Here is a 72,089-nt window from a genome sequence, read left to right as displayed (position 1 = left end):
AGTGCTATAAATTTCCCTCTTGCAACTGCCTTTGTGGTATCCCAGAGGTTCTGATAATTCGTGTCTTCATTGTCGTTTTGTTCCAAAAATTTGGCAATTTCCTTCTTAATCTCATCTCTGACCCAGCTATCACTCAGCGTAATGTTACTTAACTTCCATGTTTTTGTATGAGTGTGCAAATTCCTGTTGTTACTGAGCTCAACTTTTATTCCTTGGTGGTCCGAGAAGATGCAAGGAATCATTTCTATTCCTTTCAATTTATTGAGGTTAGACTTGTGACCTAAGATGTGATCGATTTTGGAGTATGTTCCGAGGGCTGATGAGAAGTATGTGCATTCAGTTTTGTTGGGATGAAATGATCTGTAGACATCTGCTAAATCCAAATGTTGGATGGTTAGGTTTAAATCTAAAATTTCTTTGCTCAGCTTTTTATTGGAGGATCGATCCAACACTGCCAAAGGAGTGTTGAAATCTCCAACTATTATGAAGCTGGATGAAATCAAGTTGCTCAAGTCTGTTAGAGTTTCTCTTATTCATTGAGGTGCATTCTGGTTGGGTGCATAGATATTAATAATTGAAATGTCATCATTTTGAGTATTATCCTTAACTAATATGAAGGGACCATTCTTATCCTTCCTTACTTTTGTTGGTTTAAAGCCTATTGTATCTGCAAATAAAATTGCAACACCTGCTTTTTTCTGGTTACCATTTGCCTGAAATATGGATGACCATCCTTTCACCCTGAGTCTATATTTGTTTTTTAAGGTAAGATGTGATTCTTGTATGCAACAAATGTCTGGTCTGAGTTTTTGTATCCAGTCAGCTAACCTGTGCCTCTTTAGAGGACAAGTTTAAGCCATTCACATTAATGGAGAATATTGATAAGTTTGGTAAAATTTTGGTTATAGAGTTTTTCAAAACTCCAGTGGAAATTTTTAATCCTTTTGCCAGTGTGGAAGTTGGAGTTTGATCAAAAGTTTCTGAGTGAGTTTACTTTTGTGGTAGAGGATTGTGCTGGTCCTTATGGAGGATAGGTATGAGAATATCCTGAAGAGCTGGTTTGGTTATGGCAAATTTCTTCAACATATGAATGTCATTGAAGTATTTAATTTCTCCATCGTAAATGAAACTCGGTTTAGCTGGATATAGGATCCAGGGTTGAAAGTTATTTTGCTTTAGGAGGTTAAAAGTCAATGACCACCCTCTTCTGGCTTGAAAAGTTTCAGCAGTCACTCTAATATTCTTCCCTTTGTAGGTAATGGATTTCTTACATCTGGCTGCTTTCAGAATTTTCTCCTTCATATTAACTTTAGTGAAGTTAATTATGGTATGCCTGGGGGATGTCTTATTAGGATAGAGTCATGCTGGGGTTCTGAAACTGTCTGCAATCTGAATATCAGAATCTCTTGGGTTCAGGCTGTGCGGCGAGCTGTCGGGCGCCGATCCAAAAGGGAAACTCTGAACCATAAAACCCAGAATAAGTCCCCCGAATGCTCCAACCACGGGAACTGGCTTGAAGCCGTGGACCCGGCTTTGGCTGCTAAAGCCCCGAAGCTACTGAAGCCGCGGACCCGGCTTTAGCTCCTGAAGCCGCGAACTTGGCTTCGGCCCCAGGAGCCAGCTACAGCAGATAAAACTGCAACCCTGCCAACAACCGTGCGAACTCAGCACCACTCCCCCTACAGGCGATTGCAGTTGCCAGTTTTCAGGAGAACCTGAGAACAGAGTGGAAAGACTTAAGAAGCGTGGACACCTGCACTGAGTGGGAAGGTCAGTCGCAAGGGCTGTCTGGAAAACAACAGCCAAGGTTACACAATTCTTAGGTGACAAACTTTTACAGAAATTCCAAAATGGCCATTGGCCTTGGAAGGTGGTTACCATGGTAACAGTATAAACTGTAAATCAGGTACAAGTCTCAGAACCACTCACAGCGCCACCTGCTGTCCAGAAAGTATATTGCAGTATGAATATATTCCTACAAAAGTTGATCCCTACAGCAGACATATAGATATATACAGGTATATTTCTACACGCAAGAATATTTTTGTAGTTGGTTTTTTTTTGTTTTGTTTTGTTTTTGGTTTTCGTGGGGGTTTTTTGTTTGTTTTGTTTTTGTCTGTTTTTTCCTCACCATTTTCTTAGAGGAGATTTCGATAATTTTTTATTTTTACTTTTTATATAGATATATTTTTTATTTCTATGCCCTCTAATTTTAATTTCTTCTTTCTCCTCATTTAACATTCCTACTAACACCACTTTTATCTCTCTCTTTTTTTCCCTTTCTTTCAATTATTTTACGATCATCACTATTTTTATTGCAGTTGTTCTTATATTGCTGTTGTCGTGGCTGTTACCTGTATGTCTATGTGTTTCCATCTATCTCTGTATCTATGGGCCTGTGTGCCTGGTAACCTTTGTATCTTTTTGTTCATTTTGTCTCAATGAGCTTGGTGTTACAACCTGCAACTCTGAGCTCCTAACTCACTCCCCTCCACTCTCACTCCGTGATCTGGAGACCTGCCCCCCAGAAGTCCAGATTCTTGGGTGAACCCTTGAGAGGTGCAGACAGGACCTGGATTGCAGCTGGCCAGTGCTGACTCTGTAGCAAAGGAACGAGAAGACGACGGTCAGCTAAGAGGGAATTACACTGCAGTGGTGGTGCCCCAAGGTGCAGAGCAACAGCCGTCTTCAGCAATAACAAGGCCCACCCCCAGATATCCCATAGCCTCTCCTCCTGTCTCCCTGGGCAACCAGATGACGCCGAGAATCTTCTCAGAGGGCAACCACACGGAACAGACCTGGGACTGAAACACAGGCCCCATGAGTAAAGGGTTTTACTGAGGCAGCACTGACCTGGGTGGAACACGAGGACTAGAAAACACACCCGCAGAGCCGGGAAACTTCCAGGGTGGGGCTGATCAAGAGGACTACTTTACTGAGCCTAAGACGCACCTGGCCCTCAGGGGATCACCAGCCTATAGACAAAGGAGGCCAACAGGCTACAGCCGACAACTGATCGTGCTGCAAATACAAACCCGCAGGACTAAAGACAGGGCCTCAGGCACACGTTCTGGGAACTCAAATCAGCCTCTCCTCTCCAGAAGAATCTAGCAGGCTCAGAAACAAACTCCAACAGGGTTGTTCCGTTCACCCAGTAACATAAACTAAGGGTGGGGTTGGAACTGAGTGAACACCTCCAGCCTCCATCAAGTGCCCGAGGTTGAAAGGCCACACCACCCCCTGCTGGATAAAGACAGAGAGTAGCAGCCTAGACGAGCAGAAACAGACGACCCTGTGATTTAGGCAGGTGCAAACCCCTAGAGTATCTGCTTACTGCAGACAACTGACTGGGTCACAGCCCTGTGGCAATAGCAGCGACTGGGTGTGACATAGCTGCAAGGTGAGGAAGGAGGCATCAATCTTCCCAGACTGATCTATTTAATGGGTGGCTCTTCCTGACTCCACGCAGCACTGGAGCAAGCCATATTAGAGCAGTCACCAGACCCCTGTGATCCAGTTCTCAGGGACCTCTTGAACTCTCCCACCCGAGGCAGCTGCTGACTGAGACAATGGATTTGGACCTTTTGAACTGAGCCACTCACCTGGGGACTATCCATGTGGTGCCCTGGGTGTGTGGTGTAGGAAGGTTTGATTTTCCTTTTCCATTTGTTGCCTGGGTGGGTGGGGTGACTTAATTCCTGGTATTTCTCCACAGCTGAGACTTCAACCCAGAGGAACTGTTTCACTAGGGTCAAATAGAAACCAGCTGAAAACAAGACAGAACCACTTAGCCCCTCTACACCAAACAGGGCCTCAGTTTCTCAGGCCACAGCACTGTACGGGTCCTCGACAAAACACCAGGGGAGAAATCGAAGGGAGTAAAACAATCATGGGGTGGAAACTGTGGAAAAACTCTGGTAACATGAATAACCAGAATAGATCAACCCCCCCAAGGAAAGATATGGCAGATGTAATTGAAGATCCCATTCACAAACAACTGGCTGAGATGTCAGAAAACGAATTCAGAATTTGGATGACAAAAAAGATTAACAAAATGGAACTAGGAATTTGTGGAGAAATTCAAAAGCTGTCTCCAGAATTTAATGAATTTAAAGACAAAACCACCAAAGACTTAGACACACTGAAGCAAGAATTTGCAGCCCTCAAAGATATGAAAAATACAGTAGAATCCCTTAGAAACAGAATGGACCAAGCGGACGAAAGGATCTCTGACATTGAAGATAAAGCCTTTGAACGCTCCTAAACTCTCAAAGAGGAAGAGAAATGGAGAGCAAAAATGGATCACTCTCTCAGAGAGCTCTGGGATAACTCGAAGAAGACAAATATCCGACTCATAGGAATTCCTAAAACAGATGAAGTGGCCTCAATGGGCACAGAGGCCCTTCTGCATGAAATTATGAAAGAGAATTCTCCATACATGCCTAGAGATTCTGAAATTCAGATAGCAGACAGCTTCAGAACCCCAGCACGACTCAGCCCCAGTAAGATATCCCCCAGGCATATCATAATAAACTTCACTAAAGTTAATATGAAGGAGAAAATTCTAAAAGTGGCCAGGCGAAAGACAATTATTACCTTCAAAGGGAAGAACATTAGAATGACTGCAGATCTCTCTGCTGAAACTTTTCAAGCCAGAAGAGGGTGGTCACCAACGTTTAATCTCCTCAAGCAAAATAACTTTCAACCCCGGATCTTGTACCCAGCTAAACTGAGTTTCATTTATCAGGATGGAGAAATTAAATACTTTAATGACATTCATATGCTGAAGAAATTTGCCATAACCAAACCAGCTCTTCAGGATATTCTCAGACCTATCCTCCGTAATAACCAACCCAATCTTCTACTACAAAAGTAAACTCACTCAGAAACTTCTGATCAAACTCCAACTTCCACAATGGCAAAAGGAATGCCATTGGACTTTCAAAAAACTCAATACCCAAAATTTCACCAAACTTATCAATACTCTCCATTAATGTTAATGGATTAAACTGTCCACTAAAGAGACATAGGTTAGCTGACTGGATACAAAAACTCAGACCAGACATTTGTTGCATACAAGAGTCACATCTTGACCTAAAAGACAAATACAGACTCAGGGTGAAAGGATGGTCATCCATATTTCACGCAAATGGTAACCAGAAATAAGCAGGTGTTGCAATTTTATTTGCAGATACAATAGGCTTTAAACCAACAAAAGTAAGGAAGGACAAAAATGGTCACTTCATATTAGTTAAGGATAATACTCAAAATGATGACATTTCAATTATTAATATCTATGCACTCAACCAGAATGCACTTCAATTTATAAGAGAAACTCTAACAGACATGAGCAACTTGATTTCATCCAACTCTATAATAGTCGGAGGTTTTAACACTCCTTTGGCAGTGATGGATTGATCCTCCAACAAAAAGCTGAGTAAATGAATTCTAGATTTAAATCTAACCATCCAGCAATTAGATTTAGCAGACATCTACAGAACATTTCATCCCAACAAAACTGAGTACACATACTTCTCATCAGCCCATGGAACTTACTCCAAAATCAATCACATCTTAGGTCACAAGTCTAACCTCAGTAAATTAAAAGGAATAGAAATTATTCCATGCATCTTTTCGGACCACCATGGAATAAAACTTGAGATGAGTAACAACAGGAATCTGCATACTCAAACAAAAACATGGAAGTTAAATAACCTTATGCTGTATGATAGCTGGGTCAAAGATGATCAAGAAGGAAATTGCGCCTGTGGCTCAGTGATTAGGGCCCCGGCCCCATATGCCAAGGGCGGAGGGTTCAAACCCAGCCCCGCCCAAACTGCAACAAAAAAAATAGCCAGGTGCTGTGGCGGGTGCCTGTAGTCCCAGCTGCTCGGGACGCTGAGGCAAGAGAATCGCTCAATCCCAGGAGCTGGAGGTTGCTGTGAGCTGTGTGAGGTCACAGCACTCTACCAAGGGCCATAAAGTGAGACTCTGTCTCTACAAAATAAATAAATAAATAAATAAAAATAAATAAATAAAAAATAAATAAGAAGGAAATTGCCAAATTTTTGGAACAAAATGACAATGAAGACACGAACTACCAGAACCTCTGGGACACCGCAAAGGCAGTTCTAAGAGGGAAATTTATAGCACTGCAAGCTTTCCTCAGGAGAATGGAAAGAGAGGAAGTAAGCAACTCTTGGAACATCTCAAGAGACTGGAAATGGAAGAACACTCCAACCCCTAATCCAGTAGAAGAAAAGAAATAACCAAAATCAGAGCAGAACTAAATGAAATTGAAAACAAAAGAACAATACAACAGATCAATAAATCAAAAAGCTGGTTTTTTGAAAAGGTCAACAAAATAGATAAACTTTTGGCCAACCTAATCAGGAGAAAAAGAATAAAATCTCTAATCTCATCGATCAGAAATAACAAAGATGAAATAACAACAGACTCCTCAGAAATAAAAAAAATCCTTAATGAATATTACAAGAAACTTTACTCTCAGAAATAGGAAAATCTGAAGGAAATTGACCGTTACTTGGAAGCATGTCACCTTCCAAGACTTAACCAAAATCAAGTGGAAATGTTGAACAGGCCCATATCAAGTTCGGAAATAACATCAACCATACAAAATCTCCCCAAAAAGAAAAGCCCGGGACCAGATGGTTTTACATCAGAATTCTACCAAACCTTGAAAGAGGAATTAGTACCTATTTTACTCAACCTATTCCAAAAGGTAGAAAAAGAAGGAAGACTACCCAACACATCTATGAAGCAAACATCACCCTGATCCCCAAACCAGGAAAAGACTCAACAAGAAAATAAAATTATAGACCAATATCACTAATGAATATAGATGCAAAAATATTCAACAAGATTCTAACAAACAGAATCCAGCAACACATCAAACAAATCATACATCATGACCAAGTCGGTTTTATCCCAGGGTCTCAAGGCTGGTTCAATATACGCAAATCTATAAATGTAATACAGCACATAAACAAATTAAAAAACAAAGACCATATGATTCTCTCAATCAATGCAGAAAAAGCTTTTGATAACATCCAACATCCCTTCATGATCAGAACACTTAAGAAAATTGGTATAGAAGGGACATTTCTTAAAGTGGTAGAGGCCATCTACAGCAAACCCACAGCCAATATCATACTGAATGGAATTAAATTGGAATCATTTCCACTCAGATCTGGAACCAGACAAGGCTGCCCATTGTCTTCATTGCTCTTTAACATTGTAATGGAATTCTAGTCACAATTAGGGAAGAAAAGGCGATCAAGGGTATCCACATAGGGTCAGAAGAGATCAAGCTTTCGCTCTTCGCAGATGATATGATTGTATATCTGGAAAATACTAGGGACTCTACTACAAAACTCTTAGAAGTGATCAAGGAATACAGCAGCGTCTCAGGTTACAAAATCAACATTCATAAATAGGTAGCCTTTATATATACCAACAATAGTCAAGTTGAAAAAACAATTAAGGACTCTATCCCATTCACAGTAGTGCCAAAGAAGATGAAATACTTGGGAGTTTATCTAACAAAGGATGTGAAAGATCTATATAAAGAGAACTATGAAACTCTAAGAAAAGAGATAGCTGAGAATGTCAACAAATGGAAAAATATACCATGCTCATGGTTGGGAAGAATCAACATTGTTAAAATGTCCATACTACCCAAAGCAATATATAATTTCAACGCAATCCCCATTAAAGTTCCACGGTCATACTTTAAAGATCTTGAAAAAACAATACTTCGTTTTATATAGAATCAGGAAAAAACTCGAATAGCCAAGACATTACTCAAAAATAAAAACAAAGCAGGAGGAATCATGCTACCAGACCTCAGACTATACTACAAATTGATAGTGATCAAAACAGCATGGTACTGGCACAAAAACAGAGAAGTAGATGTCTGGAACAGAATAGAGAACCAAGAGATGAATCCAGCTAATTACTGTTATTTAATCTTTGACAAGACAATTAAAAACATTCAATGGGGAAAAGATTCCCTATTTAAGAAATGGTGCTGTGTGAACTGGCTGGCAACCTGTAGAACACTGAAACTGGACTCACACCTTTCACCATTAACCAAGATAGACTCTCACTGGATTAAAGATTTAAACCTAAGACATGGCACTATAAAAATACTAGAAGAGAGTGTAGGGAAAACCCTTGAAGAAATTGGTTTGGGCGAGTTTTTTATGAGAAGGACCCCCAGACAATTGAAGTTGCTTCAAAAATACACTATTGGGACTTGATCAAACCAAAAAACTTCTGTACTGCCAAGAACACAGTAAGTAAAGCAAGGAAACAGCCCTCAGAATGGGAAAATACATTTGCAGGTTATGTCTCTGACAAAGGTTTAATAACCAGAATCCACAGAGAACTCAAACGCATTAGTAAGAAAAGAACAAGGGATCCCATTGCAGGCTGGGCAAGGGACTTGAAGAGAAACTTCTCCGAAGAAGACAGGCACACGGCCTTCAGACATATGAAAAAATGCTCATCATCTTTAATCATCAGAGAAATGCAAATCAAAACTACTTTGAGATATCATCTAACTCCAGTGAGACTAGCCTACATCACAAAATCCCAAGACCAGAGATGTGGGCATGGATGTGGAGAAAAGGGAACACTTTTGTACTGCTGGTGGGAATGCAAATTAGTACATTCCTTTTGGAAAGACATATGGAGAACACTTAGAGATCTAAAAATAGATCTGCGATTCAATCCTGTAATCCCTCTACTGGGCATATACCCAGAAGACCAAAAATCACATCATAACAAAGATATTTGTTTCAGAATATTTATTGCAGCCCTATTCATAATTGCTAAGTCATGGAAAAAGCCCAAGTGCCCATCGATCCACGAATGGATTAATAAATTGTGGTTTGTGTACACCATGGAATATTATGCAGCCTTAAAAAAAGATGGAGACTTTACCTCTTTCATGTTTACATGGATGGAGCTGGAACATATTCTTCTTAGTAAAGTGTCTCAAGAATGGAAGAAAAAGTACCCAATGTACTCACCCTTATTATGAAACTAATGTAGGACCTCCACATGAGAGCTATAACCCGGTTACAACCTAAGAATAGGGAGAAGGAGGAAAGGGAGGTGAGGGAGGGAGGAGGTAGGTGGAAGGAGGGGGATTTATGGGATTACACCTGCGGTGCATCTTACAAAGGTATATGTGAATCCTAGTAAATGTGGAATGTAAAGGTCTTAGCAAAATAACTAAGAAAATGCCACGAAAGCTATGTTAACTAGTGTGATGAAAATGTGTCAAACTGTCTATGAACCAAGTGTATGGTGCCCCATGATCATACTAATGTACACAGCTATGATTTAATAAAAAAAATAAATAAATAAAAGAATCTCTTGTCATGTCTGGAAAATTCTTTCATAATTTCATGGAGAAGGACCTCTGTGCCTAGCAAGGCCACTTCATCAGTTTCAGGGATACTAATGGGGTGGATATTAGCCTTCTTCGAATAATCCCAGAGTTCTCTGAGGGAATGATCCATTTTTGCTTTCCATTTCTCTTCCTCTTTGAGAGTTTGGGAGCGTTCAGAGGCTTTGTCTTCAATGTCAGAAATCCTTTCTTCTGCCTGTTCCACTCTGTTACTAAGGAATTCTACTGTATTTTTCAGATCTTTGAGGGCTGCAAATTCTTGCTTTAGTGCATCAAAATCTTTGGTGGTTTTGTCTTTAAATTCGTTAAATTCTTGAGACAACTTTTGAATTTCTCCTTGAATTTCTAATTCCAACTTTTGAATTGCTGCTCAAATTTCTAATTCCAAATTTTCCACCATTTTATTAATCTTGTTTGCAATCCAAATTCTGAATTTGATTTCTGACATCTTGGCCAGCTGTTTATGAATGGAATCTTCAGTTACATCTGCTATATCTTTCCTTGGGGGTGGTTGATCTATTCTGGTTATTCATGTTACCAGAGTTTTTCCACTGATTCCATCCCATGATTGTTTTACACCATTTGATTTTTCCCCTGGAGCTTTGTCAAAGACCCGTACAGTGCTTTGGCCTGAGAAACTAGGGACCTGTTTGGTGTGGTGGGGCTAAGTTGTTCTGTCTTGTTTTCAGGTGGTTTCTGTTCGACCCTAGTGAAACAGTTACTCTGGGTTGAAGTCTCAGCTGTGGAGAAATACCAGAAATTAAGTCACCCTGCCCCCCACAGGCAACAATTGTTAAAGGAAAATCAAACCTTCCTACAACCACACACCCAGGGCACCACCTGAGTAGTCCTCAAGTGACTGGCTCAGTTCAAAACGTCCAAATCAATTGTCTAAGTCAGCAACTGCCTCAGGTGGGAGAGTTTAAAAGGTCTCTGGCAACTGGATCACAGGGGTCTGGTGACTACTCTGATATGGCTTGCTCCAGTGCTGCGTGGAGTCAGGAGGAGCCACCCAGAAAATAGATCAGTCTGGGAAGGTTGATGCCTTCTTCCCCACATTGTACCTCTGTCACACCCAGTCACTGATAGTCCCGCAGATGGCTGACCCAGTTGCCTGTAGTGAACAGATACTCCAGGGGTTTGAACCTGCCTGAATCACAAGGAAATCTATTTCTGCTCAGCCAGGCTGCTGTGCTCTGCCTCTATCTAGCAGGAGGAGTTAAGGCCTGACAACCTCGCGTGCTTGATGGAGGCTGGGGGATGTTCACTCAGTTCCAGCCCCGCCCCTGATTGATATTACTGACAGAACAGAACAGAACAACTTTGCGGGAATTTGTTTCTGTCCCTGATAAATTCCCCTGCAGAAGAGAAGCTGTTTTGAGTTCCCAGAGACTGTGCCTCAGGCCCTGTCTTCGCTCCTGCAGTTTTGTATTCAGTTACCTGTCAGTTCTAGCCTGCTGCTTTTCTTTGTCTACAGGCTGATAATCCCTTGAGGGTCGGGTGCATCTTAGGCTCAGTAAAGTGGTCCTCTGTGTCAGCCCCACCCTGGGAACTTCCTGGGTCTGTGAATGCATTTCTAGTCCCTGTGCTCCACCCAGGTCAGTACTGCCTCAGGCAAACCCTTTACTCACGGGGCCTGCGTTTCTGTCCCAGATCTGTTCCGTGGTGTTTGCCACCTGAGTAGATGCCCAGCCTCCTCTGATTGCCCAGGGAGACAGGGGGGTGTGGCTTCGGAATATCCAGGAGTGAGCCCTATTATTGCTAAAAGATGGCTGCTGCTCTGCGCCTCAGGGCACTGCTGCTCCGGTGTGGTTCCCTGGCAGCCGACCATCCTCTCCTCGCTCCCGTGCCCCAGAGTCAGCACTGAACAGCTGCAGTTTAGGCACTGTCCACACCCCTCAAGAAATCACCCAAGAATCTGGACTCCTGGGGGACAGGCCTCCAGACCTCAGAGTGAGAGTGGAGGGGAGTGCTGGGAAAGAATTGCAGGTAGAGAATATATACAGTTTTATGCCTGGCAGGAGAGGCAGCTGGGAGAGGATTGCAGGTAGAGAATATATACAGTTTTATGCCTGGCAGGAGAGGCAGCTGGGAGAGGATTGCAGGTAGAGAATATATACAGTTTTATGCCGGGCAGGAGAATGCTGTGGCACCCTAGTTGGGGAGGTAGGTCATTTTTAGAGGGTCTGTCCCGTGGAGTGTAGTGGGAGGACCTTTGAACTCTGCTCGTTTGTTTGTGGGGCACTCTGAGCCATTCTCATGGGGGAGGGGACTCCCTTCCGCTTGGTGATGGATTTTGTACCTTTTGTTTGTATCCTTGGGGTCGCAGCTCGCCTCAGCGGGGTTGATGTGCATTCTTCAACCTTCTCTCTTTGTGCAGCTCAAATTCACCAGGTTACTTGCTAAATTTCTGTCTTTTAACTCTCCTTCTGGATGGGAGCCTCTGTGGAAAACTGGCTTCAGTCAGTCATCTTGTCTCTGTCTCCAATACATTTTTTAACATTGTATTCCACTTAACTTTAGAATATTCCATTTCATAAAGATATTACTCAGAAAACAGGCTTCAGGTACACATGAAGAGAGAAATGCAGGCATTTCTACCTATGCTAAGGTTTATTGATTCACTACTTAAAAGTACCTTAGATGTGCCATTATAATTGCTCTTAGGTAGCTATTTTTAACAAATGGTAATTATTATATTTTGCAGATAAGATAGATGGTACTTTATCTACATAGAACTATATAAATAGCAAAACATTTAAATTATTTTACTATGAACCTTGTAACATAAGTTTATTTTCATTTCTATTACTGTTAGGGTCAAGAAATATTGGACTGCTATATATTTAGTTGTGACTAATTTTTCCAACTTGATTTGTTATACAGGAAATGATATGCCCCCAAATGTATATATCAGTTTCTTTGAAACAAATATTACATTGTACACATGTGATAAGAAACAGCCTTATTCGATGTGTACTTTTTGAATGAACAATACTGATAGCAGGTGCATGACTCCTTACTACCCAAATTCTTGACTACCAGGAAATGAAGGCAGACTTTAGAAAAATACAATGCAAGCAAAGATTCAAGTTAAAAATATATTCTTTTGGTTAAAAATCACCCCCTTTATAATAATCATTTGTGACCTGAACTCACACAATGTCCCACCAGCCCAAAGTAATCTTCTCAATGTCATACTTGCAGTATTACAATGTTTTTTTTCAGTCTGGTATTTATGGAGGTTACTGGGTCACAGCAACATAGTATTTTACCTCTATAAAGAGGATAGCTTTGTACCATTAGTGCCTTTGATAGTTCTCTTTTTTGAAATATTTTTACTTTAGAAATCTCTACCACATGTAGTTTTCTTGTGGTGCATATTACAGGGGTATCTGCGAAACTTGGTAAATATAGAATGTAAATGTTTTGGCACAGTAACTGAGATAACGCCGGAAAGGCTATGTTAACCACTGTGATAAAAATGTGTCAAATGGTTTATGAAGTGAGTGTATGATGCCCCATAATCATATCATTGTATACAGTTATGATTTAATAAAAAAATTAAAAAAAAAAAAAAACTTTTTATAGAAACCAACATTTTGTGGTAGGCATTCAAGAGTAACCTTATAACAGTTAAGTTTCTTAGCAAAGTAAGGGTTGATAATAACAGTCTGCCAAGCTGCTTTCCTCTGCATTCATCACTAACTGACAGCATCTATTCTTCCTCTCTTAGCACAGGAATGCATAAATTTGTGTTCTATTATCAGAGTTGCCATAGCAACAATCTGTCCTAGATCACATCTTCCACAACTGTCACATAATAATCTCCTGATTTCTTCATGTGCTCAAAAGATTTCATGAATTGTTCAGGGTTGACAACTCCAGTGTCTGTCAGCTGCCCTAGTACCTTAAAAAAACCTCTATTTAAGTCAGCAGTACAGAGACGCCTCAGAACCAAGCCTTCTCCCAGGTGGGTTGGGGAAATGGCTGGAGAAAACGTAGCTGTACTCTGACTCCACTCCACTTCTTTGAGTAGACTTGGGTCAAACATAGGAGTTTCATCAGGTTTCATCTTTCCAGGAGGGGCCTTGCCATTCTGTCCACCGCTCAGAGCTCCTCGCCTGGGTCTGAACGTGGGTTCACCTTAAATGACAAGTTGGGGCCACTCACTCAGAAAGTTGGGACCACTGCTTTATTTCTCCATCCCTTCTCTCAAATCCTTAGGAAAACAGGTATTGAAGGGACTTTTCTTAAACTGATAGACGCCATCTACCACAAACCCACAGCGAACATCATATTGAATGGAGTAAAATTGAAAACATTTCTACTCAGATCAGGACAGAGTGTCACTATGTCATCCTCAGTATAGTGCCATGGCGTCACAGCTCACAGCAACCTCAAACTCTTTGGGTTTAATCTATTCTCTTGCCTCAGCCTCCCAAGTAGCTGGGACTACAAGTGCCAGTCACAATGCCCGGCTATTTTGTTGTTGTTGTTGCAGTGGTGGTGGTGGTCATTGTTGTTTGGTAGGCACTGTCCGGGTTCAAACCCACCAGCTCTGGTGCATGTGGCAGGCACCCTAACCACTGAGCTACGGGTGCCAAGCCAGAAACACATTCTTCTTAGGAAAGTATGTCAAGAGTGGAAAAAATAAATCCAATGTACTCAGTGCTAACATGAAACCAATATATAAACAACTATAAACCCACATGAAAGAAAAACACAAGTCTAGCAAGGGGGAAGGTAGAGGATGGAGAAAGAAGGAGGGAGCAGAGAAGGTGTTTGGCAGGTTTGAGACCAGCCTGAGCAAGAGCAAGACACTGTCTCTAAAAATTAGCTGGGCATTGTGGCAGGTGCCTATAGTCCCAGCTACTCAAGAGGCTGAGGCAAGAGAATTGCTTGAACCCTGGAGTTTGAGGTTGCTGTGAGCTATGATGGAACAGTACTCTACTGAGGGCAACAAAGTGAGGCTCTGTCTCAAAAAGAGGGGAAAAAAAGAGAAATGTACGTTTCTGAGAAGTTGATCACGGGACAAATTGGGGAAGGCAAGCAGTTTTCAAAATCTTCTCATATAGATATAATCTTAGTTTAAAATGAAAAATTTTGTCCTGGCACTGTGGCTCATACCTGTAATCCAATTACTCTGGGAGGCCAAGGAAAAGGACTGCCTGACTTTGGGATTTTGAGGCTAGCCTGATCAAGAGGGAGATCCCCATCTCTAATAAAAATAGAAAAATTATCCAGTCAACATGGTTCACCATGGAGACCCAACTACTCACGAGGCGGAGGCAAGAGCATTGCCTGAGCCCAAGAGTTTGAGGTTGCGGTGGGCTATGATAACACCATTGTACTCTGCTCATGGTGACAGAATAAGACTCTGGTCTCAGGAAAAAAAAAAAAGAAAGAAAGAAAGGAAAAAGGAAGTATTTTTAAGTCATGTAGACCAGTATCACAAACCCTCCACCGTGGAGCTTGCTGGTCTCTGCACCATGAGAAACAGATATCTATGCTTATTGCCAGGTAAGTAGAGTTATGATATTAATGACAAAAAAACTAAAGCTATCTGAGACCTATTTGTCTAGTTTGAGAATCTTCTCAGTTCTTTGCTTAATTTCTAACTTTTTTCCAATATCTCTATTATGGAGAGTAGGGAAGGAATGTTAGGAAAGATACTAGTTCATTTATATTAAATTCATAAAAAAGAAACTCCATGAAATGTATTCCTGCAGCAAAATTGGAAACTTAACAAGACTTTCTCCTTTTATCATATGTGTTAGCCAGAGTTTTCCAGGGAAATGAACCAGTAGGATGAGGAAGAGTAAGGACTGGAGAGAGAAACAGACAGACAGAGACAGGGAGAGAGACAGAAAGAGGGAGATGTTGAGGAATTGACTCATGTAATTTCAGACACTGGAAAGTCCAAGATCTGCAGGTCAGGCAGCTGGCTGGAGATCCGCTGGACACACGATATTGCACCTCTAGTAAAAAGGCAGCTGGACATAGAACTCCCTTCTCCTCCAGAGAAGTCAGTCTTTTATTCTCTTAAGGCCTTCAACTAATTGGATGAAGCCCTCCCACATATTGGAGGCCATGTCATCTGAAAATGCCTTCACAGACATTTCTTAACTAGTGCCTGACCCACTTTCTGGGTGCATTGCCTATGCACATGGGTACCCATAATTCACCACCACACCTCCTATACTATTTTTTCAGAGGCAGAAACAACCGAACTCTCTGAAAATTCTAATGTACTTTTGAAAACAAATAATTTAGTCTAGATCTAAGCTTTGTGTAGATCATAAAGTGATATGAATAATAGTCACAGTGAACTGCTGAAAATTGATATTGGCAGGGTCAGCTTAATTTTAATGAGTCCCTATTTCCTTCCTTGGGTAGGATAAAACCTGTCATGTAGTAGATGCTCCTTATATGTTGACCTAATTGGTCATGGTTTTTTCCCCATTTGTATGGAAATGGATTGATTTCTTACCATCTTATTTGTGAAACACCTTTTTATAAAGCTGTGCATATTTCGGAGGGATCACTGTACCCAGTGCTGTGGGCATTTAAAAGAAATAGCAAAGTTAATTTCCTAACTTTAGTATTTCCTAATAAATATTTAGGTGTGGATATATAATATACTCAGAAGACTATATATAATATACTCAGAAGACTAGGGGGCTTCATTCATATAAATGAGATGTGAGAAGTCATGTTAGAGAATAGAAGCATAGCTGACAGGCATCTGAGGCACAGAGCTCCTAAACAACTCAGCCAAGGGACAGCTGCCAGATGTCAAATCTAGGATTTAGATTCAGACGGTTTTCCACCCAGAGCCAAGTTCTCTCCCACTGGACAGGGCAATAAGAGAAAGAGAGCATTTGATGGACCAGAAAGGAAGAGTAGAAACGTAGGACTCTGATACCACAGAGAGCCAAAACTAGCGTGTAACTTTGCCTGTCCCTGGAGTCTGACAGACACAGGTAACTCTCAGGTAACAGGAAGGTATTAGAATAGCAGGAGAGAAACTCTGCTGCTTTTGTTTTCTTCTTTTTCTCTTCCTGTCCCGTAAGCTGACCTGACTTATCTGTTCACTCGGTCCAGGCAGCACACTAGCTCTTTATTAGCCCTCACCAATCTACGATCCTAATAAAGCTCATGCTTCCAATCATCACCATTGTACCCTTTTGCATTGAGAAAAGCAAAGTTCAAAGAAGGTTGGTGGCAGCCCTGAAGCTGCATGGCCACCAAGTGTCAGACTGGTAGACTGACTTGCCCATGTCTGACTCACAGATCCATTCTCCACACTCGTCCCCTGTCCCCCTTACACAGTAATGATGTGGTGGTACAGTGTGAGTAAGGAAACCCATCTTTGCCCTTCCCAGAAATGAAAGATCCTAAAGATTTTCATAAGGTTCATTGGCTCACATGGATGCGATTGCAGAAACTAATGGGGGACTAGTCATAGCTTATATGGTAGATTCGATCCCTTGGCACTCAATGATTTTCACAGCATAAAGCATATTGCTGTCAGTAACTCGGGTCTCAGGGCCAGACAGAAAGATAAAGGGGAAAACCTGTGTCCCACATGCCTTAGAGCAGCGATTCTCAACATATGGGTTGCAACCTCTTTGGACTGTATTAAAGATTCACAGCATGAGGAAGGTTGCGAACCATTGCCTTAGAGGGAAGTGTGGGAGTCCATTTGGAAGGAAGCATAGAAGCCACTGAATAAGCAGATAGTGGCCTTAGTTCTCACTCCTTGCCCAGCATCACCTCCCTCTCCTGTTCCAGGGCTCCATGCTCTGCTAATACCATTCTAAACCACAGCACAACATTAGGGCTGCCGGCCTCCAAACCCATGCTTCTCTCATATATGCTAGGATATGTACCTTAGACAGGAGAAATGTGTTCTCAGAAGTGAAACCCTCAAGGCAGATTTCTGCCATGGCAATAGAACAAAGAACTCAGCTATGGGCAAAGGCACACTGATCTGAAGACTTTCTCCTTTAATATTTACCCCCTCCCTGCGTGACACAGGAGTTTCTAGGACATGTTCCTGTCATCCTCTGTCTTTATATACTCTGTTCCCATCCCTGCGGCACCTGAGATACGATGGGGGCTCGTGGCCGTCAGTCCTGATTTCTCAGGGAGCATGGGGAGGGGCAGGGGAAGGGCTGAGCCCATGATTCTCCGCCTCATGGGAGGAATTGCAGAGGTGCAACTGGGAGGTTCAGAACCAGAGCTGCCGGCCGTGGCTATGCACACAGTGGTGAACACTGGAGCTCAACTGTCCTCCTGCTTTTATCTCTCTGTGTTTCTGGCCCAGGACTCTCTGTGCTGCTACTGTTGTCATTGGGAGCTGCATCTCAGAACTCTGCAGGTGAGTCTTCCCAGCCAGCCTCTGTTTCTTCTCTTCTCTTCTCCAAATGCCCAGTTTCCTGAGCTCTTCCTCTTCCAATGGTAACCATCCCTCCTCTCCCCACCCCTTTCCTCCTCCACTGTCTGATCCCCAAGAGGCAGTTCATGTCCTCCATTCCCAAAACCTTCTGACCATTGGCTCCATCCCCACAGCCTGTGCCCAGTGGTGCCCTCCAAACGCCATGTGTGTCAACACCACTGCCTGTCGCTGCAAGCCAGGATTCATTTCCTCAACGGAGGAGATCTTCAGTGACCCCACACGGACTTGTGATGGTACAGGCGTGGGGGCAGTACAGGGGCATGCCTGAGATTGAGGGAGTTTGTGGGGCATCAACGCTCCCATCCCTGGGGTCTGGAGACAAGCACTCTGCCAAGGAGGAGAGTGAGGAAACAGTGAAGTGTGAAAGGGGTGAACCACCAATGTCTCCGTGATCAGTAGGTGTAGTGTTGAAAGCTTACACAGGGGAGCTGGGCTACTTGGGCTCAGTCTAGCTCTCCCACTGACTACTTCTCTGACTATTAAGAAAATCTCTACTCTGTCTGCCTCAACTTGCTTGTCTGTACATTGGGCACCTACCCCGCATAGACAGTGTGCAATTTAAAAGGCATCTGTGGAGAGTACATGTAAGGACTGGTACAGAGAAAATTGGCAAAAAATGCAAGCTATTAGCAATCTTATTGCTGTTATTACAATTTTCAGAGGGCAAAGAAAGGAGAAGAATAGGGAAGCAACAGGAAGAGAGGGGTGCCCAGCACCTGGAAGCCCACTGTACCCCACCTGCTCTCAGCTCATGGCCGCAATTTCCTACCCCAAACCTCACAGCAGCCTGTAGGGAAGCAGATCTAGCATCATTTTAAATAAACAGACGGTCTCAGAGAGGCTGAGTGAATCATACAAACTTGCACAACTAATAAGGTGGTAAAACCTAGATCCAGTTGTAAGACTGAGTTGTGTACAGTATCGTAAAATTACACTGTTTTTACACCAAGAAGTACTCTTTGTCACTCAAGATAGTCTTAAATTCACATTTATTCATAAAGGACAAAAAATTTCTACATATTTTCCCATTTGTATGTGGTATGATTTGAATTCTGTTACATATATATGTTGTATAATGGGCGAGTCTTGGCTGTAAGTGTACCCATCACCTGAACAGCATACATTGTACCCCATAGGTAATATTTCTAATATATTTGAAAAAATATATTAATATATAAAATATAAATTTCCCAGTAGTCTATGTGGTGGAATGATGGATAATTTTCTTTGTTTTTATTTTTTACATTTGTTTTGTTTTCTAAGTGTCCGTGTGTTGTTTAGTATTCAGAGGAAAGTAAATTTTATCACAACAAAAGAAAAAAATGATGTTGTTGTGGCCACTGCTCAGCCATCCATGGCCCTAGGGATACTCCTGCATGTTCCTTTTGTGTTTGCACGTGTGTGGTGAAGAGGAGGCGCTCCTGCTAATGTCACTGGATTCCAACTCTCTTCTGGAAGGACATTTACACTTGATCCCACCCTTCCCCAGCAATCTTAAGGACAGGTCTCCAGTATTGCCACCATCTGAGAACATGGGAGGGAAATCTCATTGCCCAGGTGGGGCTGGACATGCATCCCTCAAGTGTGTACCCCTTCCCCATTCCTATCCTGACCTGGTCCCATCTTGCACGGCCCAGGTGAGAGTCTCAGCCGGAAAATCCTCAGTTGCAGAGAATAGAATTCCTCTGGGGTGGGATGTGGATGCTCACACCTGTGATCCTGGCACTCTGCAAGGCTGAGGCAGGGGGATCTCATGAGGTCAGGAGTTTGAGACCAGCCTGAACAAAGCATAAAAAATTAGCCAGGCATAGTGGCATGCCCTTGTAGTCCCAGCTACTTGGGAAGCTTCGGCTGGAGGATAACTTGAGCCTAGAAGTTTGAGGTGGCATTGAACTCTGATGATGCCATTGCACTCTAGCCCAGGTGACAGGGCGAGACTCTGTCTCAAACAAACAAACCCCCAGGAAGAGGGGTGGGTGTGTTCCCACTTGATGGGCACAATGTTAGGATGTATCACGCACCTCTTGGGGGCGGGACACAATTGTAAGATGGACTTTACCTAACAAATGAACCATTGTAACCTAATTCTTTACACCCTCAATTAACCTCAAACAATAAAAATAAAATAAAAATAAGCCCCCCCCAACAAAAATAAGAACTTAATCTGGGAAAGACCGGGTGCCTATGCTGACTCAAAATAACTATGAGTCCAAGAATCTTTGGTCCTCTGATGGGAAGGGTCAAACATTCTGCCTCCTGTTTGAATTCATTCTTGCTCTGCTGGTTCTTGGTAAGCTGTTGTGTTTTTTTGTTTGTTTGTTTGTTTTTATTAAATCATAGCTGTGTACATTAGAATGATCATGGGGCACCATACACTTGGTTCATAGACCGTTTGACACATTTTCATCACACTAGTTAACATAGCTTTCCTGGCATTTTCTTAGTTATTTTGCTAAGACCTTTACATTCCACATTTACATAAGCTGTTGTTTTTTAGCCAACAGGGCCCAGCCTTAACTCTAGTTTCTGGCTAATTTTTTATGCTTTGTTTTATGCCTAGCTAATTTTTTATGCTTTGTTCAGGTTGGTCTCAAACTCCCGACCTTTAGATACTCAAGGAGAACAAATTCATGTAATCTTTCCTCTCATATTCAGAGAACAGAAGGAGATGAAATGCCAAAGCCCAGGCCCCATGACTCAGCTGGGAGCTCCTTCCTGCCGTTTCTTCATTTTATGATGAGACTGGCTCTGATAAGAAGGAACTTCCCCAGGGGTGGAGACATGCTGGGCACCTCAGAAAGACCTCCCATCTCTGTGTATCACACCTCCAGGAGCTGGGAGGTGCCAGGCGATGAGTGTGGTGTGTGCTTGGGAAAACTGTGAGTCAAGCAGGGCAAAGCTGGCAGTGGGCAGAGCCCTGAGACTTGACTTTTGTTGTTATTAGTGTTTTTGCTCAGAGTTAGAACTTTTTTACTATGGTAAAAATACATATACTGTAAAGTATGCCGTTTTCACCATGTTGAAGTATACCAGTTTTGTGGCACTAAAGATGTTCCAATTATGATCCAATCATCACTACCATTTATCTCTGGAGCTTTTTTCTGTGTTTTTTTTTTCTTTTTAAATTTTTTTTAATTGACATATACAAATTCTGCATGATTATTTTGTACCGCACAATAACTAATGTATGAATTGTAGCATGGCTAATTGAGCTCATTAACTTATGCATACCTCATATAGTTATTTTTGTGGTGAGAATACTTAAAAACTACTCTCTTAGTGATTTTCAAGAATATAACATGTTGTTATTAACTATACTCAGCATGTTGTATGATAGATCTCTTTAACTGACTCCTCCAATCTAAAATAAATTTGGTATCCTTTATATTTAGTACCTTCCTAACTCCTCCACACCCCCACACCCTTTGCAGAAGTCCCTGCAAACCACCATCCTACCTCTGCTTCTATGAGTTCAGTGTTTTTAGATTCCACATGTGAGATCATGTTGTATTCATGCCTGGCTTGTTCCACTTAACCTAACATCCTCCAGGTTCATCCATGTTGTCCCAAATGGTAGTATTGCCTTCTTTTGTGAGGCTGAATCATGTTCCATTGTGTAAACACAGCTGACTCTCTCTAGCTATGGGTTCCACATCTGTGGATTCGACTTATTGTGGATCAAAACTATTTGCAAAAAATTAAGTGAGCAGTTGTGTGTATACCGAACATGTGCAGAGTTTTTTCTTGTCATTATTTTCTGAACAATGCAATATGACAACTATTTTCATAGCATTTACATTTTAGCAGATATTCTAAGTAGAAAGTTCATAGGTTCCATGCAAGTACTACATCATTCTGTATAAGGGACTTGAGCATCTGTGGATTTTGATATCCTCATGGTGGGCAGGAGGAGAGGGTCCTGGACCAAATAAATCCCCCTTGCATACAGAGGGATGGCAGTATACAACATTTTCTTTATCTGTTCATTCATTCATGAACACTTAAGTTGATTCCATATCTTGGCTATTGTAAATAATGCTGCTTGGAACTTAACATGGAAGAGCAGATATCTCTTCAACATATTGATGCCCCTACACTCTAGCCTGGGAGACAGAGACCCTGTCTCAAAAAAACAACAGCCAAGTTTCTTCCCCAAGGAAACACATACCTTTGGCAGGTGACTCTTTGCTCTGTTGGTTCCAGACATCAACGAGTGTACATCACCCAGCGGGGTGGACTGCGGAAAATTTGCAAACTGCCAGAACATGGAAGGGAGCTACTACTGCACATGCATCCCAGGATATGGGCTCACTTCCGAGGCTAAAACTTTCCAGAATAAGAGTGAGAACACATGTCAAGGTAAGCTCCACCCACATCCTCCATCTCCCCATTCATGAGGCCTGGTTCACCAGAACTATTCCTACAGCACCCAGTAGAGCAAGACCCTGATTACACCTGGGGGAGGGAGGCAGTTTGAAGTAAGACAAGTGTCATGTGCCTGTTCCACTGGCATAGAAAAGGAAGGGTAGCATAGAGGCCGAGGACAGACTCTAGGATCAGCCACCCAGGTCCAAATCCTGGCCTTGCTATCTGTTAACTACATGATAGTAGCAAAATCACTATCTCTCTTGGACCCTTGGTTTACCCATTTATAAAATGAGGGTGACAATACCAGTGCCTATCTCTGGGAGCATCGACGAAATTGTAAGTTCTTTTAACACAGCCTGGCACATAGTAGGTGTTATATGCATCTTAATGCTTCAAAATTTATTATGTGATGCATCCTTTTCAGTATTCTCCCAAACAGATTGGGCCCCTGTGTGGGCTATTTCTGGGGCTGACACTTAAAAGAAAGCTCTTTGCACCCAGCCTGCTATGTCCTTGCCATGGTTTTGCCCCACACTGTGGTGCCAGTCCAGGAGAAGCCAATCCCCCATGCATCACAAGGCTTTGCCCCCTTTCCAAGGGAAACTGGTTGGGCAGGAAAGGGAGCTTCAGGCATCTGCAAGGCCAGATGGGAGCCAGAAGGAGGTGGGCAAAAGCCACAACTTACCCAGAGAAAGAAAATTAGCCCAAAGAATAGTAAGGAAAGGCAGGCGATAAGAAGGCCGAGCCACAGCTGCAGGTCCAAAGAGAGTCTGAGGGGAGTCAGCAGACCTTCACCGCTATAAAGAAAAGAACCTGTGGTCCTGGTTCCACCTGTCCCTCCTGGCCTCTCTGCAGGTAGACGGCAATAGAGCTCTTGGACCTCGTCCCAGGGGTCCTGGCTCAGGGTCAGGTTCAGGCCATCCCCATGGAGCTGGGCTCTCAGTGTAGAGGGGAGAGTGCTGTCTTGCTAAGGTCACTGAATTCCTTCTAAGGACTCCCAGGAGAAGTTATCCAGCAAACAGCCACCTGGAGGAGTTTGCCCAAAGAATGCCACTAAGAACCAAGATGGGGTCCTGCTCTGGAATGTAACCTTTGCCCTGCAGCTGGTTCCCAGGATTTTCCTTCAAATCCTAGGACACAGGAGGCTGGGATGCCTTCGCCCCAATCAGGAGAGCAGATGGGGAGGACCTGGCCTGCTCCCAGCTGCATGAGGACAATGAAGGGCCAGGCCACCAATCTTTCCATAGGATGCTTCTGAGTGCATTTGGAAAAGGGAGGTGACAATTGTGCTTTCTGGATGCTTTTGTTCCAGAAAAGCCTCCAGTCGTGAAGGCTACCCTTCCTCTTGCAGATGTAGACGAATGTCAGCAGAACCCCAGAATCTGTAAAAGCCACAGCATCTGCATCAACACCCTGGGCAGCTACACCTGCCAGTGCCCACCTGGCTTTGTGATCAAAGCAGAGGACCTGAAGCTGTGCACAGGTCTCCAGCCCCAGGGAGCACTGTGAGCCTAGAGCCGAGGAGGAGGAAGAAGACCCAGTTTCCTACAAGGTCAATGGCCTACTAATACCCTGCCTAAGGAGTCACTTCCTAGGAAGGTCCTGACAGAGGACAGGGAGGTGGTGGACCCTCTGACTCTGGTGTTTTTTTGTGGAGCCTCCAGACCTCACCCCTTCCTCATTTGTCACATTCAAGTGGAAGAAGTCATCACTTCCAGTTCTGAGAAGGGGAGCCACAGCCATGGGTAGGAAGGGCACAGGTGAAAGTGCTTGGTCAGGAAGTGAAGGTCCTGTGACTCAGCTTCCCTCATAGGTTCTCTTCCGATAAACTAGACACCAAGGTCCCTGCTGTGCCCATCTTGCAAGGAGCCCACTGGTGAAGTTGAAGGTCAACAAATGGCAGCACATTTAATAAGACCATTGGCCTAGGGAACTGTAGGTGCAGTGCAGGGAGAGGAGCTGGTCAGGGGCAGGGTTTGACCCTCTGGCTTTGTCCTCAGATGTGAATGAATGCACCTCTGGATGAAACCCTTGCCAAACTCCACCCACTGTCTCAACAAAGTAGGCACCTATGAGTGCCGCTGCCGCTGGGGCTGGAAGCCAATTCCCGGGTCTCCTAATGGCCCAAACAACACCATCTGCGAAGGTCTGTAGTCCAGACCCCACATTGCCAAAGATTCACCACCAAATTTCCAGTCGCACACTGGCCCCCACACAAACCAAGCAGAATAAGTGCTGGAGCCACTATGCTGTGCCTGGCCTCTTTAGAGGCTGGATATGAAAAGATCTGGGGGTCTCAGGGAAAGAGCTGGGTGCTGAGGAGAATGCTCGGGGGAACCCAGGCAGTAGCTAACTCCTAACTGGGAGAAAGGCCTCTCAGTATTTCCACAGCTGCACATCTGGACAGGGTCCACCTGCTGTGCTCAGGCCTCTCCACACCTGCCACAACCCAGCTTCTGCCTCTCCAAGGGGTGCACTATCACTGAGAGGAGTGTGGTGGGGGCTTATACAAGAGAGGGGCCGCCTCTCTGGGCTGGAACAAGCCCTAACCCCCTTCTTTGGGCCTCCAGATATGGATGAGTGCAGCTCCGGGCGGCATCTGTGCCACAAGTCTGCTGTCTGCGTCAACACAGTGGGATCATACACATGCCACTGCAGCCTGGGCTGGAAGCCAAAAGCTGGGGTCCCAACCAGCCAAAAGAACCCTGTCTGTGAAGGTATGTTCTGACCTCACAACCTCCCCCATCCCAACACACTCAGACACTCCGCACACCTAACATGTTGCTGTCCTGTTCCCTGCAGAGATACCTTTCACCCACTGGACCCTACCCCCAGGTGTCAACAGCCAGGTGAGTGGCTCCAGCAGGGACCAGGGGGCAGGAAACCCCTCCACACAGCACCAGGATTTATTCTGAGCTCCCCAGCCACACTAGAGAAGGCCTAACCCTCTCTTCTTTCCTCTCCCAAGAGTCTCTCTGCCTTCTTTGACAAAATCCAGGATCTGGGCAGAGACTTGGAGTCAGCCTCAGCCCAGGACACCATCAAGGTAAGGGCAGATAAAAGCCTTCCACAGAGGTGGGCAGTGCTTTGGGCTCCTAGGTCAGACTCCTGCCTTTCCCGGAGCTAGTGGAAGAGTGGACACTGGTTGTTGTACACACCGTTAGGCTATTACTATCTTTCCTCCTGCTGCTCCTGTACATCAAGAGTATGTCATTATTGATATGTCAGAGAAAGATTAATTTCTAAGGGGCTATTTTCTAGGGGCAAGGATTCCCCAGAAAATCCCATCCGATGCCAACTTGACCATCTCTGGAGTCTGTTCTCTGGGCCCGAGTGGTCAAGGTCTTCATGCCACCCCTCTGGTCTGTGCCTCACTAGCTCCATGTTCCCATCCCTCCAGGACCTCATGCAGCTGGTAGATGAGCTGCTGGAGACCCTGCCCCGCTCACAGCAGCACTATGTGGCCACTCACCTACTGGTTGGCCTGGAGGACGTCCTGAGAGGACTGAGCAAGACCCTGCCTGATGGGCTGTTGACCTTCAATTACTCTGCAGGCACAGGTAAGCACTTGGGTCTGCCCTAAGGATCCTGCTTTGCCTCTTCCCTGCCTCATTCCTCTCTCATCTCACTAGAGCCCAGTGACCATACTTGTATCTCAATATTCCTCTCATAAATAAATTAAAAGATTAAAAAGATATTCATAAATCTGTAAATAATATGTATTTTCATTGTAACAGAAATTATAAGCAGCAAAATAAATATGATGAAGACATTAACAAAACAGAAATAGCTTCAAAATAAAACAATGTATTTAATGTTGAAGAAGACAAATTAATATTATTTGACATATAAGTGCAATTTGTTTTATTAAGGCATAATTCACATTACATAAAATGAATTATTTTAAAACATGCATTTCAGTAGACCCCAGGATATTCGTAGTGTACAACAGCCACCTCTAGCTCTAAAATGTTTCCATCACCCAAAACTAAGCACTATACCTCCTAACCAATCACGTCTCATTCCTCTTTTCCTTCAGCCCCTGAGAAACACTGATGTGCTTTCTGTTACTCTGGATTTGCCTCATCAGGATATTTGATATAAATGGAATCATAACTATGTCACCTTTTAGTTGAGCTTCTTTACCATAACGTTGCTAAGGTACATCCATGTCACCAGTATCAGTATTTCATTGTTTTCCAGGGCTTAGTATCATTCCATCATATATGGATATACCACATTTTGTTTAACTTATCCAACCATTGATGGACATTTGGGTTTTTTCCACCCTTTGACTATTGTGAATAATGCTGCTATGAATGTTGGCATATAAGAATTATTCCGATAACTGTTTTCAGTTCTCTGTCTTTTTTTTTTCTTTTGCTTGTTTGTTTTTGAAACAGAGTCTTGCTCTGTGTGGCCCAGGCTAGAGTGCAGTGCCGTCATCACAGCTCACTGAAACTCAAACTCCTGGCCTCAAATTATCCTCTTGCCTTGGTCTCCCCAGTAGCTTGGACTACAGGCACTTGCCATCACATCCAGCTAATTTTTCTAGATTTTACAACTGGGTATCACTCTAGTTCAGGCTGGTCTCAAATTCCTGGCCTCAAGCAATCCTCCTTCCTTAGCTTCCAAGAGTATTAGGATTACAGCATGAGCCATTATGCCCACTCTGTTTTCAATTCTTTTTAGTATGTACTTAGGAGTGGAATTGCTGGGTAATATGGTAATTCTATGTTCAACTTTTTGAGGAACCACCAAACTATTTTTCCAAAGTGGCCTCTCTATTTTATATTCCCACAAGAAACACTAGAGGGTTACAACCTCCATACCTTAAAATATTGTTTTTATTATAGCCTTTCTAGTGTACATAAGGTGAGATTTCATTGTGGTTTAAATTTGCACATTACAAATAACCAGCAATGTTTAACATAATTTCATGTGCTTGTTTGTCGTTTGTGTATAATTTTTGGAGAAATAGCTATTCAAATCCTTTATCCATTTTTTAATTGGGTTGTCTCATGGTTGTTGAGTTGTAAGAGCTCTTTGTATATATGAGATAGGTAATATTTCCTTCTACAAATATTCTGCAAATATCTTCTTTTTTCTGGATTGGTTTTTCACTTTGATAATGTTTGTACTTCAGTTGTTTTAAATATCAAGGAAGCCTATTTTATTTATGCTTTTATTTCTGTGGATCATGCATTTGATGTCATATTTAAGAATTCATTGTCAAATCCATCGCTGGGAAGATTTACTACTGTATTTCTACAAAGTGTTCTAGTGTTAGTTTCTAAATTTAGGAATCTTTGACATGTTTGGAATTCATTCTTGTGTATTGGTAACATGTATTTTCTGTTGCATGTCTATATCCAGTTATCTTTCCCTCCATTGATTAGTCTCAGCACCTTTTGTTAGGAATCAACTAACCATTAATGTATGGGTTCATTTCTGCGCTCTCAATTCTAATCTGTTGGCCTATATGTTAATCCCTATGCCAATACCATACTGTTTTGCTTACTGTGGACTTGTATTTAGTTTTGAAACCAGATAATATAAGTCCTCCAAATTTGTTGTCCTATAATATTGTTTTGTGTATTTGGGTGCCTTGCCGAGTAAGTACCAATCCACTGCTCAGGGGTTGGGTCCTGCAGTAGTTAGGCGATTTAATTTCTTTCAAAAATTTCTGCAGTTTTCTGTGTTACAAGTCTTGCGCCTCCTTGCTTAAATATATTCCTAATATTTTCCTGATGCTTTTTTCATCTTTATCTATAAGAAATATTGGTCTATAGTGTTCTTCCCTTGTGATGTCTGTATCTCATTTTCTTTTTTTTTTTTAGACAGAGTCTCACTATGTCACCCTCAGTAGAGTGCTGTAGCATCAGAGCTCACATCAACCTCCAACTCTTGGGCTTAAGAGATTTGCTTGCCTCAGCCTCCCAAGTAGCTGGGACTACAGGCACCTGCTACAACACCCGGCTATTTTTTGTTGTTGTTGTTGTTGCAGTTGTCATTGTTGTTTTAGCAGACCCAGGCCACACTCAAACCTGCCAGCCTAGGTGTATGTGGCTGGCGCCATAGACACTGTGCTATTTATCTGGTTTTCTTATCAGAGTAATACTAACATCATAGAATTATCTATTTTTTTATTTTTTTACTAAGTCATAAACACATAGATCATGTACACATTAATGCATTTATAGGGTACAATGTGCTGATTTTATATACAATTTGGAATGCTTATATCAAACTAGGTAATATATCCTTCACCTCATTTACTTAACTATTATGTTAAGACATTGACACTCTATACTTAATAGATTAGACATGTACCCTTACAGTATGCACCATAGGTTTAAACACTCCTGCCATTTACCCTCCTTCCATCAATCCTCTCCCCTCCCCTCCCATCCTCCTCCTCTTTCCTCCTTCACCCTGGGTTATAGTTGTGATTTATCTCTCATATGAATGTGTGAGTAATTGTACATTGGTTTCATAATAGTACTGAGTACACTGGATACTTTTTCTTCCATTCTTGAGATACTGTACTAAGCAGGATATGTCCCACCTCCATCCATATAAACAAAAAACAGGTAAAGTCTCCATCTTTTTAAAGGCTGCATTATATTCCACGGTGTACATATACCACAGTTTGTTAATCCATTCATGGGTCCATGGGCACTTGGGCTTCTTCCATGACTTGGCTATTATGAATTGAGCTACAACGAACAATCTGGTGCAAATACCTTTATTATAAAGTGATTTTTGGTCTGTTGGATATATGTCTAGTAGAGGAATTGCAGAATCAAACAGCAGGTCTACTTTTAGATCCCTGAGTGTTCTCCAAACTTCTTTCCAAAAGGAAGATATTAGGTTGCATTCCCACCAGCAGTGCAGAAGAGTTTGCTTTCTCCACATCCACACCAAAATCTGTAGTTTTGGGATTTTGTTATGTGGGCTACTCTTACTGGAGTTAGATGAAATCTCAAAGTGGTTTTGATTTGCATTTCTCTGATGATTAAAGATGATGTGCATTTTTTCGTGTATCCAAATAGGCCGTGTGCCTATCTTCTTCAGAGAAGCTTCTGTTCAAGTCCCTTGCCCACAGTGGAATGGAATCACTTGTGCTTTTCTTATTAATAGGTTTGAATTCTCTGTGGATTCTGGTTATCAAACTTTGTCAGAAACATAATCTGCAAACATCAGCTCCCATTCTGAGGGCTGTCTGCTTGCTTTACTTACTGTGTTCTTGGCTGTGCAGAAGCTTTTTAGTTTGATCAGATCCCAGTAATGTATTTTTGGTGTTGCTTCAATTGCTCAGGGGGTCCTCCTCATAAAGTATTCTCCCAGGCCAATTTCTTCAAGTGTTTCTCTCCAAGAATCTTTATAGTCTCATGTCTTAAGTTTAAATCTTTTATCCAGTGAGAGTTAATTTTTGTTAATGGTAAAAGGTGTGGGTCCAGTTTCAGTCTTCTACAGGTCGTCAGCCAGTTCACCCAGCACCATTTCTTAAATAGGGAATCTTTCCCCAAATTTATATTTTTGATGGGCTTATCAAAGATCAAATGATTATAAGTGTCTGGGTGGGTTTTATCCCAGGGTCTCAAGGTTGGTTCAATATATGTAAATCTATAAATATAATATATGACATAAACAAAATAAAAAACAAAGACCATGTGATTCTCCCAATAGATGCAGAAAAAGCTTTTGACAATATCCAGCATCCTTTCATGATCAGAACCCTTAGAAAAATAGGTATTAAAGGGACTTTTCTTAAACTGATAGACGTCATCTACAGCAAGCCCACAGCCAATATCATATTGAATGGAGTAAAATTGAAAACATTTCCACTCAGATCAGGCAATGTAGCCCATCATCTCCACTGCTCTTTAACATTATAATGGAAGTCTTAGCCATCACGATCAGGAAAGAAAAGGTGATCAAAGAGTATCGATATAGGGTCAGAGGAGATCAAACTTTCACTCTTTGAAGATGATATGATTATATACTTGGAAAACCCCCGGGACTCAACTAGAAAACTCTTAGAAGTAATCAAGAAATACAGCAGCAGCATCTCAGGATACAAATCAATACTCACAAATCGGCAGCTTACATATATATCAACAATAGACAAACTGAAAAAAGTCAAGGACCCTATTCCTTTTACAGTAGTGCCAAAGAAGATGAAATATTTGGGAATTTACCTAAGAAAGGAATACAGCAGCGTCTCAGGTTACAAAATCAACATCCATAAATCGGTAGCCTTTATATACACCAACAGTCAAGTTGAAAAAGCAGTTAAGGACTCTATCCCATTCACAGTAGTGCCAAAGAAGATGAAATATTTGGGAATTTACCTAACAAAAGACGTGAAAGATCTCTATAAAGAGAACTATGAAACTCTAAGAAAAGAAATAGCTGAAAATGTTAACAAATGGAAAAACATACCATGCTCATGGCTGGGAAGAATCAACATTGTCAAAATGTCCATACTACCCAAAGCAATATATAATTTCAACGCACTCCCTATTAAAGTTCCACTGTCATATTTTAAAGATCTTGAAAAAACAATACTTCGTTTTATATGGAATCAGAAAAAACCTCGAATAGCCAAGACATTACTCAGAAATAAAAACAAAACAGGAGGAATCACACTACCAGACCTCAGACTTTACTACAAATCGATAGTGATCAAAACAGCATGGTATTGGCACAAAAACAGAGAAGTAGATATCTGGAACAGAATAGAGAACCAAGAGATGAATCCAGCTACTTACCGCTATTTGATTTTTGACAAGCCAATTAAAAACATTCAGTGGGGAAAAGATTCCCTATTTAACAAATGGTGCTGGGTGAACTGGCTGGCAACCTGCAGAAGACTGAAATTGGACCCACACCTTTCACCATTAACTAAGATAGACTCTCATTGGATTAAAGATTTAAACTTAAGACATGAAACTGTAAAAATACTAGAGGAGAATGCAGGGACAACCCTTGAAGAAATCAGTCTGGGTGAGTATTTCATGAGGAGAACCCCCCGGGCAATTGAAGCAGCTTCAAAAATACACTACTGGGACTTGATCAAACTAAAAAGCTTCTGCACCGCTAAGAACACTGTAAGTAAAGCAAGCAAACAGCCCTCACAATGGGAGAAGATATTTGCAGGGTATATCTCGGACAAAGGTTTAATAACCAGAATCCACAGAGAACTCAAACGCATCAGCAAGAAAAAAACAAGGGATCCCATCGCAGGCTGGGCAAGGGATTTGAAGAGAAACTTCTCTGAAGAAGACAGGCGCATGGCCTTCAGACATATGAAAAAATGCTCATCATCTTTAATCATCAGAGAAATGCAAATCAAAACTACTTTGAGATATCATCTAACTCCACTGAGACTAGCCTATATCACAAAATCTCAAGACCAGAGATGTTGGCGCGGATGTGGAGAAAAGGGAACACTTCTGCACTGCTGGTGGGAATGCAAATTAATACATTCCTTTTGGAAAGATATATGGAGAACACTCAGAGATCTAAAAATAGATCTGCCATTCAATCCTGTAATTCCTCTGCTGGGCATATACCCAGAAGACCAAAAATCACAACATAACAAAGATATTTGTACCAGAATGTTTATTGCAGCTCAATTCATAATTGCTAAGTCATGGAAAAAGCCCAAGTGCCCATCGATCCATGAATGGATTAATAAATTGTGGTATATGTACACCATGGAATACTATGCAGCCTTAAAGAAAGATGGAGACTTTACCTCTTTCATGTTTACATGGATGGAGCTGGAACATATTCTTCTTAGTAAAGTATCTCAAGAATGGAAGAAAAAGTACCCAATGTACTCAGCCCTACTATGAAACTAATTTGGGGCTCTCACATGAAAGCTATAACCCAGTTACAACCTAACAATAGGGGGAAGTGGGAAAGGGAGGGGGGGGTGGGTACAGGGAGGGGGATCGGTGGGATCACACCTGTGGTGCATCTTACAGGGGTATTTGCGAAACTTGGTAAATGTAGAATGTAAATGTTTTGGCACAGTAACTGAGATAACGCCGGAAAGGCTATGTTAACCATTGTGATAAAAATGTGTCAAATGGTCTATGAAGCGAGTGTATGATGCCCCATGATCATATCAATGTATACCGTTATGATTTAATAAAAAAAAAAGAAAGGACATGAAAGATCTCTATAAAGAGATCTTTATAAAGAGCACTATGACACTCTGAGAAAAGAAATACCTAAAGATGTTAACAAGTGGAAAAACATACTATGCTCATGGCTGGGAAGAATCAACACTGTTAAAATGTCCATACTACCCAAAGCAATATACAAATTTAATGCAATCCCTACTAAAGCACCACTGTCATACTTTAAAGATCTGGGGAAAATAGTACTTCATTTTATATGGAAACAGAAATAACCTTGAATAGTTAAGACATTACTCAGAAATGAAAACAAATCAGGAGGGATCACGCTACCAGACTTCAGGTTATACTATAAATCTATAGTGATCAAAACAGCATGGTAGTGGCACAAAAATAGAGAGGTAGATGTATGGAACAGACTTGAGAACCAAGAGATGAACCCAGACACTTATCGTCATTTGATTTTTGATAAGCCTATCAAAAATATAAATTGGGAGAAAAATTTCCTATTTAACAAATGGTGCTGGGTGAATTGGCTAGCAACCTGGAGAAGACTGAAACTGGACCCATACCTTTCCCCATTACAAAAATTGACTCTCACTGGATAAAAGACTTAAATTTAAAATATGAAACTGTAAAGATTCTTGGAGAGAGTGTAGGGGAAATACTTGAAGAGATTGTGCAGAAACTTTTGAATTTGATTAGGTCTCATTTGTTTATTTTTGTCATTGCTATGATTGCTTTTGGGGTTGTCTTCATAAATTCTTTTTTTCTTTTTTTTTATTTTATTTTATTTATTTTTTATTATTTTTTTTTTTTATTGTTGGGGATTCATTGAGGGTACAATAAGCCAGTTACACTGATTGCAATTGTTAGGTAAAGTCCCTCTTGCAATCATGTCTTGCCCCCATAAAGTGTGACACACACTAAGGCCCAACCCTCCTCCCTCCATCCCTCTTTCTGCTTCCCCCCCCCATAAACTTAATTTTCATTAATTGTCCTCATATCAAGATTGAGTACATAGGATTCATGCTTCTCCATTTTTGTGATGCTTTACTAAGAATAATGTCTTCCACTTCCATCCAGGTCAATACGAAGGATGTAAAGTCTCCATTTTTTTTAATAGCTGAATAGTATTCCATGGTATACATATACCACAGCTTGTTAATCCATTCCTGGGTTGGTGGGCATTTAGGCTGTTTCCACATTTTGGCAATTGTAAATTGAGCTGCAATAAACAGTCTAGTACAAGTGTCCTTATGATAAAAGGATTTTTTTCCTTCTGGGTAGATGCCCAGTAATGGGATTGCAGGATCGAATGGGAGGTCTAGGTTGAGTGCTTTGAGGTTTCTCCATACTTCCTTCCAGAAAGGTTGTACTAGTTTGCAGTCCCACCAGCAGTGTAAAAGTGTTCCCTTCTCTCCACATCCACGCCAGCATCTGCAGTTTTGAGATTTTGTGATGTGGGCCATTCTCACTGGGGTTAGATGATATCTCAGGGTTGTTTTGATTTGCATTTCTCTAATATATAGAGATGATGAACATTTTTTTATGTGTTTGTTAGCCATTCGTCTGTCATCTTTAGAGAAAGTTCTATTCATGTCTCTTGCCCATTGATATAAGGGATTGTTGGCTTTTTTCATGTGGATTAATTTGAGTTCTCTATAGATCCTGGTTATCAAGCTTTTGTCTGATTCAAAATATGCAAATATCCTTTCCCATTGTGTAGGTTGTCTCTTTGCTTTGGTTATTGTGTCCTTAGATGTACAGAAGCTTTTCAGTTTAATGAAGTCCCATTTGTTTATTTTTGTTGTCGTTGCAATTGCCATGGCAGTCTTCTTCATGAAGTCTTCTCCCAGGCCAATATCTTCCAGTGTTTTTCCTATGCTTTCTTTGAGGATTTTTATTGTTTCATGCCTTAAATTTAAGTCCTTTATCCATCTTGAATCAATTTTTGTGAGTGGGGAAAGGTGTGGGTCCAGTTTCAGTCTTTTACATGTAGACATCCAGTTCTCCCAACACCATTTATTGAATAGGGAGTCTTTCCCCCAAGGTAAGTTCTTGTTTGGTTTATCAAAGATTAGGTGGTTGTAAGATGTTAGTTTCATTTCTTGGTGTTCAATTCGATTCCAAGTGTCTATGTCTCTGTTTTTGTGCCACTACCATGCTGTCTTGACCACTATGGCTTTGTAGTACAGACTAAAATCTGGTATGCTGATGCCCCCAGCTTTATTTTTATTAGTAAGAACTGCCTTAGCTATACGGGTTTTTTTCCGGTTCCATACAAAACGCAGAATCATTTTTTCCAAATCTTGAAAGTACGATGTAGGTACTTTGATAGGAATGGCATTGAATAGGTAGATAGCTTTGGGAAGTATAGACATTTTAACAATGTTGATTCTTCCCATCCATGAGCATGGTATGTTCTTCCATTTGTTAATATCCTCTGCTATTTCCTTTCTGAGGATTTCATAGTTTTCTTTATAGAGGTCCTTCACCTCCTTCGTTAGGTATATTCCTAGGTATTTCATTTTCTTTGAAACTATGGTGAAGGGAGTTGTGTCCTTAATAAGCTTCTCATCTTGACTGTTATTGGTGTATACAAAGGCTACTGACTTGTGGACATTGATTTTATATCCTGAAACATTGCTGTATTTTTTGATGACTTCTAGGAGTCTTGTGGTTGAGTCTTTGGGGTTCTCTAAGTATAAGATCATGTCGTCAGCAAAGAGGGAGAGTTTGACCTCCTCTGCTCCCATTTGGATTCCCTTTATTTCCTTGTCTTGCCTAATTGTATTGGCTAGAACTTCCAGCACTACGTTGAATAGTAAAGGTGACAGCGGACAACCTTGTCTGGTTCCAGTTCTAAGAGGAAAAGCTTTCAGTTTTATTCCATTCAGTAAAATATTGGCTGTGGGTTTGTCATAGATAGCTTCAATCAGTTTTAGAAATGTGCCACCTATGCCTATACTCTTCAGAGTTCTAATTAGAAAAGGATGCTGGATTTTATCAAATGCTTTTTCTGCATCTATTGAGAGGATCATGTGATCTTTATTTTTGCCTCTGTTAATATGGTGGATAACGTTTATAGACTTGCGTATGTTAAACCAGCCTTGCATCCCTGGGATGAAGCCTACTTGATCATGATGAATGACTTTTTTGATGATAAGCTGTAATCTATTGGCTAGGATTTTGTTGAGAATTTTTGCGTCTATGTTCATGAGTGAGATTGGTCTGAAATTCTCCTTTTTGTTTGGGTCTTTTCCTGGTTTTGGTATCAGGGTGATGTTTGCTTCATAGAATGTGTTGGGGAAGATTCCTTCTTCCTCAGTTTTTTGGAATAATTTCTGCAGTACAGGAATAAGCTCTTCCTTGAAGGTTTGATAGAATTCCGGAGTGAAGCCATCTGGACCAGGGCATTTTTTGGTTGGAAGCTTTTTTATTGTTTCTTTGATCTCAGTGCTTGAAATTGGTCTGTTCAGAAGGTCTATTTCATCCTGGCTAAGTCTAGGGAGAGGGTGTGATTCCAAATATTGATCCATTTCCTTCACATTGTCAAATTTCTGGGCATAGAGTTTCTGGTAGTATTCAGAGATGATCTCTTGTATCTCTGTGGGATCAGTTGTTATTTCCCCTTTATCGTTTCTGATTGAGGTTATTAGAGATTTTACTTTTCTATTTCTCGTTAGTCTGGCCAATGGTTTATCTATTTTATTTATGTTTTCAAAAAACCAACTCCTTGTTTCATTAATTTTCTGAATGATTCTTTTATTTTCAATTTCATTGATCTCTGATTTGATTTTGGATATTTCTTTTCTTCTACTGAGTTTAGGCTTAGATTGTTCTTCTTTTTCCAATTCCATAAGATCTCTTGTGAGATTATTGATGTGCTCTCTTTCTGTTTTTTGAATGTAGGCATCTAAAGCGATGAATTTTCCTCTCAAAACTGCTTTTGCCGTATCCCACAGGTTTTGATAGCTTGTGTCTTCATTGTTGTTATGCTCAAGGAAGTTAATGATTTCCTGTTTTATTTCTTCCTTCACCCATCTGTTATTCAACAGAAGATTGTTTAATTTCCATGCCTTTGGGTGGGCTTGAGCATTTTTGTTAGAGTTGAGTTCCACCTTTAGTGCCTTATGGTCTGAAAAGATACAAGGTAAAATTTCAATTCTTTTGATTCTGTTGATATTTGTTTTGTGTCCCAGGATATGATCAATTTTGGAGAATGTTCCATGGGGTGATGAGAAGAATGTATATTCTTTATCTTTGGGGTGGAGTGTTCTATATGCGTCTATCAAGCATAGTTGTTCTAGGGTCTGATTTAAATCTCTTACATCTTTGTTTAATTTCTGTTTAGAGGATCTGTCCAGCTCTGTAAGAGGTGTGTTAAAGTCCCCTGTTATGATGGTATTATCAGATATCATATTGCTCAGACTGAGTAAGGTCTGCTTCAAGAATCTGGGAGCATTTAAATTGGGTGCATAAATATTTAGAATTGAAATGTCTTCTTGTTGTAGTTTCCCCTTGACCAATATAAAGTGACCATCTTTGTCTTTTTTGACTTTAGTTGCTTTAAATCCACATGTATCTGAAAATAAGATTGCAACTCCTCTTTTCTTCTGAATTCCATTTGCCTGAAAAATTGTCTTCCAACCCTTGACTCGGAGCTTTAATTTGTCTTTTGAAGCCAGGTGTGTTTCTTGCAGACAGCAAATGGATGGCTTGTGTTTTTTAATGCAGTCAACCAATCTATGTCTCTTCAGTGGGGAATTCAAGCCATTAACATTTATTGAGATAATTGATAAGTGTGGTAGTATTCTATTCGTCTTATTTTGTGAGAGTCCATTGCTTAGGTTTGTCTTTTGCATCAGTGTGGAGGTTAGGTTCTGTCCTTTGATTTCTGAGTTCTTACTTTGCTGCTAATCCATTGTGGTGGTCAGTGTGCAGAACAGGTTGAAGTATTTCCTGTAGAGCTGGTCTTGTTGTGGCGAATTTCCTCAATGTTTGTATATCCGTAAATGATTTGATTTCTCCGTCAATTTTGAAGCTTAGCTTAGCAGGGTACAGAATTCTGGGCTAAAAATTGTTCTGTTTAAGTAGATTAAAGGTAGATGACCATTGTCTTCTTGCTTGGAAAGTTTCATTAGAGAAGTCTGCGGTCACTCTGATGGATTTGCCCCTGTAGGTCAACTGGCGCTTACTCCTGGCAGCTTGCAGAATCTTTTCTTTTGTCTTGACTTTGGACAGGTTCATCACAATGTGTCTTGGAGAAGCTCGGTTAGAGTTGAGGCGACCCGGGGTCCGATATCCCTCTGAAAGCAGTGTGTCAGACTCTTTGGTGATATTTGGGAAATTTTCTTTTATAATATTCTCTAGTATGGCTTCCATTCCTCTGGGGCATTCTTCTTCCCCTTCTGGAATTCCTATAACTCGTATGTTGGAACGCTTCATAAAGTCCCATAATTCTGACAGTGAACGTTCTGCTTTCTCTCTCTTCTTTTCTGCCTCTTTTACTGTCTGAGTTATCTCAAGAACTTTGTCTTCTACCTCTGAAATTCTTTCTTCTGCATGGTCTAACCTGTTGTTGATACTTTCCATTGTATCTTTAAGTTCCCTAATTGACTGTTTCATTTCCTTCAGGTCTGCTATATCCTTTTTATATTCTTCATATCGTTCATCTCTTATTTGATTCTGTTTTTGGATTTCCTTTTGGTTATTTTCCACTTTATTAGCAATTTCCTTCATTGTTTCCATCATTTCTTTCATTGTTTTCAACATGTGTATTCTAAATTCCCTTTCTGTCATTCCTAACATTTCTATACTGGTGGAATCATCTGCAGTAGCTACCTCATGGTCCCTTGGTGGGGTTGTTCTAGACTGGTTCTTCATGTTGCCTGGAGTTTTCTGCTGATTCTTCCTCATGAGTGGTTTCTTTTATCTGTTTCCTTGCCCTAATTTTCCTTTCACTTCCTCTTGCTCTTTAAGTTCTTGTGCCTGTGGACTAAGGGTTACAGGACCAGAAAGGTGAGAAGGTTGAAGAGCAAGAAAAGGGGATGAAAGAAAGGAGGACCGAGTGATAAGAAAAAAAGAAAGGTAGAGAAAGGAGAGGGGGTGGGTATAAGGAATATTGACAAAAAGAAGAGAGGCACAGAAAGAGGGAGACAGGGAAATATAGGTGTACAGTAGGGTACTTTGACACAACCTTAAAAAACCCCACCTTCTGGGGGTGCCCAGTTGCGTGGTTCCCTTGAGGTCAGCAGCTCTTTCCTAACCTGATCAGACACAGTACCCCACCTCCACCAAGTAGAGAGGAAAGACAAAAATGCTATAAATCAAACCAAAAGAAGCAAACAGAAAACTTTACGGGGATAAAATTGGGTGAAAAACCAAATTATATCGGTAGAAACACTAGCAAAAATGAAGTTGAAGTTATTAAAAAAGGCAGCAATGGGAAATTATAATAAAACTAGGAAAATTGAGAAAGAAAAAGGGATCTGTGTGGAAAAGATTGAAATTAAAAAAACAAAAGAACATCAGCAACGTCAAAATAAAGAAACAAAAAAAACAACCAAACAAAAAAAAAGAAAAAAATACAGAACCAAAAACAAAGCAGTTTGTATATGTTATTGAATATTGTCTGGGCAACACGTGGTCTTCTGGGGTATGAGATGTTAGTCACAGTTCTAATACAACTGGAGGCTGCTGATTTCTCAAACCCCAGCAGGTAGACACCCTAAATCTCTCTTCAGCCTACTTAAAAGGCACTTTGAACTTGTAAACTTGCTGAGCAGAAGCTTTCCCAGCTTTCTCGCTGGAATCGCTGCTGAAGTGGCTATCCACTTACTCAGTGTGCCAAAACCGGTCTCACTCTGCCCCTGAGGGTTAGGGCTGCAAGGCGGCTCAAACCCCACCCTTAGGCTACTTGGTTGCTGGGTTACCAGCTCCCACCCGTTTGTAGCTCTGCGACCCTGAGGGCGGAGCTTGCCGGGGCAGATCACTGACAATGGATCCGTGTGACCCACCGCCAAACACTATTAGCTCTTTCTGGCTCAGCGGCTCAGACTGGGGCCCTAGACAACGGCCAAAGTTCTCCGCACTCCCGCTCAGGCCTTCCCCAAGGCAGTTCAACTCAGTGCCAAGTCCAAGGACATCAAAATAGTTCACAGGTAAGGCCTTTCTGGTTTGCAGTCTCGCTGCTACTGAACTTACAGTTGTGGGCGGGTTTAGACGGATTGAACACACGCGACCACTTGCCGGTTTTCCACTGTTTTAGTCCTCCTCTTGGGGTCCATAAGTCTCTCGCTGACTCCCTGTATCTTCATAGGAGTGATGATAGGCAGTTCCCACCAGCCAGAGATGCCTGGAGTCCTATCTCCCCAGACTCACGGTGCCCAGATGCAAGGAAGCTGTTACTCGGCTGCCATCTTGCTCCGCCTCCCTGTCTTCATAAATTCTTTCCCTACACCAGTATCTCTAAGAGTGTTTCCAATATATTCTAGAATTCTTACATTTTCGTGCCTTCAGTTTAAGTCTATTATCCACTATGAATTGATTTTTGTGAGTGGTGACAGGTGTGCCTCTCAATTCAGTCTTTTACATGTGGCTATCCAGTTTTCCCAGCATCATTTATTAAATAGGAATTCCTTTCCCCCATGTATGTTTTCATCTGCTTTAACAAAGATTAGGTGGGAATATGAGGATGGTTTTTGTCTCTGGGTTCTCTGTTCTGATTCATAGGTCTATGCCTCTGGGTTTGTGCCAGTATCATGTTGTTTTCATTACTACAGCCTTGTAATGCAGCTTGAACGCTGATAAAGGGATGCCTCTCATTGAGTTGACATTGGTAGTTTTGTCCATTTCATCTAGCTTACCTAATTTGTTATTGTACAATTGCTTGTACTATTCTTTTCTAATACTGTCTAATCTGTATACATATATATTATATATGAGTGTAAGCATATACACTAACTATAATGTGTGTATAGATAGTGTGTGTATATAAATATACACATGTCATATATATATATATATATACACACACACACCATACACACACACACATAAAATAATGCTACATCAACCACTGCAGGCACAAATCCTAACTTCACTTCCCTTGTATAATACCCACAATTCATAGAACTGTCCCTGGAGGTACAGGACCAAGGAGACAGGAATGTCACCTTGACTCAGAATCAGGCAAAGATGCAACTGAACTGGAATCTGGCACAGAAACCTGGTGACACAGGTAATGGCTGAGATACTAAAAGGTTCGTGAGGCTTCATGGTGAGACAAAATGCCCAAAAATGTGGAAAACAATATGTAAGATTAAAAAGAGGTGTGGGGTATGGGGAGCCCTAAGATAAGAGTTTATTTAAGAAATATGAGGCCCAACTGGGGACCTCAAGATGTTAACTGTGACCTTCTCCTGCAGGCCCTTCTGTGGTGGGCCTTGTGTCCACTCCAGGGATGGGCAAGTTGCTGGCCGAGGCCCCACTGGTCCTGGATCCTGAGCATCTGGCAGCTCTGCATGAAACACACAAGGGCTGGCTGCAGGATGTCCCCCCAGTCCTGCTCTCAGATGTCACCTCTGCCTTTCTGAGCAACAAGAACACCCAGAACCTCAGCTCCCCAGTTACTTTCACCTTCTCCCATCATGTGAGTGCTGGTAGGGTGAGGTGGTAGGCGTTGGAAGAAGCCTGAGTCCTGGGCACAGCCTTATTGCTCAGTTAACCCTTAGGGTTTAGGGGGCCCCATCACATTTGCATCATCTCCCCCAAAATCAACCCTTCTCAAGCCAACTTTGGGCCAGGATCTCAGAGCATCTCAATCCCCAGCTCACACCTGTGCTCTGTACCTACAGTCAGTGATCCCTAGGCCAAGGCAGAATGTATTCTGTGCCTTCTGGGAGCGTGGCCAGAGTGGATGTGGACATTGGGCCACCACAGGCTGCAGGACAGTGGACCCCAGAGACACCAGCACCACCTGCTGCTGCACCCACCTCAGCACCTTTGCCGTCCTCATGGCGCACTACGACGTGCAGGTGAGAGGAGATGCACTCTGCATCTACTGCTGTGTAACAGATTCCGACAAATGTGGCAGCTTACTAAAAGCAAATTTGTTAGCCCACATTTTCTCTGGGTCAGCATCCAGTATGGCAAGACATGACTCTTTTTCTCCTTCAGTCCTCCCAGGGGCTAAATTCATTAGTTCAGAACCTCATAAAATTCTAGATTAACTTCACATATTTAGTGCCTCCTCCATTCCTGGATTTCATAAACAAAAAAATACATGAATAAAAATGGCAGTGGGAGTCATTACCCCAGAGCAGGAAGGAAATTCTATTTTTTTTTATTTTTATTAAACCATAGCTGTGTACATTAGTATGATTGTGGGGCACCATACGCTTGGTTCATAGATCGTTTGACACATTTTCATCACATTAGGAAGGAAATTCTAATCGTGAACCTTTCTTTTCCCAGGAAGACCGTCTGGTGCTGACCTTCATCACCTACGTGGGGCTGGGCCTCTCTCTGTTGTGCCTCCTCCTGGCAGCCCTCACCTTCCTCCTGTGCAAGGCCATCCAGAACACCAGCAACTCCCTGCACCTGCAGCTCTCCATCTGCCTCTTCCTGGTCCACCTCCTTTTCCTCACAGCAATTGATCAAACCAAACCCAAGGTACTGATAATGGTGTCCCAAAGGACTCCATTCCTTGCCCCAGAAGGTTCTGGTTCATGAAACGATGCTGCATTGGATACCTTAATGAAATGACCCTGAGTCCTGGGAGGGCTAGAAGAGGAAACTGCCAATTTCACACTGCCTTACCCAACTAGAAAACAAATTTTTCTTTTATTCTCTTTCTTTTTTAACTATGCCCCTGTCAGCATGAAGAAAACAAATCTTCCCTTTACAACTCCATTATGTACATCAGAATTCCCCCACAATGCCAGATACAGCGGTCCTGGACCACTCCTAGACCAGACTGCTGCCCACAGTGTCTTTTACTCCACCCCAAGATGCTGTGCGCCATCATCGCAGGTGCCCTACACTATCTGTACCTGGCCTCCTTCACCTGGATGCTGCTGGAGGGCCTGCACCTCTTCCTCACTGCACGGAACCTGATGGTGGTCAGCTACTCCAGTGGGAGCACATTCATGAGGAGGCTCATGTTTCCTGTGGGCTATGGAGTCCCAGCTGTGATTGTGGCCATTTCTGCAGCATCCAGACCTCACCTTTATGGAACACCTGCCCGGTAAATACAACTCCCCACTGTCCTCATCTTCTGTAGTGCAACTATGGCTATTACTAAAACCAATATAGCATTTTGATTATGCCAGGGCATAATATAGAGAAGGACACTAAGTAATCATCCCTAGCCCATCCTTCTGGTAGAAGATTATGGTAATTAAGAAGAATGTATTTATATCTCTGTCCTTGAAGGATGAAATTAAAAGAATTTCTCAAGACAACATGTTTTTAATTTCAGAATATTATAGAGGTATACACATAAAACATAATCTTTTTAATCTAACCTAATTCATCCAAATTTTGTAGGATGTCTCATATTTTTATTTAGAAAAGGACACCTGATCTCAATAACCACAATAATGGAAATTGTGATAGTTAAGATTCGCAAAGTGCTTACTTTCTTACTTTGTGTCAGGTACTTTTCTAGCTTTTCTTTTTTTTTTTTTTTTGGTTTTTCACCTAATTGCAGTGGCTAAAACCTTAAGTGGACAATTTTGTCTTGTTTCCAAACTTAGGGAGAAAGCATTCAGTCTTTCCCCACGGAAGTATGACATTAGTTGAAGACTTTTTTTCATGGATACTCTTTTTCAGGTAGAGGAGATTCTTTTTTATTCCTAGTATATTGAATCTTTTTATTACAAAAAAGTGTTGGTGTTTGTCAAGTTCTTTTCTGAATGAATTCAGATGATTATATGATTTTTATCCTTTATTTTGTTAATATGGTATTACGCTGAAGGATTATTAGATATTAAATCAGCCTTACATTCATGGGAAAATAACATCTTGTTCATGGTTTAAAATCCTTTCTATATATTGCAATATTCAGTCTGTTAGCACTTCATTGAGGATTTTTATATTCATATTAATATATATATATGCATTTTTCTATTCTTGTGATCTCTTTTTCTGGTTTTTGTATCTGGGTAATACTGGTTCATAGAATAATTTGGGAATATAGAAAACTTCCTCTTGTTCTACTTTTGATTTTGTGAAGAACTGATATTAATTCTTTAAATGTTTGGAGAAACTCACTGATGTCATCTGGGCTTGGGCTTTTCTTTGTTGAAAGATTTTAAATTATTAGTTTAATAGTTATGTGTTATTATTCTTCTTGCTTGTAATAGGTCTATTAAGATAATCTATTTCCTCTTGAGGCAGTTCTGGTAGTGTATCTTTCTTTGAATTTCTCCGTTTTATGTAAGTTATCTAATTCGTTGTCATAAAATTACACATAGTTCCTTAATGTTATTTTTTTATTCTGTAAAGTCAGTATTGATGTCCCCTGTTTCATATATGATAATACTGAGTTTTCTTTAGCAATGAGGCTAGCTAAAGTTTGCCAATTGTGCTCATCTTTAAAAGAATTGCACTTTAGGAGAACAGAGACAAGATGGCAGACTGAAGGCAGCTTTCCACAGAGGCTCCCATCCAGAAGGAGAGTTAAAGGACAGAAATTTAGGAAGTAACCTGGTGGATTAGAGCTGCACCAAGAGAGAAGGTTGAAGAATGCTCATCAACCCTGCTGAGGTGAGCTACAACCCCAAGGATACAAACAAAAGGTACAAAATCCATCACCAAGCGAACGGGAGTCCCCTTCCCCATGAGAACGGCTCAGAGTGCCCCACAAACAAACAAACAGAGTTCAAAGTCTTCCCACTACACTCCACCAGAGAGACCATCTAAAAACTGGACCTACCTATCCTACTAGGGTGCGACGGCGTTCTCCTCCCAAGCATAAAACTGTATATATTCTCTACCTGCAATTCTGAGCTCCCAGCACTCCCCTCCACTCTTACTCTGAGGTCTGGAGGCCTGTCCCCCAGGAGTCCAGATTCTTGGGTGTTTTCTCAAGAGGTGTGGACAGGGCCTGAACTGCTGCTGGTCAGTGCTGATTCTGTGGCATAGGAGTGAGGAGAGGACGGTCGGCTGAAAGGGAAGCACAGGGGAGCAGCGGTGCCCCAAGGTGCAGAGCAACAGCATTTTTTGGCAACAATAGGGCTCACTCCCGGATATTCTAAAGCCACACTCCCTGTCTCCGTGGGCAAGCAGAGGAGGCCAGGCAGCTTCCCAGGTGGCAACCACTGTGGAACAGATCTGGGACTGAAACACAGGCCCTGTGAGTAAAGGGTTTGCCTGAGCCAGTACCGGCCTTAGTGGAGCACGGGAACTAAAAATCAGACATGCTGAGCCGGGAAATTCCCAGGGCAGGGCTGACCCAGAGGACTGCTTCACTGAGCCTAAGACAAACCCAGCCCTCAGGGGATTGTCAGCCTATAGACAAAAAAAGGCAGGAGGCTAGAACTGACAGCTAACTGAATACAAACCTGCAGAAGCAAAGACAGGGGCTGAGGTGCAGGCTCTGGGAACTCAAAACAGCTTCTCTTCTGTGGGGGAATTTAGCAGGGATGGAAACAAATTCTCGCAAAGTTGTTCTGTTCTGTCCTGTTAGTAACATCAATCTGGGGCAGGGCTGGAACTGAGTGAACACCCACCAGCTTCCCTCAAGTGCCCAAGGTTGTTAGGCCTCACCTCCCCCTGCTGGATAGAGGCAGAGTGCAGTGGCCAGTCTGAGCAGAAATAGATTTCCTTATGATTCAGGCAGGTGCAAACACTGGCATATCTGTTCATTGCAGGCAACTGGGTCACAGCCCTGCGGGGCTATCAGTGAATGGGTGTGACAGAGGTGCAAGGTGAGGAAGGAGGAATCAACCTTCCCAGACTAAACTATTTGCTGGGTGGGTCCTCCTGACTTCAGGGAACACTGGAGCAAGTCATATCTGAGTTGTCACCAGACCCCTGCCATCCAGCTGCCAGAGACCTTTTAAACTCTCCCAGATGAGATAGCTGCTGACTGAGACAATTGATTTTGACCTTTTGAACTGAGAAAATTGCCCGAGGACTATTCAAGTGGTGCCCTGGGTGCGTGATTGTAGGAAGGTTTGATTTTCCTTTTCCAATTTTTGCATGTGGGGGGTGGGGTGACTTAATTGCTGGTATTTCTCCACAGCTGAGACTTCAACCCAGAGTAACTGTTTCACATGAGTCGAACAGAGACCAGCTGAAAACAAGACAGAACTACTTAGTCCCACCACACCAAACAGGTCCCCAGTTTCTCAGGTCATAGCACTGTACAGGTCCTCGACAAAACTCCAGGGGAAAGATCAAAAAGTGTAAAACAATCATGGGGTGGAATCAGCGGAAAACTTCTGGTAAGATGAATAAGCAGAATAGATCAACCCCCTCAAGGAAAGATATGCCAGATGTAACTGAAGATCCCATTCATAAGCAGCTGGCCGAGATGTCATAAATCAAATGCAGAATTTGGATTGCAACAAGATTAATAGAATGGAGGAAAATTTGGAATGAGAAATTCAGGGAGCAATTCAAAAGTCCGAATTAGAAATTCGAGGAGAAATTCAAAAGTTGTCACAACAATTTAACGAATTCAAAGACAAAACCACCAAAGATTTTGACACACTGAAGCAAGAATTTGCAGCCCTCAAAGATTTGAAAAATACGGTAGAATCACTCAGTGACAGAGTGCAGCAAGCAGAAGAAAAGATTTCTGACATTGAAAACAAAGCCTTTGAATGCTCCCAAACTCTCAAAGAGAAAGAGAAATGGACAGCAAAAATGGATTATTCTCTCAGAGAGCTCTGGGATAATGTGAAGAAGGCTAATATCCACCTCATTGGAATTCCTAAAAGTGATGAAGTGGCCTTGCAAGTCACAGAGGCCCTTCTCCATGAAATTATGAAATTAAATTTCCCATTCATGCCAAGAGATTCTGAAATTCAGATAGACAGTTTCAGAACCCCAGCATGACTCAACCTGAATAAGACATCCCCAAGGCACATCATAATTAACTTCACTAAAGTTAATATGAAGGAGAAAATTCTGAAAGCAGCCATATGTAAGAAAACCATAAGCTACAAAGGAAAGAATATTAGAATAACTGCAGATCTCTCTGCTGAAAACTTTCAAGCCAGAAGAGGGTGGTCATCGACTTTTAATCTCCTAAAACAAAATAACTTTCAACCCAGGATCCTGTACCCAGCTAAACTGAGTTTCATTTATGATGGAGAAATTAAATACTTTAATGACATTCACATGTTGAAGAAATTTTCCATAACTAAACCAGCTCTTCAGGATATTCTCAGACCTATCCTCCATAATGACCAGCACAGTACTCTACCACAAAAGTAAACTCACTCAGAAACTTTTGATCAAACTCCAACTTCCACAGTGAGAAAAGGGTTAAAAATGTCCACTGGACTTTCAAAAAACTCAATACCCAAAATTTTACCAGCCTTATCAATATTCTCCATTAATGTGAATGGCTTACACTGTCCTCTAAAGAGGCACAGGTTGGCTGACTGGATACAAAAACTCAGGCCAGATATCTTCTGCATACAAGAATCTAATATTACCTTAAAAGATAAATATAGACTCAGGGTGAAAGGATGGTCATCCATATTTCAGGCAAATGGAAATCAGAAAAAAAGTGTGTGTTGCAATTCTATTTGCAGATACAATAGGCTTTAAACCAACAAAAGTAAGGAAGGATAAGAATGGTCACTTCATATTGGTTGAGGGTAATACTCAATATGATGAGATTTCAATTATTAATATCTATGCGCCCTACCAGAATGCACCTCAATTCATAAGAGAAACTCTACCAGACATGAGCAACTTGATTTCCTCCAGCTCCATAATAGTTGGAGATTTCAACACTCCTTTGGCAGTTCTTCCTTAAGAAGCTGAGCATCATACACTCGCTTCATAAACCATTTGACACATTTTTATCACAGTGGTTAACATAGCCCCATGATCATATCAATGTATACAGTTATGATTTAATAAAAAAAAAAAAAGAAGCTGAGCAAAGAAATTTTAGATTTAAACCTAACCATCCAACATTTGGATTTAGCAGACATCTGCAGAACATTTCATCCCAACAAAACTGAATGCATATACTTCTCATCAGCCAACGGAACATACTCCAAAATTGACCACATCTTAGGTCACAAATCTAATCTCACTAAATTTAAAGGAGTAGAAATTATTCCTTGCATCTTCTCAGACCACCATGGAATAAAAGTTGAACTCAGTAACAACAGGAATCTGCATACTCATACAAAAACATGGAAGTTAAATAACCTTATGCTGAATGACAGATTAATCTCATCTCAGAGATGAAGATGAGATGAGATTAAAAAGGAAACTGCCAAATTTTTGGAACAAAACAACAATGAAGAGACAAGATATCAGAACCTCTGGGATACCGCAATGGCAGTCCTAATAAGGAAATTTATAGCATTGTAAGGCTTCCTCAAGAGAACAGAAAGAGAGGAAGTTAAGAACTTAATGGGACATTTCAAGCAACTGGAAAAGGAAGAACATTCCAACCACAAACCCAGTAGAAGAAAAGAAATAACCAAAATTAGAGCAGAATTAAATGAAATGGAAAACAAAAGAATTATACAACAGATCAATACATTAAAAAGTTGGTTTTTGGAAAAGGTAAATAACATAGATAAACCTTTGGCTAACCTAACCAGGAAAAAAAATAGTAAAATCTCTAATCTCATCAATGAGAAATGACAAAGATGAAATAACAACAGACTCCTCAGAAATTCAAAGAATCCTTAATGAATATTACAAGAATCTTTATTCTCAGAAATATGAAAATCTGAAGGAAATTGACCAATACTTGGGAGCACGTCACCTTCAAGACTTAGCCAGAATCAAGTGGAAATGTTGAACAGGCCTATATCAAGCTCTGAAATAGCATCAACCATACAAAATCTCCCTTAAAAGAAAAGCCAGGGACCAGATGGTGTCACATCAGAATTCTACCAAACCTTTAAACAGGAGCTAGTACCTATATTACTCACCCTGTTCCAAAATATAGAAAAAGAAGGAAGACTACCCAACACGTTCTATGAAGAAAAAATCACACTGATCCCCAAAACAGGAAAAGACCCAACAAGAAAAAAAAATTATACACCAATATCACTAATGAATATAGATGCAAAAATATTCAACATGATCCTAACAAAAAGAATCCAGGAACACATCAAACAATTTATACATCATGACCAAGTCAGTTTTATCCCAGTGTCTCAAGGCTGGTTCAATATATATAAATCTATAAATATAATTCAGCACATAAACAAATTAAAAAACGAAGATCATATGATTCTTTCAATTGATGCAGAAAAAGCTTTTGATAATATCCAGCATCCCTTCATAATAAGAACACTTAAGAAAATTGGTATAGAAGGGACATTTCTTAAACCGATAGAGGCCACCTACAGCAAACTCACAGCCAATATCATATTAAATGGAGTTAAATCAAAATCATTTCCACTCAGATCAGGAACCAGGCAAGGTTGCCCATTGTCTCCAGTGGTGTGGAAGTTTTAGCCATCGCAAATAAGGAAGAAAAGGCGATCAAGGGTGTCCATATAGGGTCAGAAGAGATCAAACTTTTGCTTTTCGCAGATGATATGATTTTATGTCTAGAAAACACCAGGGATTCTACTACAAAATGCTTAGAAGTAATCAAGGAATAAAGCGGCATCTCAGGTTACAAAATCAACATTTATAAATTGGTAGCCTTTATATATACCAACAATAGTCAGGCTGAAAAAAAAACAGTTAAGGACTCGATTTCATTCACAGTAGTGCCAAAGAAGATGAAATGTTTGGGAGTTTATCTAACAAAGGATGTTAAAGATCTCTATAAAGCAAACTATGAAACTCTAAGAAAAGAAATAGCTGAAAATGTTAACAAATGTAAAAACATACCATGCTCATGGCTGGGAAGAATCAACATTGTTAAAATGTTCATACTACCCAAAGAAATATACAATTTTAATGCAATCACTATTAAAGCTCCACTGCATACTTTAAAGATCTTGAAAAAATAATACTTCATTTTATATGCAATCACAAAAAACCTGAATAGCCAAGACATTACTCAGAAATAAAAACAAAACAGGAAGAATCACGCTACCAGATCTCAAACTATACAATAAATCAATACTGATCAAAACAGCATGGTATTGGCACAAAAACAGAGAGGTAGATATACGGAACAGAATAAAGAACCAAGAGATTAACCCAGCTACTTACCGTTATTTGATCTTTGACAAGCCAATCAAAAACATTCAGTGGGGAAAAGATTCCCTATTTAACGAATGGTGCTAGGTGAACTGGCTGTCAACCTGTAGAAGACTGAAACTGGACCCACACATTTCACCATTAACTAAGATAGACTCTCACTGGATTAAAGATTTAAAGTGAAGACATGAAGCTATAAAAATCCTAGAAGAGAGTGCAGGGAAAAACTCTTGAAGCAATTGGTCTTGGCCAATATTTTATAAGGAGGACCACCCCAGGCAATTGAAGCAGCTTCAAAAATACATTGCTGGGACCTGATCAAACTGAAAAGCTTCAGCACAGCCAAGAACACAGTAAGTAAAGCAAGCAAACAGCCCTCAGAATGGGAGAAGATATTTGCAGGTTTTGTCTACGACAAAGGTTTCATAACCGGAATCCACAGAGAACTCAAATATGTAAGCAAGAAAAGAACAAGTGATCCCATCTCAGGCTGAGCAATGGACTTGAAGAGAGACTTCTCTGAAGAAGACAGGCACATGGCCTACAGATATATGAAAAAATGCTCATCATCCTTAATCATCAGAGAAATGCAAATCAAAACTACTTTGAGATGTCATCTAACTCCAGTAAGATTAGCCCATATCACAAAATCCCAAGACCAGAGATGCTGGCATGGATATGGAGAAAAGGGAACACTTCTACAGTGCTGGTGGGAATGCAAATAAATACATTCCTTTTGGAAAGATGTTTGGAGAACACTTAGAGATCTGAAAATAGACCTGTCATTCAATCCTATAATTCCTCTACTAGGTATATACCCAGAAGATCCAAAATCACATTATAACGAAGATATTTGTACCAGAATGTTTATTTTAGCCCAATTCATAATTGCTAAGTCATGGACAAAGCCCAAGTGCCCATTGATCCATGAATGGATTAATAAGTTGTGGTATATGTATACCATGGAATATTATGTAGCCTTAAAGAAAGATGGAGACTTTACCTCTTTCATGTTTACATGGATGGAGCTGGAACATATTCTTCTTAGTAAAGTATCTCAAGAATGGAAGAAAAAGTATCCAACGTACTCAGCCCTACTATGAAACTAATTTATGGCTTTCATAGGAAAGCTATAACCCAGTTATAACCTAAGAATATGGGGAAGCTAGAGAGGGAGGGAAGGAAGGGTGGAGGATGGACGGAGGGAGGGTGATTGGTGGGATTACATCTACTGTGCATTATACAAGGGTACATGTGAAACTTAGTAAATGTAGACTATAAATGTCTTAACACAATTACTAAGAAAATGCCAGGAATTCTATGTTAACCAGTGTGATGAAAATATGTCAAATGTTATATAAAACCAGTGTATGGTGCCCCATGATCACATTAATATACACAGTTATGATTTAATTTAAAAAAAGAAATAAATTAATGAATTCAAAGGCAAATTTACCAAGTATATGGAGATAGTGAAATAGGAGATAGCAGGGCTCAAGGAAATGAAAAAATTATTCAAGGATCAGAAAGAGGGACTGACGGAGGGGGGTGGGGCCTTGGTGTGTGTCACACTTTATGGGGGCAAGACATATTGCAAGAGGGACTTTACCTAACAATTGCAATCAGTGTAACCTGGCTTATTGTACCCTCAATGAATCCCCAACAATAAAAAAAATAATAATAATAATAAATTATTCAAGGAGTAATCCCATTAATCCTTGAATAGGTGCATCTTACAAGGGTATATGTGAATCCTAGTAAATGTGGAATGTAAAGGTCTTAGCAAAATAACTAAGAAAATGCTACGAAAGCTATTTTAACTAGTGTGATGAAAATGTGTCAAACAATCTATGAACCAAGTGTATGGTGCCCCATGATCATATTAATGTACACAGCTATGATTTAATAAAAAGAAAAAAATTATTCAAGGAGCTTGAAATATAATAGAATCCCTCAGTAATACAGTGGAGCAGGCAGTAAAAGGATCTCTGAAATTGAAGACAAAGCTTTTAAATATTCCCAAATGCTCAAAGAGGCTGACAGAGAGCAAAAACTAATTATTCTCTGAGAGAGTTGTGGGACCACTCCAAAAGACAAACATTCACCTTATAGGAATTCCTAAAGGAGAAGAGGATGGTCCTAAAGGCACAGATGCTCCACTCCAAGAGATTATGAGGGAGAATTTCCCAAGCATTGCAAGTTATACTGAAATTCAGATAGTAGACAGTTTCAGAACCCCAGCAAGACTCAATCCAAATAAAGCATCTCCTAGACACATTGTAATTAACTTTGCCAAAGTTAAGACAAAGGAGAAAATTCTGCAAGCAGCCAGCCATAAGAAAAGCATTACCTACAACGGGAGAAATATTAGAATCACTGCAGATCTCTCAGGTGAAACCTTCCAAGCCAGAAGAGGATGGTCACTAATCTTCAATCTCCTAAAACAAAACCACTTCCAGCCCAGGATCTGGTATCTAGCTAAACAGACCTTCATCTGTGATGGAGAAATTAAATACTTTACTGATATATACATGTGGAAGAAATTTGCCACAATTAAACCAGGTCTCCAGGATATTTTCAGTCCCATCCTCCATAATGACAAGCACAATGGTCACAGCCAAAGTAAATTCACCCAGAAACTTTTGAAAAAATCCTAACTTCCATAGTAGGGAAAGGACCAAAAATATACACGACCATTCAAAAAACTTGACACCCAAACACTCCAGGCTTATCAATTCTCTCAATTAATGTGAATGGCTTAAATTGTCCTCTATAGAGGCACAGGTTTGCCAATATCTATTGCATACAAGAATCTTATCTTACCTTCAAGGATAAAAATGGACTAAGGGTGAAGGAATGGACATATATAATTCAGGCAAATGGAAATCAGAAAAAAGCAGGGGTTACAATATTATTCATAGATTCAATAGGCTTTAAATCAACAAAAGTAAGGAAAAATAAGGATGGTCACTTCATATTTGTCAAGGGGAACATTCAACATGAAGAGATTTCAAATGTTAACATTTATGTGCCCTACTAGAATGTTCCTCTAGAATTTATAAAGGAATCTCAACAGACATGAACAATTTGATATCTTCCTTCACTATAATAGCCAAAGATTTTAACATCCCTTTGGCAGTTTTGGATAGATCCTCCAAGAAAAAACTAAGCAAAGAAATATTGGACTTAAACTTGACCCTACAACAAATGGACTTAACAGACATCTACAGACCATTTAATCCTAACAAAAGTGAATACACATTCTTCTCATCAGCCCATGGATCATCCTCCAAAATTGATCATATCGTAGTTCACAGTCTAATCTCAGCAAATTTTAAAGAACAGAAATTATTCCTTGTATCTTCTCAGACCATAATGGTATAAAAGTTGATCTCCTTTTTCTATTTTTTTTATGCAACAGATTTTAACAACTGCCAATATTATAACAGTTTATCTTAATAGCAACAGGAATCTTCATACTCAAACAAAGACATGAAAACTAAATAACCTTATACTGAATGATAGCTGGGTCAAAGACAAGATTAAAAAGGAAACCAACAAATGTTTTGAACAAAATGATAGTGATGACACAAATTATCAAAACCTGTGCGATACTGCAAAGGCAGCCCTAAGAGGGAAATGTATAGCATTGGAAGCCTTCCTCACGAAAACAGAAAGAGAGGAAGTCAATGATTCAATAGGACATCTCAAGTAACTGGAAAAGGAAGAACATTCCAACCCTAAACACAGCAGAAGAAAGGAAATAACAAAAATTAGTACAGAATTAAATGAAATTGAAAGCAAAGGAATCATTTCAACAAAACAAAAAGTTGATTTTACGAAAAGATCAATAAAATTAATAAGCCTTTGCCTAATTTAACCAGAAACAGGAAAACAAAATCTCTAATATCATCAATCAGAAATGATAAAGCAGAAATAACCACAGACACCTCAGAAATTCAAAAAAAACCCTCAATGATTACTACAAAAACTCTATTCTCAGAAATATAAAAATCTGGTGGGAAACCCCACCATGGGTTCTCAGAGAGGCTTATGGGAGTTCTGCCCATGTTGTAAGACTCTGGTTCCAAGGTGACCTCTGAATGAGGTAGGCCTGGCCTGGGGAGTATAAAAGAGAATCACTGGCCATAACTCTCACCTCTTTGCCCCTTTGAAAAAAAAAAAAATCTGGTGGAAATGTACCAAACCTGAAAGCATGCCACTTTCCTAGACTCAGCCAGAAAGAATTAGAAATGCTGAGTAGATGTATATCAAGCACTGAAATAGCATCAATAACACAAAATCTTCCCAAAAAGAAAAGTCCAGGACCAGATAGCTTCACAACAGACGTCTACCAAACCTTCAAAGAGGAACTAATAACTATTTTACATAACCTTTTCCAAAGCATAGAAAAAGAAGGAATACTCTTCAACACATTCTATGAAGCAAATATCACCCTGATCTCCCAAACAGGAAAAGACACAACAAAAAATGAAAACTATAGACCACTATCATTAATGAATATTTATGCAAAACTATTCAATAATTCCCTAGCAAACAGAATTCAACAAAACATAAAAAAAATTATCAGTGGGTGGCACCTATGGCTTAGTGAGTAGGGCACTAGCTCCATATACTGAGGGTAGCAGGTTGAAACCTGTCCCCAGCCAAACTGCAACAAAAAAATAGCTGGGCATTGTGTCAGGGACCTGTAGTCCCAGCTACTCGGGAGGCTGAGGCAAAAGAATCACCTAAGCTGAAGAACTGGAGGTTTCTGTGAGCTGTGATGCCATGGCATTCTACCAAGGGTGACAAAGTGACACTCTGTCTCTAAAAAATAAATAAATAAAAATAAAAATAAAAAAATGTCAAAAAAAAATTATACACCATGATCAAGTTGGTTTTATCCCAGAGTTACAAGGCTGGTTCAACATACATAAATTCATAAATATAATGCATCACATAAATAAAATAAAAAACAAAGACCATATGATTCTCTCAATTAATGCAGAAAAAGCTTTTGATAATATCCAGCACCCTTTCATGATCAGAACACTCAAGAAAATGGGCTTAAAAGGGTCATTTCTGAAACTGATAGATGTCACATATAGCAAACCCACAGCCAATATCATACTGAATGGAGTAAAATTGAAAGCATTTCCACTCAGATCTGGAACTACACAAGGATGCCCATTGTCTTCACTGCTATTCAACATAGTAATGGAATTTCTATCCATTGCAATCAGGCAAGAGAAGGGGATCAAGGTATTCAGATGGGGTCAGAGGAGATCAAACTCTCACTCTTTGCAGATGATATGATCCTATACCTGGAAAACCCCCAAGGACTCAGCTACAAAACTCTTAGAAATGGCTCAGCACCTGGAGCTCAGCAGCTAGGGCACCAGGTGCATACACCAAAGCTGGCAGGTTCAAACCCAGCCCGGGCCTGCCAAACAACAATAACAACTACAACCAAAAAATAGCTGGGCATTGTGGTGGGCACATGTAGTCCCAGCTACTTGGGAGGCTGAGGCAAGAGAATAGCTTAAGCCCAAGAGTTTGAGGTTGCTGTGAGCTGTGATGCCACAGCACTCCACTGAGGATAACATAGTGAGACTCTGTCTCAAAAAAAAAAAAAAAACACTCTTAGAAGTGATTAAGGAATACAGCAGCATCTCAGGTTACAAAATCAATACTTACAAATCCATAGCTTTTGTATATGCTGCTAATAGTCAAGCTGAAAATATAGTCAAGGACTCTATTCCTTTTACAGTAGTGCTAAGGAAGATAAAATGTCTGGGAATTTACCTAACAAAGGACATGAAAGATCTCTATAAAGAGAATTATTAAACTCTGAGAAAAGAAATAGCTGGAGATATTAACCAATGCAAAAACATACCATGCCCATGGCCGGGAAGAATCAACCTTGCTAAAATGTCCATACTACCCAAAGCATTGTATTAATATACAGATTTAATGCAATCCCTATTAAAGCACCATCATCATACTTTAAAGAGTTTGAAAAAATAGTGCTCCATTTCATACAGAATCAGAAAAAAACTCAAATAGCAAATACACTACTCAAATAAAAACAGATCAAGTGATATCACATTACCAGATTTCAGGCTATACTATAAATCTATATTGATCAAAACAGCCTGGTACTGGCACAAAAATAGAGAGGTAGATTAATGGAACAGACTAGAAAACTAAGAGATGAACCCAGCCACTTATAGTCATTTTATCTTTGACAAAAACATTCATTGGGGGAAAGATTCCCTATTTAACAAGTGGTGCTGGGTGAACTGCCTGGTGACCTGTAGAAGAATGAAATTGGACCCTCATCTCTCACCATTAGCAAAGATTGATTGGCACTGGATAAAACATCTAAACTTAAGACATGAAGGTATAAAAATATTAGAAGAGAGTGCAGGGAAAATGCTTGAAAAATTGGATGGGAAAATTTTTTATGAGGAGAATCCCCCAGGCAATTGAAGCAACACCAAAATTATATTACTGGGATCTCATCAAACTAAAAAGCTTCAGCACAGCCAAGAGCACAGTAAATAAAGCAAACAGACAGCCTTCAGAATGGGAAAAGATATTTTCGGAAGCAGGTTATGCTTCTGACAAAGGTCTGATACTAGAATCCACAGAGAGCTCAAACTAATCAATAAGAAATGAACAGATAACCCCATTTCTATGTGGGCAAAAATTTGAACAGAATCTTCTCTGAAGAAGACAGGAGCATGGCCTACGAACACATGAAAAAATACTTATCTTCTTTATTCATCAGAGAAATGCAAATCAAAACCACTTTGAGATATCACCTAACTCCAGTAAGATCAGCCCACATAACAAAATCCCAAAACTAAAGATGTTAGCGAGGATGTAGAGAGAAGAGAACACTTCTACACTGCTGGTGGGAGTGCAAGTTAATATGACCTTTTTGGAAAGAAGTTTGGAGAATACTCAAGGGACTAAAAGAGGACCTACTGTTTGATCCTGCAATCCCTGTATTAGGTATTTACCCAGATGATCAAAAATCATTTTACAACAAAGACATTTGCACCAGAATGTTTATTGCAGCCCAATTCATAATTGCTAAGTCATGGAAGCAGCACAAGTGCCCATAACCTATGAATGGATTAATAAATTGTGGTATATGTACACCATGGAATACTATGCATCCATAAAAAAGATAGAGACTTCACATCTTTTATATTTACCTGGATGGAGCTGGAACATATTCTTCTTAGTAAAGTATCTCAAGAATGGGGGGGAAATTATCCAATGTACTCAATACTACTATGAAATCAATATATAATCACCTACACATTCATAGGAATGGTAAAACATAACTATAGTCCCAAAAGGAGGAGGGAAAAGGAAGGAGAGGGGAGGGAGGAAACCAGGAGGAAAGAGGATATTTGGGGGGACCTAAACTAATGTGCATATGCAATGATACATTTCTAAACTATTAAGAATAGAGTGTGAATGTCTTACCACAACAAATAAATAAGCAAGGAGATGGTTATCTTTATCAGTTAGATGTAAGCATTCCACATTGTCTATAAAATCAGCACACTGTACGTCAAAATCCACTGATGTACACAGTTATGATTTAATAAATAATTTAAAAAATAAAAAAACTAAAAGACAGACAAAAAGTGATGGTGAGGATGTGAAAAATACAAATTTTCATATATTGCTGCTTGGGATATAAAACAGTGTGGCCATTTCAGAACACAGTTTGATAGTTCCTCCAAAAGTTAATCATATAGCTACCACATGACCCAGCAATTTCACTCTTACACACATAACTAAAAGAAGTGAAAACAAATATCCATGCAAAATTTTGCACATGGGCTGGGCATAGTCACATGTGCCTGTGATGCTATCACTCTGGGAAGCTAAGCTGGGAGGCTCAGTTGAGCTCACGAGTTCAATACCAGCCTAAGTAAGAGCAAGACCCCATCTCCATAAAAAAAAAAAAATATATATATATATATAAATATTAGCTGAGTCTGGTTCCCATGCCTGTAGTCCCAGCTACTGGGGAGACAGAGGCAACAGAATCCCTCAAGCCCAGGAATTTGAGGCTGAAGTTAGCTATGATAATACAGAATGACAGTGAGACTCAGTCTCAAAAAAAAAAAAAAAAATATGTATATATCGATGCTCGTAGCAACATTATTCAAAATAGTCAAAAATTGGAAACAACCGAAATGCCCATCACCGATAAATGAATAAAAAATTATGGTACAGCTATATGATGGGATATTATCCAGTCATAAAAAAGAATTTTTATTTTTTTATTTCAGATTATTATAAGGGTATATATGATTAGGTTACATTGTTTGCATTTATTAGGTAAAGTCCAAGCTGTAGTTAAGCCCTTCCCCCAAGAGATGTGCCATATACCTCTATATATTTCCTGTTAGGTGAGAGCTTACCAAGCTCTCTCCCTCATCCCCCCTTCTTGAATTTAATTGTGTTTTTCTTTCACGTGGGAAGGTAGTTGTTCATCTATTAGCTCATAATAGTATTCAGTACATTGGATGTTTGCTTTTCTATTTTTCTGATACTTTCCTTAGGATGATGTTCTGCACACCCATCTAGGTAATTCAAAAGATTTAAAGTCTCCACTTTTCTTTATGGCTGAATAGTATTCCATGTTATACATACACCCAAGTTTATCATTTGTGAGTTTTTGGTTGTTTCCACATCTTGGTGATTGTGAATTGAACTGTGATAAATATTCTAGTGCAAGAATCCATATGGTAAAATGATCTTTTTCCTTCTGAGATATCTAGTAAATGAGATGCAGGATCAAATGGAAGGTCTACTTTTAGCTCTCCGAGGATTCTCAATCAAAGCTGCAGATGCTGGTGTAGATGTGGAGAGAAAGGAACATTTACACACTGTTGGTGGGATTGCAAACCAATACATCCTTTTTGGCAAGAAGGATGCAGAAAAAAGAATTTTGAAATATTATTCAGCCATTTAAAAATATTTCAGTATGGGTGAACCTTCAAAATACTACGCTGAGTAAAGGACTCCAATCATAAAAGACCAAACATTGTATCCATTTATATGAAATGTCCAGAATAAGCAAACACATAACAGAAAGCAGATCTGTTGAGGCCTGAACCTGGAGTAAGGAGTGGAATGTGTGTGGAATGTGTATACAGTTTCTTTTGGAAAAGTAAAAATTTTCAAAAATTAGATTATGTGATGATTGTACAACTTTTTTTTTTTTTTTTGCAGTTTGGCCAGGGCTGGGTTTGAACCCACCACCTCCAGCATATGGGGCCGGTGCCCTACTCCTTGAGCCACAGGAGCCACCCGATGATTGTACAACTCTTTATATTCAATGAATACTGAACTCTATGAGTCAGTGAACACTTGAAATGAGTAGGTTTTATAACATGTAAAATATAGTTCAATAAAATCATAAATAATCATAATATAGCTCAGTGGATGGGTTTTAAAGCAGATTTTTAAAAAATTAAATTGAACAGTGCAAGAAAAGCCCTTAAAATCATGTTACGTTTACAGGACTCTCACAAAATGGCAACACATTTACAGAATTCTCTCTGCTCCAACACTGTTTATCTCAGTAGCATCCACTCACTCTTCATGTCTCAACTAAATACACAGTAATTTCCTTGGGGACTCCTCCTTGACTACCCTAATCCCATACACCCAAAACTAAGTATGACATCCAATGACACACTCATTCATTCTCAAAGTCTTCCATTTTTGTTTTATTGTTAAAATGGGCCTAATTGTGTGTGTCCTGAGTTGAGATCTGCGTGACCTAAGACCATGTTTCTTCACCACTATCTTCAGAGGACACACTTAATATTTGATGAAGAAAGAAAGAAAGGGGGGAGGGAATGATCTACGTAACTGTTCCCTATCTCCAAGGGCAAATGCACTTTTTATTCTCTCTCTTGCTTAGGTGCTGGCTCCACCCAGAAAAGGGATTTATATGGGGCTTCCCTGGACACGTCTGTACCATCTTCTCTGTAAGTGCTGTAGTCTGATCATTTCTACTGCCCAGCTGAGGATCATTAGCAGGATTCTAAGTATGGTGACAAGAACAGAAATGTCCCTGGGTGGTCTTGGGTTGTGTTGTGTTGGGTTGGGTTGGGTTTTCAAACTATCTCAAACTCTAACACAATAGTTAGAGTTACACAATAGTTAGAGTTAATATTGAGTTAATAGTTCTCTTAATATTGAGAAACTACTTAAGGGCATAATTGATGTTGGACAGAATAGGGTGAGGAGATAACAGTATTAAATTTTGTTCAAAAAATGTTTTGTGGTTTTCCCAAGGTAAATTTGGCTTTCTTTTTGATGACCCTCTGCATTTTGAGAAACAGACTATCCTCTCTCAACAGTGAAGTGTCTACCCTTCAGAATGCAAGGCAAGTTGGAGACGAGAGTGATAACTACACAAGCATGTATGGTTCCCAAGAGTGTAACTGTGTGCCTCAGCAGCCTCTGATGTTGCTTCTCAGGGTCTTCTGAGGAGACCCAGAGTACACACATGTGGGCACTTGGGTGGTTTCCACATCTTGGTGGAAACACATGTGGCCATCCTTCCGTGGCAACCATCTCAAATCCAGTGGTCTGCTGCTACATCCCATGCAAAATATTCCAAATACCTCTAAACCCAGTTTATGAATCCCTCAGCAACAGGAAGAATTGATATTAGTTAATAAATGCTACATATACACAATGAAATACTATTTTGCTATTTAAAAGAATTAAATTATGTCATTTGCAGAATTAAATCATGTCATTTGCAGACAAATATTACATGTTCTCACTCATGTGGCAACATTAAAAAAGTTGGTCTTGGCGGAGCTGTGGCTCACATCCATAATCCCAGCACTCTTGGAGGCCAAGGAAGGAAGATTGTTTGATGCTAGGAGTTCAAGACCAGCCTGAGAAAGAGCGAGATCCCATCTGCACAAAAAGTACAAAAATTGGCTGGTCATGGTGTCCTGCATCTGTAGTCCCAGCTATTCAGGAGGCTGAGGCAGAAAGATTCCTTCTTCCCAGGAGTTTGACATTGTAGTGAGCTTTGATGACACCACTGTACTTCAGCCATGGTGGCAGAATTAAACCTGCCTCAAAAAAAAGTAAAAAAAAAAAAAAAAAAAAGGGCTGATCTCATAGAGTTAGTAGAATGATAAATGCAGATGCTTGAAAGCGTATAGGGGTGGGGGCTGGAAGGATGAGGAGTAGTTGGTTCATAGGTACAAATGTACAACTACACAGAAAGAATAAGTTCTAATCTTCAAAAGCAGAGTAAGGTGACTATAGGTACCAATAATGAAGGTAGCATGTATTTCAGAGCTAGAAGAGAGGACTTGGAATGTTGCCAACAAACACATAGGAACAACGGACACTGGAAGTGATGGATACCCTAAATACCCTAATTTGATCATTGCACACTCTACACATGTAACAAAATCTCACATGTACCCCATAAATATGTACAAATATTATGCTTCAGTTAAAATATAGGTAAAAAGGTAAAAAAATCAACATGCTTTGGACTTTCATCAGCAGTCCTATGACAAAAGTGCAAAGGATATTTATGGTTCATGACTGTTGCCACCACCCAGTCAGCACTTGCATATCCTACCCTCAGTCCCAGCTCCCTCTCACCCCTCAAGCAATCTTCCCTCTGGAAAACTCCAAGTCAACTTCAAATCCTCCTGGAGGCTTGGGCAGCCCTTTCCTGCAGGCACACTTTCGACTTGGCACCCACCATTACCCTTTCCTAATTTCGCATGTCATTCTTTGGTTGTGTTATTCATTTGAAGAGACTGTGAACCTTATGAAAATGGAAATCTTCTCTTTGTTATTATTATATATAATGCCCATGCTGTAACACACAGCCAGGTGCACATTACATCCTCAGTAATGTTGCTTAAGTGAAATTAGGGATCTTCATGGAGCATCATAAAATTTTTGAAATGTGAACTATGAAATGTCACTGTCCTTCTTGAACCAAGTCAAAATGCCACCCTGGACCCACATGGCAGGGTGGGGTATGATAGACAGAAAATATCTAAGCTGATCGCAATTCAGTCTCAGAAATCACCTACAGGCAATAGAAGGGGCACCCATGGATAGAGCTAAGGACAGCCTTGATCTTGCTCCTCTGTGTGTATCACCTGCCTCCTTCCTCACCCGACCCAGGATGCTGACATTTAAAGCGACAGCTCAGCTCTTCATCCTGGGCTGCACCTGGTGTCTGGGCATTCTGCAGGTGGGTCCAGCGGCCCAGGTGATGGCCTACCTCTTCACCATCATCAACATGCTGCAGGGTGTCTTCATCTTCCTGGTCTACTGCTTCCTCAGCCAGCAGGTACCACTGCCCACCTCCCACCGAGGACCCTTCCCATCCTCACCCCTCTCAGTGAGCTGACTCAGAACGCATGTTGCCTCTACAGGTCCGGGAGCAGTACAGGACATGGTTTAAAAAGATCAGGAAATTGAGACCTGAGGCTGAGATGTACACACTCTCCAGCAGGGCTGTATCTGACATGTGCTAACCCATCACGCATTTCTCCCTGAGCATTTTGACTACTGATCCACAGCAGCAGCATACACCTGTCCCACTGGGTAACCCGAGTGTACAGCAGGTGATGCCCCAGGATGGCGCCTGCTGGGATGGATCTTGGACTCATTAACCATTAGGAACATCTTAGTTGAAATGTATGCCTTTAAAAATCCTTTACTTTTACTCCTTAGGGAACTGTGCTCATGTTGACTCTTACACATGAACGCCCTTATTGAACATCTACCATGTGCCATGCGTGGATAACTAAAAAAGAAAGTATCAATGATCTGAAGCAGTGGTGCACATTCTACTTACTCAGAGACACGTATCATAGTCTCTTCCTCTACTTTAGTTCGCTATGTACCTGTATTGAATATGACTTTGCACATAACCATCCCCTCATTCTCCGTACGTTGAGTGCCCACTTTGTGCAAAACGTGGTGCATGTGCTTTTTCTTGACTAGAAGAAACACTCATGAGCACAGGAAAATATGCCAGTGAGCTAAATGATCAAGAATTAATGACCTGAAGAAATGACGCGAAAGCTGCTAAGAGGCACAGAACCATCCTTATCCCCGAAGTCATTCAATGCCACTCCCCTGAATAAAGCACAGTAAACCATGGTGTATACAGATAGTTATTAATGTGAAGAAAAATAAGTATGAAGTTGGATTTGAGACTTTCCTTAAAAGCCTGTGATGGTGTCTGGTATTCTGTAGCACAAATGCCACAAAACCTGGGAAGAGAATCACAGAGGGCATAGGGGAAACCCCGGCAATACGAACCATACCCAGCATCTGTCATGTTCAGGTTTACAAAACCTTTTTTTGGGGGGGTGGGGGGAGGCACCATACACTGGTTTTATAGACCGTTTGACACATTTTCTTTTTTTTCTTATTAAATCATAGCTATGTTAACCACTGTGATAAAAATGTGTCAAATGGTTTATGAAGCGAGTGTATGATGCCCCATGATCATATCAATGTATACAATTATGATTTAATAAAAAAAAATTTAAGTTAAAAAAAAATCATAGCTGTGTACATTAATGTGATCATGAGGCACCATACACTGGTTTTATATACCATTTGACATATTTTCATCACACTAGTTAACATAGCCTTCCTGGCATTTTCTTAGTTATTGTGTTAAGACAGTTATATTCTACATTTACTAAGTTTCACATGTACCCTTGTAAGATGCACCTCAGGTGTAATCCCACCAATCACCCTCCCTTCACCCATCCATCCCCCTTCCCTCTCCCCTTCCCCATATTTTTAGGTTATATTTTTGTTCACATGTTCTTCCCTTCAGCACTTGGAGATAAGTCTTATGTTTCTAGCTGAGAGTTGAAGAAAGTGAGGTTCCTGAGATTTATGCCCATTCTTACTCTCAGTTTCCATGGCACTGCCTTCTGCACAAAAGCTTTCTGCATTTCTCTCATCCACTTGCTTGTCCACAGTGGTCCCTTTCCACACTCTCCACTCTTCAAATGCCTCATCCTTTTTTTTTTTTATTGTTTGGGATTCCTTGAGGGCACAAAGAATTAGGTTACACTGATTGCATTTGTTAAGTAGAGTCCCTCTTATAATTGTGTCCTGCCCCCAAGAGGTGAGCCATACTCCATGACTCCCTAACCCCTCCTTCCTTCCCTGTCCCTGCTTCCTCAGTCCCCTACCCCCCACCATGTATTAGATCATCTACTGCCTTCATATTCAAATTGAATACATTGGACTTTGGTGATACTTCATGAAGAAGAATATGTCCCACCTCCATCCAGGTTAATACAAAAGTTGTATAGTCTCCATCATTTTAAATTGTGGAATAGTATTCCATTGTATACATACACCACATCTTAGGAATCCATTCCTGGGTTGGTGGGCATTTAGGTTGTTTCCACATTTTGGCAATTGTAAATTGAGCTGCAATAAACAGTCTAGTACAAGTGTCTTTATGATAAAATGATTTCCTTTCTTCTGGGTAGATGCCCTATAATGGGATTCCAGGATCAAATGGGAAGTCTAATTTCAGTTCTTTGAGGCTTCTCCACACTTCCTTGCAAAAAGGTTGTATTTGTTTGCAGTCTCACAAGCAGTGTAAAAGTGTTCCCTTCTCTCCACATCCACGCCAGCATCTGCAGCTTTGAGACTGTGATGTGGGCCATTCTCACTGGGGTTAGGTGATATCTTATGGTGGTTTTGATTTGCATTTCTCTGATTATTAAGGACAATGAGCATTTTTTTCATATGCTCATTAACCATTCTCCTGTTTTCTTTATAGAAGGTTCTATTCATGTCTCTTGCCCAGTGATTTATGGGATTGTTGGCTCTTTTTTGTTGTTGATTAATTTGAGTTCTCTGTAGATCCTAGTTATCAACCTTTTGCCTGGTTTGTAATATGCAAATATCTTTTCCCACTCTGAAGTTTGTATGTTTGCTTTAGTTATTGTCTCCTTAGCTATAGAGAAGCTATTCCATTTAATTAAGTCCCATTTGTTAATTTTTGTTGTTGCAATTGCCTTTTTATGAAGTCTTCTTCATAAAATCTTTCCTCAGGCCAACATCTTCAACTGTTTTCCTCACACTTTCTTCAAGGATTTTTACTGTTTCGTGCCTAAGATTTAAGTCTTTTATCCATCTTGAATCAATTTGTATAAGTGGTGAAAGGTGCAGATCCAGTTTCAGTCTTTTACAAGTTGCCTCATCCTTCTAACCTAGCAAATGTTCCTACTACCAACGTCTTTACAAAGAAAACACAAGTCAGCAAGCTAAAATAAGGTCAACATTGTGGACTCAAAACCACTACTCAGTGGGTGTCTGGTTTATTCCCCCATTTTTCTTTTTTTTTTAATTTTTTATTTTTTATTAAATCATAGCTGTGTACATTAATGCGATCATAGGGCACCATACACTGGTTTTATATACCATTTGACATATTTTCATCACACTGGTTAACATAGTCTTCTTGGCATTTTCTTAGTTATTGTGTTAAGACATTTATATTCTACATTTACTAAGTTTCACATGGACCCTTATAAGATGCACCACAGGTGTAATCCCACCAATCACCCTCCCTCCACCCATCCTCTTCCCTCACTCCTCACCCTCTCCCCCTTCCCCCTATTCTTAGGTTATAACTGGGTTATAGCTTTCATATGAAAGCCATAAATTAGTTTCATAGTAGGGCTGAGTACATTGGATACCTTTTCTTCCATTCTTGAGATACTTTACTAAGAAGAATATGTTCCAGCTCCATCCATGTAAACATGAGAGAGGTAAAGTCTCCATCTTTCTTTAAGGCTGCATAATATTCCATGGTGTACATATACCACAATTTATTAATCTATTCGTGGATTGATGGGCACTTGGGCTTTTTCCATGATTTATCAATTATGAATTGGACTGCAATAAACATGTGGTACAAATATCTTTGTTATAATGTGATTTTTGGTCTTCTGTATTCCCCCATATTTCTATCTTGTCACCATGGATGGACAACACACATTTTGTGCTTTTGAGACTGATCCATCCACTTGTGCCTTTATTCCCAATTCCCCCTGCTTTCTCACTTACATTATTGCCCATGAATTCTCTCTTGTATATTCAATCTTGCCCTCTCCAGGAGATTCTTTACACCTTCATTTAAATATACTGTCTCTTCCTTATTAAAAACTTTTACTATATATTTCATTCCCTCCATTTTACTCACCTATACATTCAAAGCTTGAACCTCCTCATTTATTCCATCAAAGTAACTCTCTCTTAGGCCTCTAATGACCTTATCACTAGATGAGATAAATATCTTTTGATCTTCTTAGCAATATTGAATTCAATGGTTACTGTTTCCATCTTAAAATGCTCTTTTGTCCTGGTTTCTATTTCTCAAAACTCCCTATCTCTCTAGTGGGCTTTCTGCATCTCCTCCCTGCATCTATTCTATACTCTCATTTTCTCATTTATATCTTTCTCACAGACAATCTTATCTACATGAAGTCAACGTGCCATATAGAATGAAGTGATAGACAAATATATCTCTCTAGACTTGAATTACCTATGAGCTCCAAACCACTATGTACAGTTATAGACTTATGCCTCTTCATACATATCTCATAAACAGCCCTATATAACTATGTATAACAGAACTTATCATCTTTCTCACCAATCTAATCTAATCCTTTTCTGAGCTTCTCATCTCTCTGAGTGACACCTCCCTTCACCTTGTTCCACCATTTGACACCTGGAACATCCTTAACATTATCCTCTCTCTCCCCTGTTCCACCCCAGGAAAATCCATTGCTAAATTATGCTAGGTTACCTCCTTAGTAGCTCAAAAGTCTGACATTTTGATTCCATCTCCACCACCTTCTCCCTAATTTCAGCTGCCATTTTCCCTTGGCTAGATTGCAAAATCCACCTAATAGGTCATACCCATCTATTATTCTTCCTCTAGTCCAGTTTCCATATAAAATTCAGAGTTATCTGAATAAAACAAAAATTTGATCATGCCACCTCTTTGCATAAAAATCCCTCAAGTGGTTTCCCCTAGGGAGCAAAACCAAAATCTTTCATTCAACAAGGATTTGTGTGGTCCAGCTCCTGCCTAACTCTTTGGCCTTCACTCCCTCCACTTTCTCCTTTATTAGGATTTCCTCTAAATGCTTGCTCATTACTGGGAAAGGCTATTCACAGGTTCCCTATGTCTAGAATGTTCCTTGTTCTCCCTCCACCCAATGCCATTCAATCCTCTTCATTCTCTGGATCTTAACCCCTATGTCACTTCCTCTGAAGAAACTTTAACTGCTCTAACTGGTTTAAATTCAAACTCCTAAAAAAAAAAAAAAAAAAAATTCAAACTCCTACACTTTTCCTTCGAAGCATTTAGCAATGAAATTAATTATTTCTGTTCCTTTTCATTTTTTTATTTTTATAGATATAGAGGGTACAAGTGCAATTTAGTCATTATGGATATAGTGCATAGTGGTGAAGTCTAGGATTACAGTGTATCCATCACTTGAACTGTGTATTTTTTTTTAATATATGGAACAATCATTTATAATTTTGGAAACAAAATGCAGTTAGCTTCCTACATCATAAAAGTAAAAAATTCCAGAGGAATTAAGAGCTAAATTTTATTTTAAATAATCCATATATATAATTAAAATAAAATTGTTTTTTGTTTGTTTGTTTGTTTGTTTTTCTTTTTTTATCACTATTTATTTTATTTGTTTCATGTTTTTTTTTAATTAAATCATAGCTGTGTACATTAATATAATCATGAGGCATCATTCACTAGCTTCACAGACCATTTACCAAGTTTCACATATACTCTTGTAAGATGCACCGCTGGTGTAATACCACCAATCCCCTTCCCTCTACCCACCTCCCACCTCCCTCCCCTCCCTTTCCGCCTTCCCCCATTCTTAGGTTGTAACTGGGTTATAGCTTTCATGTGAAAACCCTAAATTAGTTTCATAGTAGGGCTGAGTACTTTTTCTTCCATTCTTGAGATACTTTACTAAGAAGAATATGTTCCAGCTCCATCCATGTAAACATGAAAGAGGTAAAGTCTCCATCTTTCTTTAAGGCTGCATAATATTCCATGGTGTACATATACCACAATTTATTAATCCATTCACGGCCTTCAGACATATGAAAAAATGCTCATCATCTTTAATCATCAGAGAAATGCAAATCAAAACTACTTTGAGATACCATCTAACTCCAGTGAACTGTGTATTTTGAACCGATTAAGTAATTTTCATCCCACATTACCCTGCCACCATCCCACCTTTCCGAGTCTTCAATGTCTATTATTCCACTCTGTATGACAATAGGTACACATTATTTAGCTCCCACTTGTAAGTGAAAACATGCATTATATGACTTTCTGTTTCTGAGTTATTTTATTTCATGGCCTCCCATTCCTGGACCTTTAGAGAAGGTTCTATTCAGGTTCATCCATGTTGCTGCAAAAGGCAAAATTTCATTCTTTTTTATGACTACGTAGTACTTCATGGAGTGTGCATATGTGTATGTGTACATACCACATTTCCTTTATTCAATCATCTGTTGATGAATGCTTAGGTTGATTTCATATCTTTGCTATTGTGAATCCTGATGTGATAAGTATACAAGTGCAGGTATCTTTTTCTGGAATAATTTCTTTTCCTTCAGGTAAATCCCAGTAATGGGATTGCTAGATTGAACACTAATCTATATTTAATTTGCAAAATCTTTGTACTGTTTTCCATAGAGGTTGTTCTAATTTACATTTCCAAAAACAGTGTATAACTGTTCCCTTTTCTCTGCATCCTCAACAATTGTTATTTTTTTACTTTTTATTAATAGCCATTCTGACTCATGTTAGATGGTATTTCTTTGTGTTTTATATATGTTTCTCTGATGATTGGTGATGTTGAGCATTTTTTCACATGTTGATTAAACATTCCTATGTCATCTTCTGAAAATGTCTGTTCATGTCCTTTGCTCACTTTTTAATGAAGTTATTTGTATTTTCATCATTGAGTTGTTTGAATTGTTCATAGATTCTGGATTTAAGTCCTTTGTCAAATGCATACTTTGGTAAAAGTCACTCATCCCTGCTAGACTTGAGCTCATGAACTACAGCACCTCTAAGGCTTTTGTTTAGCACTGTCCAACCAACACTTAACACAATGGATGGTACATAGTAAATGCTGGATAAATACTTGACAAATTAGTGATTACTTGCATGATGAGTGAACTGTGGCTGAAATACTGTTTGTATTCTTGGTCTTTGTCTGACACCCAGTTAGATGCTCAATAATTAACTATTGAATGAGTATATTGTAACTAAAAAACTTCCTCACCATTGAGAGGAGATTGTGAAACACTATATTGAACTATTGGTGTGTTTATGGTTGCACTGTCCCTGAGGAAAAGAATTCTCTCCTAGTTATGTTTCTGTCTCTACTTGTTGACATCCTAAGATTTCATTACAATTCAACACTATCAGAGGAAAAGCTGACATTCAAGAGGTCTAACAATTTAGACCATATATCCGATCTAACTTAACCCTGGGCATGTTACCTGACATTTAAGATCTCAGTTCTACCATCTCCCTTCCCTTTAAACGAGATAGCCATCTCAGATCCACCAATCAGAACCAATTCTTTTTTTTATATATATTTTTTTATTAAATCATAACTGTATACATTGATATGATCATGGGGCATCATACACTCGCTTCATAGACCATTTGACACATTTTTATCACAATGGTTAACATAGCCTTTCCGGCATTATCTCAGTTACTGTGCCAAAACATTCACATTCTACATTTACCAAGTTTCGCAAATACCCCTGTAAGATGCACCACAGGTGTGATCCCACCGATCCCCCTCCCTCTACCCACCCACCCCCTCCTTTTCCCTCTTCCCCCTATTGTTAGGTTGTAACTGGGTTATAGCTTTCATGTGAGAGCCCCAAATTAGTTTCATAGTAGGGCTGAGTACATTGGGTACTTTTTCTTCCATTCTTGAGATACTTTACTAAGAAGAATATGTTCCAGCTCCATCCATGTAAACATGAAAGAGGTAAAGTCTCCATCTTTCTTTAAGGCTGCATAGTATTCCATGGTGTACATATACCACAATTTATTAATCCATTCGTGGATCCATGGGCACTTGGGCTTTTTCCATGACTTAGGGTATATCTCTGACAAAGGTTTAATAACCAGAATCCACAGAGAACTCAAACGCATCAGCAAGAGAAAAACAAGGGATCCCATCGCAGGCTGGGTAAGGGATTTGAAGAGAAACTTCTCTGAAGAAGACAGGCACACGGCCTTCAGACATATGAAAAAATGCTCATCATCTTTAATCATCAGAAAAATGCAAATCAAAACTACTTTGAGATATCATCTAACTCCACTGAGACTAGCCTATATCACAAAATCTCAAGACCAGAGATGTTGGCGTGGATGCGGAGAAAAGGGAACACTTCTGCACTGCTGGTGGGAATGCAAATTAATACATTCCTTTTGGAAAGATATATGGAGAACACTCAGAGATCTAAAAATAGATCTGCCATTCAATCCTGTAATCCCTCTGCTGGGCATATACCCAGAACCAATTCTTGTCTTTCCAACTGCAGCATTTCAGGAATACCAAGCTAAGCTTCATAGAAAATGTATGACCATGGTCCATACATAAACAAAGTTCCTGGTTTATTTATTCAAAGATACAAAGCAGGAACAGATGGAACATACCTCAGTGGACATTCTCACTGGATTGCAGGCATGTCTTCACGTTTCATAACATTTTTCTTAGACATGATGCCTCCTTCCTGAAGCAACTTACATAATCTAAATCTTTTTGCTCAAAGGAAATTTGAAGTATGCGGCTTCCTGAGCCAACTTAGCACTGTAAAAGCTAAGATTCACACCTAGGAAGAAAGGATAGTTAATATTTAGGTGTCTGTAAATAGTATCACTGTTTCCTTCTTGCCAGATTACCAGGAAGTTCATTTAGTCACACTTCTACACCCAGGACATTTTGTTTACCCAAAATACCACTGATTGCAATTTGCCTTGAATGATGAGTATTTAAGTATAGATTTAGAAAGACCTCTTACACCACTCTCAGCAGATCTAGGGCAACAAACACCTATTTTATAACATGAGAAGTAGAATTACACCAGCTTGATGAAGAACCTGAATATTAAACTAAAAGTTTCATTTCTATTCTCTGTGTACTAGAGCCAAGGTGCCCTCCCAAATTTTGAGTGATCAAATCACATATCACTAACACCTTCACTCAAAGGATAGACCCAGATTTCATGACTTACTCACTCTGCTGGAATTCCTGGGGTGATCACGCTGTCACTCCCAGGTCTGTTCTCTGGATTTGCCCTGATCTTATCACTAAGAAATAACCAATAATAAAAACATTGCCATGTGTTTAGCTTTGAAAACTTCCCAGAAACACTGTATTTGTAAGGGACAGTCATCAAGAGACAAGCTGCCTCCTCTCAAATACAAAATTTTCACTGAGTTTTTTTTCACATCTGCAAACTAAAAGATCAGGAGTGGGGAAAAAAGAAAAAGAAAAAGTAGACCAGGCACAGGCGTTCATGTCTGTAATCCCTGCACTTTGGGAGGCTGAGGCAGGAGGATTGCTTCAACCCAGAAGTTTGAAACCAGCCTGAGCATAAAAAGACTCCATATCTACAAAAAAAATTAGAAATCTGCCAGGTGTGGTGGCATATTTCTGAAGGCCCAGCCACTCAGGAGGCTAAAGTGGGGGGATTGCTTGAGTCTTGGAGTTCAAGGCTACAGTGAGTTATCATTATGCCACTGCAGTCCAGCCCAGGTGACAGAGTAAAACTCTGGCTCAAGAAAAAAAAGAGAGAGAAACAAGAATTTAAATAGAGATTTACATCAAATTGTAGACTGGGGCAATGGTTCCCAACATTGTGGACCAACGCAAGTTTCATGGAAGACAATTTTTCCATAGACTGGTATGGGGAGCATTAGATTCTCATAAGGTATGTGTCACCTAGATCTATCACATGTGAAGTTGATAGTACAATGACAAATAATAACGTTTATAAACTCATCCTAGAAAAACTGCTACATACCTCATAGCTGAATTTCACCACAGTCACCATCAATGTGCTCTCTTTGGGAGCTATGCACTGACACCAGTGCCTTGTCCACCAT

The 72,089-nt window shown here is 40.3% G+C and overlaps 1 protein-coding gene and 1 pseudogene across 1 annotated transcript; one reads left to right on the top strand and one right to left on the bottom strand.

Annotated features, from left to right (window-relative positions):
• Positions 1-12,777: 12,777 nt before the first annotated feature.
• LOC128582192 (glucosamine 6-phosphate N-acetyltransferase-like) lies at positions 12,778-13,514 on the bottom strand (annotated as a pseudogene).
• Positions 13,515-14,925: 1,411 nt separating this feature from the next.
• LOC128580996 (adhesion G protein-coupled receptor E2-like) lies at positions 14,926-62,382 on the top strand. The gene is given in 20 exon segments (XM_053583459.1): positions 14,926-14,962; positions 17,772-17,825; positions 18,017-18,136; positions 22,107-22,262; positions 23,623-23,754; positions 24,272-24,304; positions 24,307-24,417; positions 24,842-24,988; positions 25,065-25,120; positions 25,240-25,317; positions 25,672-25,831; positions 40,563-40,670; positions 40,858-41,081; positions 41,287-41,466; positions 41,906-42,103; positions 42,442-42,677; positions 59,769-59,835; positions 60,146-60,237; positions 62,027-62,195; positions 62,281-62,382. Coding segments are annotated over 20 exon segments (2,454 nt in total). The 5' UTR covers positions 14,926-14,931.
• Positions 62,383-72,089: the final 9,707 nt, after the last annotated feature.

The sequence above is a fragment of the Nycticebus coucang genome, chromosome 3 (assembly GCF_027406575.1).
Source record: "Nycticebus coucang isolate mNycCou1 chromosome 3, mNycCou1.pri, whole genome shotgun sequence".
In the NCBI taxonomy this organism is placed as follows: Eukaryota; Metazoa; Chordata; class Mammalia; order Primates; family Lorisidae; genus Nycticebus; species Nycticebus coucang.
This window is presented reverse-complemented; position numbering and strand designations above follow the sequence as displayed.